This window comes from Trachypithecus francoisi, unplaced genomic scaffold (assembly GCF_009764315.1).
Source record: "Trachypithecus francoisi isolate TF-2019V2 unplaced genomic scaffold, Tfra_2.0 Lachesis_group5, whole genome shotgun sequence".
NCBI classification, from domain to species: domain Eukaryota; kingdom Metazoa; phylum Chordata; class Mammalia; order Primates; family Cercopithecidae; genus Trachypithecus; species Trachypithecus francoisi.
This window is the reverse complement of record NW_022681470.1, coordinates 131033146-131092006: the sequence shown is the minus strand read 5'-3', so window position 1 is coordinate 131092006 and position 58861 is coordinate 131033146. Positions and strand designations below refer to the sequence as shown.

At 52.3% G+C, this 58861-nt stretch overlaps 1 protein-coding gene and 1 long non-coding RNA gene across 5 annotated transcripts; both read left to right on the top strand.

Annotated features, from left to right (window-relative positions):
* The first annotated feature begins 4558 nt into the window (after positions 1-4558).
* Positions 4559-53039, top strand: SLC25A42 (solute carrier family 25 member 42). 4 transcript variants are annotated; one of them, XM_033196691.1, is made up of 9 exons: positions 4587-4698; positions 13515-13803; positions 36665-36779; positions 42316-42421; positions 45091-45116; positions 45744-45910; positions 46492-46608; positions 48128-48279; positions 50589-53039. In XM_033196691.1, exons 3-9 carry the CDS (start codon positions 36699-36701, stop codon positions 50894-50896), a joined length of 957 nt encoding a protein of 318 aa, XP_033052582.1. In that variant the 5' UTR covers positions 4587-4698; positions 13515-13803; positions 36665-36698; the 3' UTR covers positions 50897-53039. The 4 variants fall into 4 exon arrangements, with proteins under 4 accessions (XP_033052584.1, XP_033052581.1, XP_033052582.1 ...); XM_033196690.1 differs by lacking the exon at positions 13515-13803 and having other exon boundaries at positions 4560-4698; XM_033196692.1 differs by lacking the exons at positions 4587-4698; positions 13515-13803 and adding an exon at positions 19329-19352.
* LOC117074824 lies at positions 36786-39859 on the top strand. Its single transcript, XR_004433721.1, has 2 exons — positions 36786-37116; positions 39605-39859. It is a non-coding gene; the product is annotated as an uncharacterized LOC117074824 (long non-coding RNA).
* Positions 53040-58861: the final 5822 nt, after the last annotated feature.

Below are 58861 nucleotides of genomic sequence, written 5' to 3'. Positions count from 1 at the left end.
CAGTGAGTTAGGGTGGCACCACTGCACTCCAGCCTGGGTGACAGAGCAAGAGCCTGTCTCAAAAAACAAAAAACAAAACAAAACAAAAAAACAAAAAACGCTCTTCATGCCCTGCAGACCCAGTGTGGCCCAGGCCCTGCCCATCTCCCATTTCCTCTCCATTGCACTCACTCCCTATTCCCCCACCCCAGCGCCTTTGCACAAGCCCCCATGTGACAAGCCATGCCCTCTGCCTAGAAGTACCCTTCCCTTGGCCCTCCCCGGGGCTGGCTCCTCCTAGCACGTGAGGTTTCAGCTCACATTGCCTGCTCCAGGAGAGACCCCCATCTCATCACCCCGTGTGCTCTGGCTCTGACACTGGGCCCCATTTGAGGTCACCTTGTTTGTGAACTCTCCTGTTTGTCTTGCCCCCACCATCGGCTGGCTCTCTGCAGGCAGGCCCCTGTCCCCCCTTGCTGCGCCTTCAGCTTCCCATCAGTGTTTTTGAACGTTCACCTGAATAAACTGACAAGCACTCGAGGTCCCTGCCACGTGGCCCCAGTGTCCTCCCCTGGGCCTGGGCCAACCTGCAGGCTTCTTCAGGAAGGGGTGGTTCTGCCTTATCAGTCCCTCCCACCTTAGCCCAAGGAAGTGGGTGTCTTCAGTAGATTCAGCTAGCATGTTTGGACAGCCTCAGGTTAGGTGGAGGCCCCTCACCAAAGATCTGACATTTCCCTGGGGTTGATGGCCTGGCTTTCCATCCCGCTCAGCCACTTCAGGCATATCACCTCCCCTCTGTGAGCCTCGACCTTCTCATCTGAACTCAGGCTAGGTCTGGCACACTGGAGGCCCACAGCCCCTAGCAAGGCCCGGTTCAGGGGATGTCCAGCGCATACCTCCTGCCAGCCCCATCCCCGTCCCCTTCCCTTTTCTGTCACCCAGGCCGGAGTGCAGTGGCACGATCTTGGCTCACTGCAACCTCCGCCTTCCAGGTTCAAGCCATCCTCCTGCCTCAGGCTCCTGAGGAGCTGGGACTACAGGCACGTGCCACATGCCCAGCTAATTTTTGTATTTTTAGTAGAGACGGGATTTTGCCATGTCGACCAGGCTGGTCTCCAACTCCTGACCTCAGGTGATCCACCCTCCTGAGCCTCTCAGAGTGCTGGGATTACAGGCATGAGCCATTGCACCTGGCCTTCTCTCTTTTTTTTTTTTTTTGAGACGGAGTCTTGCTCTGTTGCCCAGGCTGGAGTGCAGTGGCACGATCTCGGCTCACTGCAAGCTCCGCCTCCTGGGTTCACGCCATTCTCCTGCCTCAGCCTCCTGAGTAGCTAGGAATACAGGCGCCTACCACCACACCCGGCTAATTTTTTTGTATTTTTTGTAGAGACAGGGTTTCATCGTGTTAGCCAGGATGATCGCGATCTCCTGATCTCGTGATCCACCCGCCTCAGCCTCCCCAGAGTGCTAGGATTACAGGTGTAAGCCACCGTGCCTGGCCCCGGCCTTCTCTTAAGTAGCTTTTGCTGCCCTCCTTGATGACATTGAGACCTGGGCTGAGGGGGAGCCTGCTGCAAGGATGGTGCAAGTTTGTGCAGGCCAAGCCTCTGCTGCTGTGGGCTCTTGGTGAAGTGGCCTGACTTCTCTGAGCCTTGGGAGGTGAATGAGGCCACTCTGACCCCAGCCAGGCTTGGTTGTTATCACTGCTGTGTTCAGGATGTCTCCCTCCAGCCAGGGATGGGCTTGGGTTCCTGGGAAAGGAACACAGATTTTTTTTCTGTTGTGAACATACATCTCGCAGAGGCTGGACTAAACCCCATTTTTCAGATACGAAATAGACTCATGGGCATTTGAGGGACTGTGGTGCGATGAGACCACAGCTTGGCCTGCCTCCAGGTCCCTCATCTTTTTCCAAAGTTGTTAACCTGACCTTGGGCAAAAGGCCTTCTGGCCTTAGGTGATTAGGCCTGGATGCTGTGCCAGGGCCTGGCTCACCGCTGATTCCTGGGATCCCCAAGAGGTACAGGAGACTGGAGGGTGAAGAGATAGTATCCTGTCCAGTGGCCAGCCAAAGCGGAAGAGCTGAGATCCTGGGCGCCCTAGCTGGGCTCACGAGTGCCTATGGTGGGGGTGTCCATGGCGATTGCCAAGGTGCTTTGCCTGCCATTGCTGGAAGGTGCTAGGGAGGTTGGCTGGTGCCAGCCTGCTAAAGAACGAGCAGAAGCTAGAGAGGCAGCCCCAGGCTGGGCCAGAGCCTGACCTTTGCCTTAGTTGGCTCTGTCCCTGGAAGCACTGTGGGACCTTCCAGGAGCTTTGTTACCTCCCCCTCCCAGGGCCTGGCAGGTGGGCACTGGGAGTGGGGCCTCCTCGGCATAGATATCTTGCTCTTGGTGGCAAGCCCCGCCCATAGTTAGTCTATGTCCATGAAGCGCTCTTTACAAAGAGGGAAACAGGCCCAGAGAAGAACAATATATCATCACTACCAGACTTCCATGAGTGCTTACCATGGACTAAGCCATTGTAAGCATTTTGCTTCCATTTCATCAATGCTCACATCAGCCCTAGGAGATAGCCGGGAAACTGAAGTGGGGAGCTTGTGTTATTTGCTGAAGGTTCTGTGGCTCTTACTGGCCATTGCTTATGTTAAAAAGAGCAGGGGTTCAAATCCAGCCCTGGGTCCTTCCACCAAGGAATATTCTCCACCATAGGCTCAGTTTTCTCATCTGCAAAGTGGGCACTGTTGCCTCCACCTGGAAGTGAGGTGGGGTGATGGTATTGGAGAAAGCCCAGCAGGGACCTGGCACCCAGTTGATGTTTAACTGACTTCAGCTTCCTTCTCTTCTCTGGAGGGCACAATGGGAGGCCAGGTCCTGGAAGTTGCCAGGTAGCAAACCATAGGTGGCAGGTATGGGAGAGGAGGTCCAGGTAGGCATATCGTGAGAATATCAGGAGTTTGGTGATGGCCTTGGGCTAGTGATTTCCAGTCACATCCTCCCCATTTGAAACTTGTGTATCACGCACTTAGCAGGGGCTTGTGCAGCCCTGAAATGTGAGCCCTTTCTAAGGTTGGTTTCAGCCTTGCTCCCTCCCAAGATTCCCTGGTTCTGAACTTGATCTCCACCAACCCTGGCTAGCACCTAGAGGAAACAAGAGCTGGTATCTGGAAACATTTGTAGCCTTCTTCATCTTGAAAATGAAGGGTGAGTCAGAGAACAGAGTGGCCTCGGGGCAGGTGCCGATGACACAGCCATGCCTGAGATGGCAGGTGTCTCCCTAAACTGCTGGCATTTTTCTGCAAAGCAACGCCATTAACCACACTTCACAGAGGAGCTGAGGCTCACAGGCCGCACATGACCTGCTGAGGGTCAAATGCTTTCACCAGATAATTAAAATGAGAGCTGGGTTATAAATTTTCCCAGGGAAGCAACCCCATAGAGGAAAGATAAAGGCATAGGAATCATTTTCCCCCTTCTTTTCCAAATGAAACAGCTGAGGCTCACAAGGCCTTTGCCCAAGGTTGTGTGGTGGGCCAGTGATTGGACAAAGATTACAACCCAGGTCTCTTGAGGCCCCCAGTGGCTCTTCTCTGACACTCCCTTTCCAAAAAGCAGGCTGTTCGAGATTCATTGTCTGGTTTAGCAACCAACGTTCTGTGTAACCTTGGGCAAGGAGCTTGACCTCTCTGTGCTCTGGTTTCTGTAAAAGGGGTCAGTGGTCGCTTTGACCTCGTGGGATTGTGGTTAAGATTCAGTTAATTCATAAAAGGCTTAGCAGGGAGGAGGCCCAACAGGGATGTCACTGGATACCATGGCAGGTAATCAGGGACACAGGTCAGACACTCAGAAAACCACACAGCGCGTTTCAGTAGGATTCCGCTCCTTATTTCCATGTCTTCACACCACCTCGAGATGCAGAGGGCAGCTCAGAGTGACCTCCAGCGAATCTGTCCTCTCTGTGTCGTCTGCAGGGGATTAGTGGGGAGTAAGGGGATGGAGAATTATCCAGGAGTCCTTCAGCCTTGATGGTCCAAGTTCACAGCCGCTTCTATGCTGGGTGGCCAAAGGGCGGACTCTACACGAGAGCCTCAGGGGACCCTGCGCCAGGCGTCGGAGGCCACGTCGGGTTGCCGCGCTCTGGGTCAGACTGCACCTTGAACGCTCCAGCCTTCCCTGGGGCGTACCGCCCACAGCCGTTGCGACTGGCCGTGGGACCTGCCAGTCTGCGGCTTTGCAGCCAATCCCCGTCTCCCCCCAGGCTACGCCCTCTGTTCCTCTCGCCTCTGTGCCACCGGTCGCGCCAGTTTCCTCGTAGCCCCGCCCTTGGTCCCCAGCGATTGGCCGACAGTTCTGCCTGTTTTCTGCCAAGATTCCTCGCCTGCCTCCAGGCCCTCGCCTCCCAGCGCCTAGCACCCTGCGGGACCCCCGAGGCACCCTAGGCCTCTCCCAATAGCCCCACCTCTGCCCGTCAGCGATTGGCTTCGGGAACTGCCCATCCGCTTCATACCCGCCAATCACTGACGTTTCCAGCGCTGACTGGCCAGGGAGCAGCCAATCGGGGCGTGGCGTGGACCCCTCCCGTGGCGCGCTCTGGGGGTGCGCGAGGCGGGGCCGTGGCGGCTGGAGGTGGCGGCGGCGGCGACGCGTCCGGGCCGGTGTGGGGGCGCGGGGGGCGCCGGGGGGCGCAAGCGTCAGCGGCCCGCGCTTGTCGGGCTGAACTGAGGTAAGGCACGGGTCCTGTCATGGATCCCGGGGCGAGGGGCGGACGAGGCGGGGCGTGACAGCAGCGTCGCGAGGGCAAGATGAGGTTAAAGACCCCCCAACCCCACACTCCACGTCTACTGCCCTCTGGGGACTACTGCATCCAGGTCTGAGCCCCTCACCCGCAGCCCACGCACGCCTGACACCATGTCCCTTTTCGTTGACATCCCCCATACACCTGAAACTGTCCTTGCTGACATCTCCCACACTCCTGGGGCCTTGTCCGCGGCGCCCCGCACAGCTGGGTCTGACATCCCCCTCACCCACCTGACACCGCGCCCCCACTCACGAACACCCCTCACATCACCTGAGACTGTCCCTGTCGATGACACCCCCACATCCACACCTGAGCCTGTGACTCCTAACTCACGGTCCCGCAACTCACACCTGGACGTGGTCCCGTCCCCCACTGCCTTTCCTCATATCCAGGTATCTGCTCACTACCCTTGTACCCACCTCCCTGGCAACCTGGGTCCCTCTTCTCAGGGACTTCCCCCGCCCCCCCCGGCAACTGCCCTCTGGTCCTGGCAGCCCCACACCTCTGTCTCTGCCCTTTGTCCCCCCTCCTACCCTCTCCCACCTTGGGCTTTCTTCCACGTGCACCTGTGTTCGCACACCCTCTGTAATAATCCCCGCGAATCCCCCAGGTCCTCCAATAGTCCCCCAGGCCTTGGTGTCTCAGGATCGCTGCACCCTCCCCTCCCCAAACAAAAGCTTACCCCAATGTTCATTTCTAACAGTGCTTGACAGTCTATAAAGTGATTTCCGGACCTTAGAATAATCCCATCGGTCAGACGAAACCGGAATCTTCTCCATTTTACCAGCCATAGACCTAAACCACTTGAATGCTAGAGGCAGAGACTGTTGCATCCTGGGCATCGCTGACCCTCTGCTGTGGGGACCCACCGCGTTTGGGCCCATCTGTTATGTTTATCTCAGAGGGATTGGCAGGAGTCGTGACTTTGACTCGGTCCGGAAAAGCTTAGCTGGAAGGGACGGCCCCTCTGCCAAGCATGTGTCTCGGAGTCCTGGGGCAGGCTGGCGGTGGAGACGCTACCGGAGGAGAGGGGTCATCATCTTGGGTACCTCCTGCAGGATGCCGGAGAGGGAGTTGCCGGGGCCGGGGCTCCCAGCCCTTGCAGACCGGGGACCCCTCTCAGACACTCCTTGGGCCCTTGAAGCCGATAAACAGAGTAAGGAAACACTCTTTAGAGTGAGGCAAACTACTGTTTCAGCTGTTTAAAGCTAACCTGCAAAACGAGCCTGGGAGCCTGGCGTGGTGCTAGGAATGATTCTTCTGGAACTTTTTAGTTCTCTTGAGTCTGATTTGCAAGCATGCAGCATAGAAGGAGGACAGTGGCTTTGTTGTTGAAAAGCAATAACGTGCCATTTCCTGTAAGGCTTGCGGAGCATTTCTTATCCCCTCCCACCTCTCCCTGCAAAGACGGTGCGAGAATGTTCCAGAGGGTCATGTCACCTTCAGCTTCTCCTGTGGAAACTGAAGCCATTTGGGTTTTCTGTCCAACTTCAATAGGGGTCATTTAAAACATATATGGATGTGTATGTATATATGTATGTATATGTGTGTGGGTGTGTGTTGTACACAGTACCTATATGCATGTTTATATACATATTTTATATACACATATTTCATGTGTGTTATATATGTACATGTGTATAAACTTTGACAAGATAATTGAGTATATAGTTTTTGGGGTTTTTTTTTTTTGAGAAAGAGTCTTGCTCTGTCACGCAGGCTGGAGTGCAATGGCATGATCTTGGCTCAAGGCAACCTCTGCCTCCTGGGTTCATGCAGTTCTCCTGCCTCAGCCTCCCGAGTAGCTGGGATTACAGGCATGTGCCACCACGCCCAGCTCATTTTTGTATTTTTAATAGAAACAGGGTTTCACCATATTGGCTAGGCTGGTCTCGCACTCCTGATCCCAAGTGATCTGCTCGCCTCAGCCTCCCAAAGTGCTAGGATTACAGGCGTGAGCCACCATACCCGGACTATTATATAGTTAAAAACAAAAAATCAAACAGTACAAAAGGGCATGTACTAGAAATCAGGCAGTCTACCCCGTTCATTCTCAGATGCACCTAGTGTTGATAATTTCTTGTGTTTTCTTCCAGAGGTAGTCTATGACTGGGGTGGCAGAAAGGGGTGGGGGGAGGTATATCCCCCAGCCCTTTTAAACCACTGGTAAATTTGCATTGAACAGACATAGGCATTCTAAGGCCACTCCCCTACTGATGGCTGTTTAAGCTGCAGCCCATATTTAGCTTTTACAAACAGCTGCAATGGATAGACACATGCATTATCATGTACTAAATACACAGTGAACGTATTTGGGCTCCAGCCATGCCCAGACACTTCAGACCCCCCTGTCTTGCCAGCCGTGCCTGTAGTCCACAGTTACTCAGGAGGCTGAGGTGGGAGGATTGCTCGAACCGAGGAGTTCAAGGTTGCAGTGAGCTATAATCATGCCACTGCATTCCTCTCCAGCCTGGACGACAGAGCTAGATCCTGTCTCAAAAAAAAAAAAGGGGGGGGGGGGGGCAAGTCAAAGGGCATATTCATGTAAATAGTTAATGTCCCTCCTTCTCCTCTCAACTTGTGAAGTTGGAAAGCCTGATTCCTCTCCTGCGGCCAGCTCAGTTATTATCAAGTTTTGTGGTCTGTCCCATCAATAGGTAAAAAATAGCACAAGAGAACATCACTTCCATGCTTCCTACCCCTCTCTTAGGTGTTCTGGCTTGTGGGGTAGGGATTAAACATTAGACTTGTTTCTCTGCCAGTCAGACTAAAGTTCAAGAAATATTTGGGGCTGGACGCAGTGGTTCACACTACCCAACACTTTGGGTGGATGAGGCAGGAGTATTGCTTGAGCCCAGGAGTTTGAGACCAGCTCGGGCAACATGATGAAACCCCATCTTTATAAAAAAAATTTAAAAATTAGCCAAGCATGGTGGCATGCACAAATGGCCCCAGCTAGTTGGGAGGCGAAAGTGGGAGGACTGCTTGAGCCCAGGAGTTCAGTGCTACAGTGGGCTATGATTGCGCCATTGCACTCCAGCCTGGGCAACAGAGCAAGACCCTGTTTTTCTGTTTAAAAAAAAAAATTTTTTTTTGAGTTCCTGCTCTGTGAAGCTTGTCACTGTAGCAGGGAGCAGTGGTGGTGCTGAGATTTTTGGCTCAAGTTACCTCAGCAAGAACAATTGCTAGAAGAACCATTTAGGTGTTGCTGATTTTTTTTTTTTTTTTCCACTTGGGTCTAGGAAAAGAAAGATGAGGGCATCATGAGAGATTGAGACGAGTCAGATGTTAAATCTGTCTGTGAAGCTGTTTTGAGACTCTCTCCAGTTGTCCAATTTCTCACCACTGGTGCCAGATGGAGGGTGTCGTCATACTGAAGTCAGGCCTCTGCCCACGTGTCATACAGTTTTTTTGTCTGTCTCTTCTATTTTGGCAGTTAGACATTAAGAGGGGATTATTGAGACGATCAGAATCATTCACTTGTTTGGGTTTTGCAAGACAGGGCTTTTAAAAATGCATTTGCATTTTTTATTTTAAACATGAAATACTTCTTCATAAAGAGTATATTGGCTGGATGTGGTGGCTCACACCTGTAATCCCAGCACTTTGGGAGGCCGAGGCGGGCAGATCATGAGGTCAGGAGTTCAAGACCAGCATGACCAACATGGTGAAACCCTGTCTCTGCTAAAGAATACAAAAATTAGCCAAGCGTAGTGGCACGTGCCTGTAATCCTAGCTACTCAGGAGGCTGAGGCAGGAGAATCGCCTCAACCCAGGAGGCGGAGGTTGCAGTGAGCCAAGATCATGCCATTGCACTCCAGCCTGGGCAACAGAGTGAGACTCTGTCTCAAAAAAAAAAAGTGTATTATGTCGGGCCAGGCATGGTGGCTCACGCCTTTCATCCTAGTACTTTGGGAGGCCGAGGCACACGGATCACTTGAGGTCAGGAGTTCGAGATCAGCCTGGCCAACATGGCGAAACCCCGTCTCTACTAAAAATAAAAAATTAGCTGGGCATGTTGGTGGGCGCCTGTATTCCCAGCTATTCTGGAGACTGAGGCAGGGAGAATTGCTTAAACCCGGGAAGCAGAGGTTGCAGTGAGCCAAGATCGTGCCACTGCACTCCAGCCTGGGCGACAGGGCAAGACTCCATCTCAAGAAAAAAATAAAAACAAAAATAGCCAGGTGTGGTGGTGCATGCCTGTAGTCCTAGCTACTCAGGAGACTGAGGCAGGAGAATTGCTTGAACCCTGGAGGCGGCGGTTACAGTGAGCTGAGATGGCACCACTGCACTCCAGCCTGGGTGACAGAGCGAGACTCAGTCTCAAATAAATAAATACATAAATTAGCTGGCCTTGGTGGCATGCACCTATAGTCCTAGCTACTTGGGAGGCTGAGGTGGGAGGATCACTTGAGCCCAGGGGATTGAGGCTGCAGTGAGTCATGACTGTGCCACTGCACTCCAGCCCGGGTGATAGTGAGGCTCTGTCTCTTTTAAAAAAAAAAAAAATGTATATAACGTGTATGTGAAAAGAAAGAAGATTTAACCAATAATGAAATTAGTACTCAGCTCAGGAAGTAGAACATTGTCCCCTGGAGGCCCCACCCTGTTCACAGAGCTATTTTTAAAATATGCTTGTCAACATTTGTTTTCTTCACTGAGCACCTTTTGCTACAACCATCTTGGGCTGAATGCTTGGATTCCAGGGGCTCAACAAAGTTCTCTGCTGGCCAGATTTTCTGCTGAGCTCTCTGCCAGCCCAGCAGCCTGTGAAGTTCTGGCAGGCAAATGGCTGAGGACAAGCCACCAGCTGAGGGACAGGCCAACACTTGGAGGCTTGGCCTCAGATCCCTGCATATTCATTTCCTGTGGCTGCCATAATAAATTACCACAAACTGGGGGGCTTCAGACAACAGAAATATATCCTGTCATAGTTGTGGAGGCCTGAAGTCCAAAATCAAGGTGTCAACAGGGCTGGTTCCTTCTGGAGGCTCTGGGGGAGTCCTTCCCAGGCCTTTCTCCAGGCAAACCTTGGAGTTCTTGACTCGTGGCTACATCACTCCAGTCTCTGCCTTTGTATTCACGTGGCTTTCTCCCTGTTGTGTGTCTCTTTGTGTCCTCTCTCTTTTTTTTTTTTTTAGAGATGGGGTCTTGCTATGTCGTTCACACTGGAATGCAGTGATATGATCATAGTTCACTGCAACCTCTAACTCTCTGGCTTAAGTGATTCTCCTGCTTCAGCCTACTGAGTAGCTGGGACTATAGGTGCAGGCCACCACTTCTGGATCTCCTCTTCTTTTTTTTTGTTTTTTGAGACAGGGTCTCTCTCTGTTGGCCAGGCTGGAGTGCAGTGGTGCGATCTCTGCTCACTGCAACCGCTGCCTCCTGGGTTCAAGTGATTCTCCTGCCTCAGCCTCCCAACTAGTTGGGGTTACAGGCATGTGCCACCATATCCAGCTAATTATTATTATTATTATTATCTTTTTTTTTTTTTTTTGAGACTGAGTCTTGCTCTGTCGCCCAGGCTGGAGTGCAGTGGCGTGTTCTCGGCTCACTGCAAGCTCCGCCTCCCAGGTTCACGCCATTCTCCTGCCTCAGCCTCCCCAATAGCTGGGACTACAGGCTCCCGCCACCACACCCGGCTAATGTTTTGTATTATTTTTAGTAGAGATGGGGTTTTACCGTGTTAGCCAGGATGATCTCGATCCCCTGACCTTGTGATCCGCCCGCCTTGGCCTCCCAAAGTGCTGGGATTACAGGCATGAGTCACTGCGTCCAGCCTTTTTTTATTTTTTTAGACAGAGTTTCACTCTTGTTGCCCAGGCTGGAGTACAACAGTGCAATCTCAGCTCACCGCAACCTCCACCTCCCAGGCAGGTTCAAGCCATTCTCCTGCTTCAGCCTCCCAAGTAGCTAGGATTACAGGTGTGCACCACCACATCCAGCTAGTTTTTGTATTTTCAGTAGAGACAAGGTTTTACGATGTTGGCCAGGCTAGTCTCGAACTCCTGACCTCAAGTGATCCGCCCAACTCGGCCTCCCAAAGTGCTGGGATTACAGACGTGAGCCACTCCTGGCCGATCCCCTCTTCTTATAAGGACACTAGTCCTTGAGTTTAGGACCCACCCTAAATCTCAGGGTGAACTCATCTTAAGATCCTTAGCTGATTGCATCTGCAAAGACCCTATTTCCAAAGAAGGCCACGTTCTGAGGTTCCAGGTGGACATGGAATTTGGGGGGATGTCATTCAACCCCTATACTTAGCCAGTATTTCCAACAGGACATTATTAAGGGAAATGCTTGTTCAGGTGCCTCTGTTACTTCAGGAAGAATAGGCCAGTGGGGTCAGACACGTTCCTCAGCCCCTCCAGACGGCTCATGTTGGCAGCTTCGCTTACTAATCTGTCTCCCTTGGAAGGTGGAGGCATCTAGATGGTCTAAGCCAGCAAGGACCTGGACTAGTGAATGCATAACGTCTTTTTTTTTTTAATACAGGGTCTCACTTTGTTGCTCAGGCTGGAGTGCAGTGGCAAGATCACAGCTCACTGCCACCTTGAATTCCTGGGCTCAAGTGATCCTCCTGCCTCAGCCTCCCAAGTAGCTGGGGACTATAGGCACACACCACCATGCCCAGCTAATTTTTAATTTTTTTGTAGAGACAGGGTCTCTCCATCCTTCCCAGGCTGGTCTCAAACCCCTGGGTTCAAGCCATCCTCCCGCCTCAGCCTCCCAAAGTGCTGGGATTAGAGGTGTAAGCCACCGCGCCCAACTCCACGTGTATACATCTTAATTTTGCTTTCTGGGCTATGAGCTCAGTCCTGTGATTATCTCCTGTTGATACCCGGTCTCAGAAGGATGGCACAGACACACATCAGACCACCACTCAGTGATTGGAGTACCATATTGGTCAGTCTTGAGGAGAGGCTGGGGTGCTATGGTCTGATCTTCAGGGGGCCAGGGAGATTTTCAGGAAGCTCTGGGAGATCTGAAGTTAATGAGGAATTAACCATATGGCAGAGCCAAGGGCTAGAAGAAAGCAAAATTAGGGCTGGCGCGGTGGCTCACACCTGTAATCCCAGCACTTTGGGAGGCCAAGGTGGGTGGATCACCTGAGATCAGGAGTTCGAGACCACCCTGGCCAACATGGTGAAACCTGTCTCTACTAAAAATATAAAAATTAGCCAGTTGTGGTGGCGGGTGCCTGTAATCCTAGCTACTCAGGAGGCTGAGGCAGGAGAATTACTTGAACCTGGGAGGCGGAAGTTGCAGTGAGCCGAGATTGCACCACTGCACTCCAGTCTAGGCGACAAAGCGAGAATCTGTCTCAAAAAAAAAAAAAAAAACTAAAAATATAAAAATAAAGGAATGTTCTTTGACGAGCAGCCGGACAAGTCATCTAAGTTTTGTTTCACATTGTAGGAAGATTAACCTGTGGGGGGATGCTCAGCCTGGCATGGGGCGACCCAGAATGAATGAGGGTCTTCAGGTGGTGAGATTGGGCAAATGGGATCTTGCTGTGTTGCCCAGGCTGATCTCCAATTCCTGGGCTCAGGCTGTCCTCCCACCCCAGCCTCCCAAAGTGCCGGCTGGGATTACAGGTGTGAGCCACCGCACCTGGTGAATATGTACTTCAATCACCAAGCATGGGGAAGCCAAGTGTCAGTGTCTTGAAAGCATGCTCAGTAGGCCAGGGCCGTGTTAAATGGGATTTGCCCCAGCCCCGTCTGATTCCTTATTAGGAAGAACGATACTTACCAACACTTGTCACCCACTTGAATGGCACTATCCTGTGATGATGGTGACAGATGAGGAAATCAAGGAATGGGGAGGTTTATTTTTCACTTTGAATTTGTTGTTTGTTTTTTCAGAATCTTACTGTGTTGCCCAGGCTGGAGTGCAGTGGCCTGATCTTGGCTCACTGCAGCCTCTGTCTCCTGGGCTCAAGTGATTCTCATGCCTCACCTCCTAAGTAGCTGAGATTACAGGCACCTGCCACCATGCCCAGCTAATTTTTGTATTTAGCCAGGCGTGGAGACAGGGTTTCGCCATGTTAGCCAGGCTGGTCTCAAACTCCTGGCCTCAAGTGATCTGCTGCCTCGGCCTCCCAAAATGCTGGGATTACAGGCACGAGCCACCTCACTCAGCCGAAAATTTTTTTTAGAGACAGGATCTCGTTCTGTTGCCGAGGCTGGAGTGCAGTGGTGTGATCACAGCGTATGCAGCCTCGACCTCCTGGGTTCAAGTGATCCTTCCACCTCAACCTCCCAAGTAGCTGAGACTATAAGTGTGCGCCACCACACCTGGCTAATTTGTTTATTTTATAGAGACAGGGCCTCACTGTGTCACCCAGACTGGAGTGCAGTGGTGGGATCATACCTCACTGCAGCCTTGAACTCCCAGCCTCAAGTGGTCCTCCTGCCTTGGCCTCCTAAAGTGCTGAGATTATAGGTGTGACCCACTGTATGTGGCCTATGTGGAAGTTTAGTGACACATCCAGTGTGTCACATGCTAGACCCCATCTTCCCACAATACAGTGTGGGTGGCAGGCAGCTTGTGCATGCTGCTGTGTGGCCATGAGGAAGAGAATGGTTGAAGGGGTGTATTCTTGCTGCTGTGGGAGGGATGGCTGAAGGGCAGGAGGATGGTACAGCAACAGGTAAAAGCACCTGTCTGCAGGTGTTATGTTTCTGCTTCCTTGCTGGGCATGGACACTGAGTGTGATGCGGACCCTTGCCTTCCAGGGACCCCCGCCTTCCAGGGACCCCCCAGCCTGGTTGCGGGGAAGCAAGTGGAGAGTGGCCCCTCAAGTGCAGTAGAGAACCACAGACTGCTCAGTGCAGGGCAGAGCAGTTAACTCTGGGGGCAGTGAGGCCACGACATTTAGGAGCTTTGAAGGATGCAGAGAAATTTGCTGGGATTGGAGACTGCGGCCAAAGCAAAACTTGGCGTGTCCAAGGAATTAATTCACTTGTCCAGCAAATAGTTGTTGAAGGCCAACCGAGTGTGGATTGTTGTGCCAGGTTCTGTGTGGTAAGAACATAGGATTTTTTTTTTTTTTTTTTTTTTTTTTTGAGATGAGGTCTTTCACTATCACCCAGGCTGGAGTGCAGTGGCATGATCTCGGCTCACTGCAACCTCTGTCTCCTAGGTTCAAGCAATTCTTCTGCCCCAGCCTCCAGAATAGCTGGCATTACAGGTGTGCATCACCATGCTGGCTAATTTTTGTATTTTTAGTAGAGATGGGGTTTCACCATGTTGGCCAGGATAGCCTTGAACTCCCGACCTTAAATGATCCACCTGCCTTGGCCTCCCAAACTGCTGGGATTATCGGCGTCAGCCACTGCGCCCAGCTAATTTTTGTATTTTTGTAGAGACAGGGTTTTACCATGTTGCCCAGGCTGGTCTTGAACTCGTGGCCTCAAGTGATCCGCCCACCTTGGCCTCCCAAAGTGCTGGGATTACAGGCATGGGCCACCAGGCCCGACCAAACATAGGGCTTTTGAGGTGAGGTCAGTTACTGAAGTAGACCCTCTTGGTGGAGGGATGTGAGTACCATTCAGTACCTTGGATTGTTTTAGATCACATCTAATGGCCTTTGGTGACAGGTGTGGGTAGCACTGTCTGCAAGGACAGAGGACAGCAATTGATCATAGAATTTCCTGGCTCTTTCAGGGTGTTTAACCCACAGAGACCGCAAAAGGGTTGCTGTAACCAAAGATTGTCTGAAAGGCACACAGGAGTGAATGCAGCAGGAAGAAACTCCCCATTTGTGAGGCAGTCTGTGGGGTCGGGGTTAATAGGGAGCAGCCATTATGTAAGATGTGCCCGGATCCCTTAGGCAGAGTTAATGCCTATTAACTAGAAAAGAAAACAGCCTTTATCAAAGACTGGCAGATAGGATGTTAATTGGCTTCCGTTTACTGAGAGATTACAGGATCTATTTCACGGCTGCTTATAATAAACTCCATCCACAGAGAAACTGTCCCCACCCCCCAACGTTTGTGCAAACATTTCCTGAGTCCCAAGGGGTGGAGCTGGCAGTTGTATGGTGGTCCCCACAAGGTAACAGCATAAATGGTGGGCCTGTCTTATGGCTGGTTGGGAAGGTATGAGACAGGCTCAAGGGAATCAGGCACATGTGCATATGAGTGTGTGTGTGTGAGAGTTCATGTGAGAGTCTGAGTATGCGTGTGTATGTGTGAGTGTATGTGTGAGCGAGTGTGTGTGTGTATGTGTGAATGTGTGAGTGCATGTGAGAGTGTGAGTATGCATGTATGTGTGTGTGAGTGTATGTGTGAGCAAGTGTGAGTGTGTATATGTGTGAGTGTGTGTGTATTAGGATAACCCATGCACATGGGGCTTATAGGATGCTTTAACGGTGCTGTGGCTCACACCTGTAATCCCAGCACTTTGGGAGGCAGAGGCAGGTCAATTGCTTGAGGCCAGGAGTTTGAGACCAGCCTGGGCAGTATAGCAAGACCCCGTCTCTACTAAAAATAATTTTAAAATTAGCCGGGCATGATAGTGTACACTCATAGTCCTAACTACTCAGAGGCTAAGGTGGGAAGATCACTTGAGCCCAAAAGATGGAGGCTGCAGTGAGCTATGATCTTACCACTGCATTCAACCTGGGTGACAGAGTGAGACCCTGTCTTGAAAAAACAAGTAGCTTGTCCTCCCCTCTCCCAAGCAACTGCCAACTTGCTTGGAACCAGTGTTCCCATTGCTCTGGAGGTTCTATGCCGGAGCTGGTGTGTGATCATGAGTTATCGAAGATCCCATGCTCCAGGTTCACGTTTCCTGAATAATGCTGTTTAGTAAGTCATTTCCCACATCATCCCCCCATGCCCCGCCGAGCTTTGTTTTTTGTTTGATGAACAGAAAAACTGCCTGAACAGAAACAGCATGGGAAAAGATACACATATGTTATTTGGGGCTGGCCCCCCGTGCCTGGCCGCTGGTTGTCACCCTTGTGGGGACACCTGAATCCTAGCTGAGAAAGCTCTGGCGTTCTAGGTATTCACGAAAGGTACCTAGAGTGAATGTGGCAAGGCTGGGTCTCCTAGAGCCACAGGACACTGTCATCTGTGGTTGTAAATACTGTGTGGTGCTGGGGGAGTATGAGGTACCTACCCCAGCACAGCATACGAGTCAGGACTCTGGCAGGTGCAAGTGACAGAAACCCATCCTATGCTGACTGAACCGGAAAGAGTGCTTCCTGGGCTCCATGACAGCAAAGTCCGTGCGCTTTTGGCACCACTGGCTTCCAGATCACCCTAGCCTGCAGGTATCCTCCTCCGCCTCCTGGCCTTGCTCTGCCCCCTAACTCTGTGTCAACTCTGCCCAACCTCACACCCTACTGGCTTCCCCTCCCCTGAAGAAAGAGGACTTCTCCAGCCTGATGGTTCCCTTAAAAGTCCCAGGTCTCGGTCTTTGGAGGCAGCACCCTGAACCTAGGGGAGTATGAAGTCTCATTACCTATGGTCACCTGGGTCACCCTGGTGTCAAGCAGAGGATCAGCCCCAATTTCTCCATAGTAACAAGGAGCAGAGCGAGTGGTTTCCCAGAATGCTGTCCTCAGAAGGGACGGCCACTGTGAGTGTGGACCAACTGTAGAGCTTCAGTGCCTCCTCCAGGCTTTCGTCACTGCTAAGATCACCAACAGGTATTCTCGGCCGGGCGCCGTGGCTCACACCTGTAATCCCAGCACTTTGGGAGGCCGAAGCAGGTGGATACCTTGAGGTCAGGAGTTTAAGACCAGCCTGCCCAACCTGGCGAAACGCTGTCTCTACTAAAAAAAAATACAAAAATTGGCTAGATGTGGTGGTGTGTGCCTGTAATCCCAGCTACCCGGCAGGCTAAGGCACGAGAAACACTTGAACCCAGGAGGCAGAGGTTGCTGTGAGCCGAGATCATGCCACTGCACTCCAGCCTGGGCGACACAGCGAGACTCCACCTCAAAAGACAAAACAAAACAGGTGTTCTCCACAGGTGGGAGGAAAGTGGGAAAGAGCAAGCTGAACACATCCACCCACAAAGCCCATCCATTCAAGTCCCCTGAATTACAAATTGCTTGCCTGCCCCACTCCCAGGCTTGGCGTCCATTGGCCTGGAAGGGGGTGTGGCAGAGGTGTTTTGTTTGCACTGTTTAAACATTTTAAATCGAGGCATAGCTTACATAGAGTAAAGAACATAAATCCTAAGTGTATATATAGCTCAGTGAATGTTTACATATATATTCATCCTTGGAACCAGATCAAGACAGTTTTCAAGCCTGCAGCTGGCTCCTTCCTGCCCCCTCCCTGATATACCCCCGAGAGGTAACCAGTATTCTAATCTTTATCACCATAGATGTGTTTCGTACTTACATTTCTTAAAAATCGTGGTAGTCTGGGCATGATGGCTCATGTCTGTAATTCCAGCACTTTGGGAGGCAGAGGCTGGAGGATGGCTTGAGCTCAGGAGCTCAAGACCAGCCTGGGCAACATAGTAAGACCCCGTCTCTATAAAAAATTTAAAATTTAGCTGGGCATGGTGGCCCACACCTACTTAGGTAGCCCCAGCTACTTAGGAGGCTGAGGTAGGAGGATCATTTGAGCCAGGGAGTTGGAGGCTGCAGTGAGCCATGATCGTGCCACTGCACTCCAGCCTAGGTGGCAGAGCGTGACCCTATCTCAAAAATAAATAAATAAATAAAAATGTAAAATACACAGTACTTAAAAATGACATTTTTAATTGTTCAGTTCAGTGGCATTAAGTACATTTGCACTGTTGTGCAACCATCATCACCATCCGTCTCCACAACTCTTCCATCTTACAAAACTGAAACTGTCCCTATTAAACAGTAACTCTCTGTTCCCCCGCTCCCAGCCCCTGGCACCTGCCATTCTGCTTTCTGTCTCTATGAATGTGATGACTCTAGGGACATCGTATAAGTGGATTCGTACAGTATTTGTCCTTTTGTGACTGGCTCATTTCACTCAGCATGACATCCCCAGGGTCCATCTGTGTGGTGGCAGGTATCAACATTTGGATGTGTACAAAACATTTTGTTTACTGAGCTTAACTGTTACACAGACAGAATCATATATGCAGCTGGGCACAATGGCTAAACCCGTAATCCCAGCACTTTGGGAGGCCGAGGTGGGCAGATCACCTGAGGCCAGGAGTTCGAGACCAGCCTGGCCAACATGGTGAAACCCCATCTTTACTAAATACAAAAAATGAGCTGGGTGTGGTGGTGCACACCTGTAATCCCAGCTACTCGGGAGGCTGAGACATGAGAATCGCTTGAATCTGGGAGGTGGAGGTTGCAGTGAGCTAAGATCGCACCATTGCACTCCAGCCTGGGCAACAGAGTGAGACTCTGACTCAAAAAAAAGAATCATTCAATATGCAACCTTTTGTGTCTGGCTTCTGCCTCTTCACTGGTGTGTCTGTGAGATCCATCTGCGTTGTCATGTGTAGCAGTTTGGTGTGTTACCTAGTGTCCCATCATGGGATATACCACATCTGTGTTCCCATTCTCCTGTGGGCGGTCTTTGGGGTTGTGTCCATAGAGTGTGCTCATCATTGCCATGATATGCTGCTGGGCAGGTCTTCAAAGCTCCCAGGGCTGTATATGGGGAGACTGGAGGGAGAGGCCTCTATGGCTGGTGTGGCTTGTAGGAATCTTGGCTGCACTGGGCAGAAGCAGGGGTCTGGAGGCAGGAGACCCAGCCGGCATTGGGCAGTGGTGGTACTTTTTGTCTTCCTACAAGCACAGCCTGCAAAGGCCCACTTGCATTCAGCATGAACGTGCACGTGCCTGACACAGCCTCAGCCTGTTTGTTTCCCTGGTCAGCCTGAGCTCACTCCAGCCTTGGGTTCTTTCTTTTTGCTGTTCTCCCTCCCTGGTGTACTCCTTCCCTTCCAGATTCCAGATCCCAGGACAGACTCCTTTCCCCCACCTCATGTCCCTCCTCCCACACAGACTCTGTGCACATGGTCATCCCTGTGTGGGTCATTTGCAGTACCGACTGAGCCCGTGAAGGTGTGCCTCTGCAGAGCATGTACGCAGCAAGCATGCAGTGCACAAAGGGAGTGACATCCAGCAGCTAATCTGATTCCAAGTAACCTAGTAGGAAGGGAAAGATCCATAAGAAAAGGGAGACCCAAGGTCATGAACACTGCCTGAGTCAGCCCAGGGTGTACCCATGCTCCTACCACCATGTTATCCTGCCAGAGCAGAGAAGGGCCTCCCAGGGTCGGTGGGAACCTGGGCAGGTTTTTGTATGTGTGTCAAAATGCATATAACTTAAAAGTTACCATTGTGAGCTTTTTTTTTTTTTTTTTTTGATGAAGTCTTGTTCTTGTCCCCTAGGCTGGAGTGCAATGGCACAATCTCGGCTCATTGTGAGCCTTTTAAAGTGAACAATTCAGTGGTATATAGTACAATCACAGTGCTGTGCAACCACTGCCTTCATCTGATTTCAGAACTTTGTTTTTATTATTATTATTTTTTAGACAGAGTCTTGCTGTGTCGCCCAGGCTGGAGTGCAATGGCACGATCTCGGCTCATTGCAACCTCCACCTCCCAGGTTCAAGAGATTCTCCTGCCTCAGCCTCCCGAGTAGCTGGGATTACAGGCACGCGCCATCACACCCAGCTAATTTTTGTATTTTTAGTAGAGACAGAGTCTCACCATGTTAGCCAGGGTGGTCTTGAACTCATGACTTCAAGTGAGCTGCCTGCTTCGGCCTCCCAAAGTGCTGGGATTACAGGTGTGAGCCACCACACCTGGCCAATTTCAGAACATTTTAATCATCCCCAAAAGGAAATCCCATCCCCATTAGCAGTCACTCCCCATTCTACAGCCCCCATCCCCTAACAACCACCCATCTGGTTTCTGTCTCTATGGATTTTCCTGTTCTGGGCATTTCATATCAAAGGAACCTCACACTATGTGGCCTTTTGTGTCTGGCTTCTCTACTCAATATTGTGTTTTTGAGGTTCATCTATGTTGTAGCATGGATCAGTGCTTCATTCCTTTTTATGGCTGACTAGTATTCCGTTGTGTGAACATTTCGTCTGTCCATTCATCTGTTGACGAGCAGTTGGGTCGCTTCCACTTTTTGGCTGTTGTGAATCTTACTGCTAGGAGCATTCATGTACAAGTTTCATTGTTGTTGATATTGTTTCTATTGTGTTGGAGTCTCACTATGTTGCCCAGGCTGGTCTTGAACTCCTAGCCTCAAGCATCCTCCTGCTTTAGCCTCCCAAAGTGCTGGGATTGTGGGTGTGAGCCACCATGACCAGCCCCATGCAAAAGTTTTGTGTGGACCCTTTGGTTCTGTGCCTGGGGGTTGAATTGCTGGGCCACAGTGGTATCTCCCTGTGTAACTTGTGAAGGAACCTCCAGGCTGATTTCCACAATGGCTGCCCCATCTAACATTCCCAGCATACAAGGACACCAGTTTCTCCACTTGCTCACCTGGCAGGTTTTAGCCAGATGCTTGGCAGGATGGGAGTCATTAGGAGAAGGCATGTTCCACATGTGTAGGCTTGCCAGCCAGCGCTGGGGTAGGATGGTGAGGCCAGCTGTCAGATGAGGAGGTTGAGGTCCTGGGAGCTGGTACACCTGCCTGAGGTTGTTCATCTGGTGAAGAGCAGAGTGGGCTTGAACCTGTGACCCTGCCTTGAAGTTCACAAAGGGAAATGCTTCCTCAGCCGGTGACTGAGGGTGAAGAGTCACTGCTTGTGCCCCAGCAGTGACATTTTAGGGATAAGGACAGCCCCACCCGCCACCCATTGGATCTATGAGTAAGGAGACAGAAAAGAAAGGAAGTAAGGGGAGGGGCCCTCACCCAGAAGTACAGCATCCTCTTCCTTCATTTGGACCAGGGTCAGGGACTCAGAGTTCTGCTGATGAAAGAGGTCCCTCCCAAACGAGGCACAGTGGCTCACAGCAGTAATCCCAACACTTTGGGAGGCTGAGGTGAGAGGATCACTTGAGGCCAGGAGTTCGAGACTAGCCTGGGCAACATAGCAAGACCTCATCTCTACAAAAAAATTAAGAAATTAAGTCTGGGCGTGGTGGTACATGCCTGTAATCCCAGCACTTTGGGAGGTCAAGGTGAGCAGATCGCATGAGCTTAGTTTGAGACCACCCTGGGCTACATGGTGAAACCCCATCTCTATGAAAAATACAAAAATTAGCTGGGCTTGGTGGTAGACATCAGTGGTCCCAGCTACTCAGGAAGCTAAGGCAGGAGGGTCACTTGAGCCCAGGAGATCAAAGCTGCAGTGACCTGAGATTGCACTACTACACTCCAGCCTGGGCAACAGAGAAAGACCCTATTTTAAAAAAAAAAAAAAAAAAAGGAGGGAGGGAGGGAAATTGACCAGGCGTGGTGGTACACATGTGTAGTCCCAGCTACTCAGGAAGCTGAGGCAGGAGTTTGAGGAATCCCTTGAGTCCAGGAGTTTGAAGTTACAATGAGCTGATTATGCTATTGCACTCCTACCTGGGTGACAGAGCGAGACCCTGAAAAGAAAGAGAGAGAGAGAGAGAGAAGAAAGAAAAGAAAGGAAGAAAGGAGGGAGGGAGGGAGGAAGGGAGGAACGGAGGAAAGGAAAAATGCTGTCCCCGCAGACTTGTCATCGGGGCACATTTCTGCCAAGTGGCCCTGGGGTGACTTTCCAGCACTGGACCTATAAGGAACCACAGGGACAACCAGTATGACCAGTCTGGCAGGGGGTGATGACAAGAGGAAGTGACACCCCAACAACAGAACCTGGAAACAAGCTGTTTCCAGTGCCAGTTGGCTGGTCTGTTTTTAAATAAACGGAAGCATATTTCATGTTTTTTCCTTATAGTGTTCCTGGCAGTGTCATGGGACACTCAGGTGGTACCACTAATTCTGACAACCTCTTCTCGCTTGGGAAGCCAAGGTGGGGCTGATGGGTGTAAACCGCCTGTCCCTTACAGTGACAAAGAGGAGAATGCCACTGAGGGTGGGGGTCATGGGAACCAGGGCTTCCTCCCACAACCCATCCAAGCCTCCCTGTCCCAGGAAATGACCTCACCACCTCCAGGTCTCAGGCAGAACCTGGATAGGCTCGTGAGGCGCCTGCCACCTCCCTCCACCAAAGCCTACCATCCAGGCCCCACGCTGTCACCTGAGTGGTCCCGTGGTGTCCTCTGGCTTCCCTGCCTCACTGTCCTTTTCGCTCCTTTAGCCGAGTGACCTCTGTCCTGGAGACCCACTCCCTCTCTCACTAGCCCCATGGCATTTTGTGGCTGGAATGTGGCTCTGCCATGCCTTGGACACTGCCCCTCAGGGAGGTCGACCTGATCACCTGGTCGCTGGTCGCAAGTCTGGGTATACACTGCCATGGGAGTGATCAGCCTCCTGGGACCACTCCCACCAGGGCTGGCAGCTCTAGTGACTGCTTATTTGACGTCAGCCTGACGTCCACCTCTCGTCACTCCCCTGGCCACTAGGCCAGTTGGTCCTCTTCCCTTGTGACAGCCTGTGTCCACTTCCTGTTGCCGCCGTAACCACCACGGACGTGGAGGCGTAAAGCAACACATTTGTCATCTTTAGGTTCTGGACATCAGGAGTCTAAACTGGGAGTGCAGGGCTGGGTTTCTTCTGGAGGCTCAAGAAGAGAATCTGTGTCTTTGCCTTTCCCAGCTTCTATCCCCTGGGGCCTCTCCCTCCAACTCTAAAGCCAGCAGCGGAGCGCACTCACATCTCCTCCAACTCTCCTGCCTTTATCTTTGTTCTTTCTGGTCCTTTTCCTTTTCCTTTCCTTTCCTGACAGAGTCTTGCTCCATCACCCAGGCTGGAGTGCAGTGGCGCAAACTCCACCTCCCGGGTTCAGGCAATTCTTATGCCTCAGCCACCCAAGTAGCTGGGGCTACAGGAATGTGCCACCACACCCAGCTAATGTTTGTATTTTTTGAAAGAGACAGGGTTTTGCCATGCCGACCAGGCTGGTCTCGATGCCTGACCTCAACTGATCCACCTGCCTTGGCCTCCCAAAATGCTGGAATTACGGGCATGAGCCACTGATCTTGGCCTTTTCTTTTTTTTTTTGAGACATAGTCTTGCTGCGTCGCCCAGGCTGGAGTTCGGTGGTGTGATCACACCTCACTGCAGCCTCCAACTCCTGGGCTCAAGCCATCCTCCCATCTTGGCCTCCTACAGGTATGTGCCACCATGCCCAGCTAATTTTTGTTGTTGTTGTTGAGATGGAGTCTCCCTCTGTCACCCAGCCTAGAGTATAGTGGGGCGATCTCGGCTCACTCGGCGCCACCATACCCAAGCTAACTTTTTTTTGTATTTTTAGTAGAGGTGAGGTTTCACCATGTTGGCCAGGCTGGTCATGAACTCTTGACCTCAGGTGATCCACCTGCCTCGGCCTCCCAAAGTGCTGGTATTATAGGCGTGAGCCACTGTGCTCAGCCACACCCAGCTACTTTTTAAATTTTTTGTACAAATGGGGTCTCACTGTGTTACCCAGGCTGGTCTCACCTGGCCCTCAAGCGATCTTCCCACCTCCCAAAGTGCTGAGATTACAAGGCGTGAGCCACTGCACCTGGCCTCTCCTGCATCCCGCTTATCGGGACCCTGGTGATTACACTGGGGCCATCCAGATAATCCAGGACAGTCTCCCCCATCTCAAGACCCTTAACTTCATCACATCTAAAAAGTCCCTTTTGTCATGTAAGATCACATATTCTTGGTGTCTAGGGTTTAGGATGCAGACATCTTTGAGTGCCATTACTGAGCCCAATGCAGCCCATTATGGTGGTCCTTAAGGTTCCCCTTTCCAGGGAAATCATCCCAAATGTCAGGACAAGAGGGTTTCAGGACCTCCAGCCTTGGCTTTCTGGCCTCCGGCCCCCGCCTTGCCCAGCAGCATCATTCAACCTCTTCTGGGGCTCCTCTTACCTCAAGGGCGAAGGCATGAATTGGCAAACCCTCGGCACTCACTGCACAGGCACCAGACCAGGCCAGCACAGTGAACGAGTGTTGTGGAGGGAAGTCACAGGAGCAGTGAAGATGCAGAGCAGAGGTACAACCTGAGCAAAGGGCAGAGAGCCCCAGAAAAAGTGAAAGGGTACCTCACTCCTGCATACTCCACTGCCCCAGCATGCACCTCCCAGACCCTGCACACACCATCCTGGACCCAACTGCCTCTAAATGCATCTCCGGGCCCTGCACACACTTGCCTGCACCCCACCACCCCAGCATGCCCCTGCAGGCACCTCCAGGGCCCTGCACACACCTGCCCGCACCCCACCACCCCAGCATGCCCCTGCAGGCACCTCCAGGGCCCTGCACACACCTGTCCGTACCCTACCACCCCAGCATGCCCCTGCAGGCACCTCCAGGGCCCTGCACACACCTGCCTGCACCCTACCACCCCAGCATGCCCCTGCAGGCACCTCCAGGGCCCTGCATACACCTGCCCGCACCCCACCACCGCAGCATGCCCAGACCCTGCACATACCTGCCCGCACCCCACCACCACAGCATACCCCTGCGGGCACCTCCAGGGTGCTGCACACACCATCTCCCGCCCCACATCCACCACAGGCCCCGCCTCCCCTCTATCTGCATAGTCAGGTTTGGGGCCCATAGGTAGAGTTCAGCATCTCCAGCCTCCTGAGTTTGGGGCAACCTCTTCATCGCAGTGAAATCTCCACCCACCCTCCCTCCCCAAACCTGCTTCTTTGCCTCCGGCAGTGGATGTATATAGCATCACATCCCCAGAGGGTAATGGAGCATTTGGGTTTAATGGACAGTGCAAAGTGAATATCCACAAGGCCACACAGACAGGAATCAATGACTGAAAAAATAAATGGGGGAGGAGAGAGAGCCCTCCCTGTGGAATAATTCCAAGTCCTATCCATTGGTACTCTCACTTCCTGGAGGTGGAGCTTAACCCATCCCCATCCCATCAGACTGGGCTGCTTCCAGAGTAGAGTAAGGAATGGGGAATACCCACTTAACAGAGGCCCTGGCTGAACCCACCTTACCCAAGAGGTCCAGGTGCGGGTCACCTGGGGGTAGTTGCCCTCCTAGCCCCCAGAACTGGCTGTTCCTTTAGGTTAAGCAAAGTCTTGAGTAAGGGCACATGGGCAGGGCAAGGTGGTTCACACACATCCCAACTACTGGGGAGGTGAGGTAAGGCAGGAGGATTACTTGAGCCCAGGTGTTCCAGACCAGCCTGGGCAACATAGCAAGACCCCATCTCAGAAAAAAAAAAAAAAAGGAGGGGGTACATGGTCCTCTAGAGGGCTTGATGAAATGATGTTGAGACTCACCTTGGTGGCTGTGGGCTGCCTAGGGGCCAGACTCCATGGAGAAGGACCCAGTTGTGGCTTTCGGGTCCTGCACTGGGGCCTGAGTCCCTCTGTCCTTGAAGTTAGCAAAACTTCCCTGAGTGTCATCTGCAGAGAAGGGAAACAGCACCTCACCATGAGGGGTAAAGAGGAACCACGGTGCCCCCAGTCATTAGCGGCAGTGATCGTCACTATTGTCTTCAGCCCAGCTAGGCACCACTAGCTAGGCTGTGGCCTCAGGTAAGCACCCAGACTGCTGCAGCTTCCCCAGCTGTGAAGCTGAATTGAGACTCCTCAGTTAAGGCTGGGAGGATTCCAAAGCACAGGGGCAAAGGGATCTCAGAACAACAGCCACTTTTTTTCTTTTTTTGAGGAGTCTCGTTCTGTCGCCCAGGCTGGAGTGCAGTGCCGCAATCTCAGCTCACTGCAACCTCCGCTTCCCGGGTTCCAGCTCTTCTGCCTCAGCCTCCCAAGTAGCTGGGATTACAGGTGCCCACCACATGCCCAGCTAATTTTTGTATTTTTAGTAGAAATAAGCTTTTGCCATTTTGCCCAAGCTGGTCTCGAACTTCAGGTGAGGCCTGCCTCGGCCTCCCAAAGTGTTAGGATTACAGGTGTGAGCCACTACACACGGCCAGTAGCCACTATTGTGTTGTGTGGGTGCCTGTGTCTTCACCCCATTCTCACCCCCACATGTAGAGGTAGAAACAGGCCCTGGAGGAAGGAAGGCCTTTGCCTGAGCATGGCCCCAGACACCCTGCTCCCAGAAAAGGAGAGGAGAAGGGAGGGAGCCAGCCAAGGTCAATGTACAGTCTGCTGAGAAGGACAATGGGTTCCCTGAAAACCGGGGCTGCTGGTACCCTATGCTGCCCCTCTGCACTGAGCCCCTGGGTGTAGCCACACTGGATCAGAGGCACCCTCCACAGTGCCCCTTGGGACCATGTGCCCTGAAGGGCCTGGACCAAGAGGAGCCAGATCAACAGGCCAGTCCTTCTATAGCCACAGACACCCAATGTGTTTCCTGGACTTGGCGTGCCCCAGAAGCTGCTGGTTTTCTCCAGGCTTTCTTTGTTTTAGCACTTTATTTATTTATTTATGAGGGAGAGTCTTGCTCTGTCACCCAGGCTGGAGTGCAGTGGCACGATCATGGCTCACTGCAACCTCCGCCTCCCGGGTTCAAGCGATTCTCCTGCCTCAGCCTCCTGAGTAGCTGGGACTACAGGTGAGCACCACTACACCTGGCTAATTTTTGTGTTTTTAATAGAGACGGGGTTTCACCATGTTGCCCAGGCTGATCTCGAATTCCTGACCTCAGGTGATCCACCTGCCTCGGCATCCCAAAGTGCTGGGATTACAGGCGTGAGCCACTGTACCCAGTCCAGAGAAATGATTGTCTTGTGGGAAGATGCTCAGAGGCCATGCAAACACCGTTTTGCATCCTGTTTTCACCCACTCATTGTAGCATCTGCCCATGGTTTTATTTTCTTTAAGCTAGTCCATTTTTTTTGAAATAACATTTTAAAATTGTGTGTATCTTTTTTTTTTTTTTTTTTTTTTTTTGAGACAGTCTCGCTCTGTCCCCCTGGCTGGAGTGCAGTGGCACAATCTCGGCTCACTGCAAGCTCCGCCTCCCAGGATCACACCATTCTCCTGCCTCAGCCTCCTGAGTAGCTGGGACTACAGGCACCCACCACCGTGCCCGGCTAATTTTTTGTATTTTTAGTAGAGACGGGGTTTCACCGTGGTCTCGATCTCCTGACCTTGTGATCCTCCCGCCTCGGCCTCCCTGAGTGCTGGGATTACAGGCGTGAACCACCGCGCCCAGCCTAAATTGTTTATATTTAACATGTACAGCATGTTGTGTGGTTTTGGGGGGTTTTATTTTTATTTTTTATTTTTTTTGAGACATGGTCTTGCTCTCTCACCCAGGCTGGACCGCAGTGGTGCGATCTCAGCTCACTGCAGCCTCAACTTGGTTTCAGATGATCCTCCTGCCTCAGGCTCCCGAGTAGCTGGGACTACAGGTACATGCCACCACACCTGGCTCATTTTTTGTATTTTTTGTAGAGATGGTGTTTTGCCATGTTGCTCAGGCTGGACAATGTGATGTTCTGATATATTTACTTTGATATATAGTGAATTGATTACTACAGTCAAACAAACTACAAACTAATATAAAAATCATCTCATATAGTTACCGTGTGTAGGGAGGCAGTGGGTGGGGAGGGTGAGGTTATCAGTAATTGATACAGTGTTATTAACTATAGTCCTCATGCTGTCCATTAGATCTCTAGCATACTTGCCTTGCATAACTATAATTCTGTTCCGTTTGACCTACAATCTTCCCATTTCCCCCTGCTCCTGGCAACTGCCATTTTACTCTATTCCTATGTATTTGATTTTTTTTTTTCTAATTCCACATATAAGTGAGATCATGCAGCATCGTCTTTCTGTGCCTGGCTTATTCGGTTATTCATGTATCTTCTAAATTAATCTGAATTGTCACAGATGTCAGGATCTCTTTTTTGTGTGTGTTTGTGACACAGTCTCGCTCTGTCACCCAGGCTGGAGTGCAGTGGCATGATCTCAGCTCACAGCAACCTGCACCTCCCAGGTTCAAGCAATTCTCCTGCCTCAGCCTCCCGAGTAGCTGGGATTACAGACACACACCAACACACCCAGCTGATTTTTGTATTTTTAGTAGAGACAGGGTTTCACCATGTTGGCCAGGCTGGTCTTGAACTCCTGACCTCAAATGATCCACCCACTTTGGCCTCCCAAAGTGCTGGGATTACAGGTGTGAACCACCGTGCCCGGGTGTCCCCATGGTTCTTGATGGCAATAATTAATACTGGCCTTTGCCTAATGGTGTTTTCTATTTCCGTCATTCCATCTGCATTTATTAATTGAAATGCAACTGTAAGGAAGTGCTGTCTCTTCTCCCCCCATTTACTGAGCTACTTGGAAGAACAAAGACCATCCAAATGAGAGCAGCACAGGCTGCTTATTCAGAGTTTGCAAGGGAGTCAGCCAAAGCTCTGAGGCAGGCAGGGGAGAGGGAGAGCTGTGGAGTGGAAAAGGACAGGCTCAAGTGAGCCCACAGGAGGCTGTCGGTCTGGGGAAGCTAGGGGCAGCCAGCTAACAGCGGATGTCCTATGGGGTTGCTTAGGGAAGCACAGTTGGCTTTCTCTGGTTGGTCCTGAGTTGGAAGTGGGGGCCAATGTTAGAGAAGCTGCAATCATTGATCAGGTCCTGAGCATTGCTGCAGAGGTTGGTAGTTGGTTTCCGGAGCTGGTTACTGCACAGGTTTTGGGCCACAGTTTTGTTGCCATATATGGACTGGCCATTGTCCTGCACCTCTTCTGCCTCTTACCAGGAGTTTCTAAGGAAAGGTTCCAGACCCCACCCCAGCCCTGCATATAAATCTGATCTTCAACTTTTTCTTTTTTTTCTTTTTTTTGAGACAAAGTCTCGCTCTGTCACGCAGGCTGAAGTGCAGTGGCACAATCTCGGCTCACCACAACCTCCGCCTCCTGGGTTCAAGCAATTTTCCTGCCTTAGCCTCCTGAGTAGCTGGGATTATAGGCATGTGCCACTACGTCCAACTAATTTTTTTTTTTTTTTTGTATTTTTTAGTAGAGACGGGGTTTCACCATGTTAGCCAAGATGGTCTTGATCTCCTCACCTTGTGATCCCCGTTTCGGCCTCCCAAAGTGCCCAGATCACAGGTGTGAGCCACTGCGTCCGGCCTTTTCTGTTTTGTTTGTTGAGACGGCGTTTCTTTCTGATGCCCAGGATGGAGTGCAGTGGCACGATCTTGGCTCACTGTAACCTCTGCCTCCCGGGTTCAAGCGATTCTCCTGCCTCGGCCTCCCAAGTAGCTGGGACTAAGGCATGCACCACCACACTTGACTAATTTTTGTATTTTTAGTAGAGATGGGGTTTTGCCATGTTGCCCAAGCTGGTCTCGAACTCCTGGCCTCAAGTGATCTGCCCGCCTTGGCCCAAAGTGCTGGGAATATAGGCGTGAGCCACTGCACCTGGACAGTGATCTTCAACTTTGATTCAAACGGGCACCTGTTCTTTCTGTACTTCCTGAAACAAAGCGTGGTGACACCCTTTAGAGAGAGCTCAACTTACACTCTGAATTTGACAAATGTGCAGTTGAACTTTAAAACAGATTCCAGGGCTGGGCGCGGGGCCTCAGGCTTATAATCCCAGCACTTTGGGAGGCTGAGGAGGGCGGATCACGAGGTCAGGAGTTTGAGACCAGCCTGACCAACATGGTAAAACCCCATCTCTAGTAAAAATACAAAAAAGTTAGCCAGGCATGGTGATGCGTGCCTGTAATCCCAGCTACTCAGGAGGCTGAGGCAGGAGAGAATCGCTTGAACCTGGGAGATGGAGGTTGCAGTGAGCTGCAATCACAGCAGCGCACTCTAGCCTGGGTGACAGAGCAAGACTCCATCTCAAAAAAAAATTATTAATAATAAATTATATATATATATAATTTAAAAAAAAAGATTCCAGGCAGTCGGGTGTGGTAGGTCATGCCTATAATCCCAGCACTTTGAGAAGCTGAGGCAGGTGGATCACCTGAGGTCAGGAGTTCGAGACCAGCCTGCCCAAATGGTGAAACCCCATCTTTACAAAAAAATGCAAAAATTAGCTGCACATGGTGGCACACACCTGCAATCCTGGCTACTTGTGAGGCCGAGGCAGGAGAATCACTTGAACCTGGGAGGCAGAGCTGGCAGTGAGCCGAGATCGCACCACTGCACTCCAGCCTGGGTGACAGAGCGAGACTACGTCTCAAAAAACAAAACAAAACAAAACAAAAAAACCACCTCTAAACTCTAACAAATGAGCTGAGAAGAATAAGACATTTCAGCAGGAATGTCTGTTCCACTGGGGGTCCCTGGAGGGAGAGCAGGAGTCTGCCTTCTAAGCTTTCCTTGGGCTCTTTCCAAAGATTGCTTTCCTAGGCACAAACTTTGACAAGTGGCTAATCTAGTGTCCTGTCCCCCCTTGGCCTGCAGATCCTATTTTATATAAATAATCTTTTTTTTTTTTTTTTTTTTTGAGATGGAGTCTTGCTCTGTTGCCCAGGCTGGAGTGCGGTGGCACAATCTCGGCTCACTGCAAGCTCCGCCTTCCGGGTTCACGCCATTCTTCTGCCTCAGCCTCCCCAGTAGCTGGGATTACAGGTGCCCACCAACACACCCGGCTAATTTTTTGTATTTTTAGTAGAGACGAGGTTTCACCGTGTTAGCCAGGATGGTCTCGATCTCCGGACCTCGTGATCCACCCACCTCGGCCTCCCAAAGTGCTGGGATTACAGGCGTGAGCCACCGCACCCGGCTATAAATAATCTTTGAACTTGTGAGTGACTTACATTTTGAGAAGGTCAAGTTTGGGTTTTGAAGCAAAACCAAGTGTGTCTGTCCCCCACACGCCCCAAATGATGCCTAGGGAGTCCCGTGTCAGTTTCACCTCTTCTTGAAAGTCATAGCCAGGTGTCTGCTTGCTTATTAAGGGGCAAAGGTGCCACCCCAAGTGGCCGCTCCATGCAGGGGAGGAAAATATTTTTTTCTCACCCATCTTAGGTTCATGGCTGAGGCCCCTGTAACAAAAGGCAGATTAACAAGATAAAAGCAGACAAATTTATTTAATACAAGTTTTACATGACTTGGGAGCCTTTATACGGAAACAAAGACCTCCCCCTAAAACAGGTAAACCTGAGTATGTTTATGTTAGATTTGATGAAGATTAGAGTCATGGGGAAGTCTCACTGAAGGGCAAAAGGGTCTGATCTGTCTGGGCACAGTGGCACACACCTGTAATCCCAGCAATTTTGGGAGGCCAAGGCAGGAGGATCACTTGAGCCCAGGAGTTCAAGACCAGCCTGGGTGAGACCCCCCTCTCAAAAAAAAAAAAAAAGGCTTCTGATTTAATGGTAATAACCTTGGGGGAACTTAGCAAGACCTGTTTGTTCAGGTTCTTCTTGGCATCTCTGCATCTTCTGCTCCCTCCTCCAGGTATACAGGAGGCACCTTCCACCTGAGAGTCTCATGACCTGCTTCTGGGGAGAAGGGAAAGGGAACAGTGCTTCCTGCTTCTGTTTTCTCAAAGGCCAAGGTCGTATTTTAGGTTATCATGTCTCGAAACCCATCCCTTGCTCTCACTGTGGTCCCCGGGGTCCAGGATGTCACATGGCTTTTCCCTTTGTCTTCCTGAGCTGCAGCAAACACAGCTTACTCCTGACCACAGGCAGCATCCTTCTGCTGTGACGAAAGACAAAAGCATGACTCTTGGGCCCGTTTCCGCTGAAATCCTCGGGGACCTCTTCCCCTAGATCTGCGGTCTGCCCTACCCAGTTCTAGAATTCACTTAATGGTTGTCTTTTCTAACTTAAATTCATCTAAAGGTAGTTTGGGCCAGGCGCGGTGGCTCACGCCTGTAATCCCAGCACTTTAGGAGGCCAACGCGGGTGGATCACCTGAGGTAAGGAGTCTGAGACCAGCCTGGCCAACATGGTGAAACCCCGTCTCTACTAAAAATACAAAAAATTAACCAGGCGTGGTGGTGCGTGCCTATAATCCCAGCTAATCGGGAGGCTGAGGTAGGAGAATTGCTTGAACCCAAGAGGTGGAGGTTGCAGTGAGCCAAGGTTGCACCACTGCACTCCAGCCTGGGCAACAAGCACGAAACTCTGTCTCAAAAATAAAATAAAATAAAGAGTAGTTTGTATCACTGCCTTAAAAATAAATTCAATATTACTGCAAAATGGGAGGTGATGGGAAAAAACAAACTAAGTACAGTGGAAACACAAGAATGTTATGGCCAGGTGCGGTGGCTCCCACCTGGAATCCCAGCGCTTTGGGAGGCTGAGGCAGGCGGATCACTTGAGCCCAGGAGTTCAAGACCAGCCTGGGCAACATAAGGAGATCCTGTCTCTACAGAAAATGAAAAACTTAGCCAGGTGTGGTGGCATGAGCCTATAATCCCAGCTATTCAGGAGGCTGAGGTGGGAGGATCGCTTGAGCCCAGGAGGTCGAGGCTACAGTGAGCTATGATTGTGCCACTGCACTCAAGCCTGGGAAACAGAGCAAGACCCTGACTATAAAACAGCAGCAACAACAAAGAGAATGTCATGAAAACCTGTGTCTCTGATGGTTGCAGGCATTGATGCCCTGTGGCCCTCTTCCTCTTGAGACGGGGAGGGTGGCGGGTGCTGGCAGTACCGCGACTGTCTCCTTGGCCTCACTAAGGGATGAGGAGGCAGCTGGAACAGAAGCAGGCCGGTCTTGTGCTGTGGGATCACACACCGGCTGTGGTGGCCCACCGTGCTCCAGGCCTCATCCTCAGCCCTCCCCTCTGTGTCTATGTCTCCTACTCTGTCTCTTACAAGGACACCAGTCATTGTACTTAGGGCTCACCTTAACCCTCATCTAGAGATCTTGCCTTGTGATTATCACATCTGCACAGACCCTTTTTCCTAAAAGCGTCACATTCACAGGTTCTGGGGGCAGGGTGTATCTTTCAGGGGCCATGGTTCCACCCCCTCCAGGTCCCCAGGTACGTCCCCCAGCCCCAGCTGCCCTCAGTGCTCCGTCACCTGCAGGGCCCAGCACACTTGTGTAGTTCCGGCCAGGTTGCGCAGTGACTTTGTACTATGTCTGTGGGTGCCACTCGAGGCTGAGCCCTGGCCCTGGGCAGGTGATCCAGTGAAGGATGGTACCAGGGGCACTGCAGGCAGCCCTGGCTGGTGGCTCTTCTTGTTCACAGAGGCCGGGCAGGTGCAGCCAAGGGAGGGTCTGAGGTTGCAGTGCCCTCCTGGGGAGACTGTTCCTCACAGGACTGTGACCTCCTGAGGAGCTCAGAGCAAGAGCCCACAGGAGGGCGGGAGGGACCCCCTTCGGCCAGGACCCAGGCCTCGGGCACCTCACCCACTGTTGGGGGATGGCAAATGGCTCAATCCTTTCTGGGGAAGGTGACTTTGCAGAACGTGTCCAGACTGCCTGACCCAGCACCTCAATTCTAGAAATCGAGGAGTAGAGAGGCTGCGCCGTTCTCACCCGAGCACCTAAGTGCAAGGACAGCCCCCAGGGTCTGTAGCATTGGGGGTGGTGCTGGGCAGCAGTCAGACATGGCTGATTGTTGCAGGGGAAGGTGAAATAGATGCAGCGCGTTCCACGGGCCGATGATGAAAGATGCCGACCCCCGGCAACCGGCTGGAAAAGGTCTTTAGGACCTGGTTTCTGTCTGTTTGAGAGCAGTTTTATTTATTTTTATTTTTTGAGACCCAGTCCAGTCTTGCTCTGTCACCCAGGCTGGAGTGTACTGAAATCACAGCTCATTGCAGCCTCGACCTCCTGGGCTCAGGCGACCTTCTCACCTCAGCCTCCTGAGTACCTGGGACCACAGGTGCATGCCACCACATCCAGCTAATTTTTTTCTCTAGAGACGGGGTCTCACTATGTTGCCCAGGCTTGTCTCAAACTCCTGGGCTCAAGCGATCCTCCTACCTCAGCCTCCCAAAGTGCTGGGATTCCAGGTGGGAGCCATCACATCCACCTAAGAGCAGTTTTAGATTTACAGAAAAATTGCAAAGGTTGTACTGAGTTCCCTGACACCCCACACATCCAGCGTCCCTTACGCATAACCTCTCACAGTGGTGCGGTGCATTTGCCTCACTAATGAACAAATGCTGAGACAGCATTAATATTAATGGAGCTCCACACTTTATTCACGTTTCCTCTGTTTTTCCTGAATGTCCTTTCTCTGTCCAAGGATCCCACCTGACCTTTAGTCCTCACATTTTTTTTTTTTTTTTTTTTGAGAGGGAGTCTCGCTCTGTCGCCCAGGCTAGAGTGCAGTGGCTGGATCTCAGCTCACTGCAGGCTCCGCCTCCCGGGTTTACGCCATTCTCCTGCCTAAGCCTCCCAAGTAGCTGGGACTACAGGCGCCTGCCACCATGCCCGGCTAATTTTTTTGTATTTTTAGTAGAGACAGGGTTTCACCGTGTTAGCCAGGATGGTCTCAATCTCTTGACCTCGCTCACATCTCCTTAGACTTCTCTGGGCTGAGATGGTTTCTCAGGCTGTCCTTGTTTTTGGTGACCATGACTGGGGGAGCAGTGGTCAGGGGAGCTGGAGAATGCCCCTCTGTTGGGATGTGTCTGGAGTTTTTTCCTTTTCTTTTGAGACAGAGTCCACTGTGTCACCCAGGCTGGAATGCAGTGGCATGATCTCAGCTCACTGCAGCCTCCACCTCCTGGGTTCAAGTGATTCTCCTGACTCAGCCTCCCGAGTAGTTGAGATTACAGGTGCCTGCCACCATGCCCAGCCAAGTTTTGTATTTTTAGTAGAGATGGGATTTTGCCAGGTTGGCCAGGCTGGTCTCGAACTACTGACCTTGTGATCCGTCCACCTCAGCCTCCCAAAGTGCTGGGATTACAGGTGTGAGCTACTGCGCCCAGCTTGATGTTTTTCTCACAGTCAGATGGGGTGATGGATCTGGGGGAGGAAGACCCTAGTCGTCACACTCCATGAGAAGCAAGTGCATCCACCTGACTTATCCCAGCCAGTGTTGCCCTGGATCACCTAGCCCAGCTGGGATCCACCAGGTTTCTGTGCTGCAGTCACTGACAGCCCCCTTTCCAGACTGCACTCTTTGGAAAGAAGCCGCTAAGCGCAGCCACACCTGCGGGTAGGAGGCACGGCCCCTCCTGGAGGTCCAAGCTGCTGAACTATTTGGGAATCCTTTGCCTGGGAGATTTGTTTCTTCTCTACCATATACTTACTTATTCTGTCATGTCTTTATATCATATGGACGCATGTTTATTTATTTTATAGTTCAGGCTTTCATCCATGGCTGCTTTATGTTTTTTTCCATTTCCACTCAAACTGTTCCAGCTTTGGCCATCAGGGGTTCTTTCGGAGGGTGCCCTTGACCCCCTCACCACACCCATCTGCTTTGGTTTCTGTTTCTGAGCATGTCCTCCATGACTGGCACCTCCACGTGCTCCAGGCTCATCCCTTCTCTCCAGCCCCATCTTTGAAGCAGGTGTTTCTCCCAGAGCCAGTGCCCATGGGTCCATCTTCACTAGGAAAGAGTCAGCAGTGGAGGCTGGTGTAGCAGAATCCCAAGTGCACTTTGTACAGCGTTATTCACCGGCACTGATGCCTGCTCTGGGGCCTCTGCACCCTTTGCGTCACTTTGTAGTAATGTGTTTTCATTTACTGGATGATTTTAAAGTATGGGAACTAACCAGGCACAGTGGCCATGCCTGGAATCCCAGCATTTTGAGAGGCTGAGGCCAGAGGATCACTTGAGCCCAGGAGTTCCGGACCGCCCGGGGCAACATAGTCAGTCACTGTCTCTACAAAATATAAAATGAAAAATAAAAATTAGCCAACCCAGTCAGACGCAGTGGCTCACGCTTGTAATCCCAGCACTTTGGGAGGCCACAGCAGGAGGATCACATGAGGCCAGGAATTCAAAACCAGCCCGGCCAACATGGCAAAACCCTAGCTCTACTTAAAAAAAAAAAAAAAAAAAGCTGGGCATGGCAGTGAACGTCTGTAATCCCAGGTACTTGAGAAGCTGAAGCACAAGAATCACTTGAACGTGGAAGGCGGAGGCTGCACTGAGCCGAGGTCATGCCACTGCACTCTAGCCTGGGCTACAGAGGGAGATTCTGTCAAAACAGAAACAAAAAAATCACCCTTAGCTGGCCAAGGTGGGAGGATCACTTGGGCTCAGGAATGTGAGGCTGCAGTGAGCTATGATTGTGCTACTGCACTCGAGCATGGGTGGAAAAAAAAAAAGGCCAGGTGTGGTGGCTTATGCCTATAATCCCAGCACTTTGGGAGGCCAAGGCGGGCAGGTAACTTGACGTCAGGAGTTCGAGACTAGCCTGGCCAACATGGTGAAACCCCGTCTCTACTAAAAATAAAAAATTAGCTGGGTATGGTAGCGGGCGCCTGTAGTTCCAGCTACTTGGGAGGCTGAAGCACAAGAATTGCTTAAACCTGGGAGGCAGAGGTTGCAGTGAGCCGAGATCGTGCCACTGCACTCCAGCCTGGGTGACAGAGTGAGACTCCGTCTCAATAAATAAATAAATAAATAAATAAAAAATAAATAAAGTATTTCGGTGGACAGAGACCCTCGGGTCCAAGCTGACACAAGACCACTGGATGTTTGGCCCGACAGTGGTATTGGCACCAAGCACCTCGGCCACACTGGCCCCACAATCCGCTGGTGGCTGTGTGACCTTGGCTGGCTGCTTAACTTCTCTGAGCCTGTTTGCTCCCTGGGCACCAGATTTGGAAAAAGAACAGACTGTTTGTGAGGATTACATTCCAGTGCCAACAAGAAAGGCTTTTGTAAATGATTAAGCAATACACACAGGACCGTGGCCACAGAATGCAGTTGAGGGCATCCCTCCCCATGCAGGGAGCCAGAAACCGGGATAGGAAAAGGCTGGTGGGAACAACTACCATCTCTCAGGATCTCGCCGTATCTTACCACCTTCCCTTACCCCCCCAGGACCGAGTCTCCTGCCATTCCGAGCAGGCCTGGTATGGATAATGGTGTGAAGGAAGGCCCGGTGCGATTGCGTGAGGATGCCGAGGCTGTCCTGTCCTCGTCCGTCTCATCAAAGGCAAGTACCCCGGCCTCCCAGAATGAGTGTTCTTCTGGGGCCCCAGCCTCCCCACCCTGACTCCCAGGCTCCCCGCCCCCTCCTCCCAGCTTCTGCGCCCTCTCCAAACAGGTTCAGAGATCCCTCTCCTGTGCTCTATGCACCCTATCACAAATCACCCTGCACCTAGGATGTGCATGTTGGTACCCCTGCCCACCTGGGCTTAGGGTGGAGTGGCAGAGCCTCTCTGCTCCCACAGCCCTAGATACTGTAAGGTCATGGGATGGAGGACACCAGCCACCCTCTATTCCACTGAAAGCCCTGCTTGTGATGTGAATCCAGCCAGCCCAGCCACCTGGTAAGAGGCAAAAACCTCACCCAGCGCCAGCGTGGAGAGGGGAAGCCTGACGTATCAGACGTGTCTTGGAGCCCCCTTTTCTCCCTCAGATTTTGGAACACTGAGGAATTAGCCAAGGCCAAACGTGCTGGCTCACGCCTATAATCCCTGCACTTTGGGAGGCTGAGGTGGCAGGATCATATGAGACCAGGGGTTTGAGACCATTCTGGGCAACATGGTGAAACCCCGTCTCTACTAAAAATCTAAAAATTAGCCAGGCGTGGTGGCACACACCTGTAATCCCAGCTACCCGGGAGGCTGAGGCAGTTGAATTGCTTGAACCCGGGAGGCGGAGGTTGCAGTGAGCCGAGATTGTGCCACTGCACCACAGCCTGAGCGACAGGATAAAACCCTGTCTCAAAAAAAAAAAAAAAAAAGGCAAATGCAGAGAGCCAAAGGGGGTGGGCATGCTTGGGCTTTACTCTGTGTTTCCAAGTTCACCTCTTAAGTCCACAGTTCCATTGAAGAAAAGATATTCTCTCAAAGCAATTGGGTCAGCCCTGTTGTTCACCGTAGAAACCAGAACCCCCACTGGCCCCTAAGTCCCATCAGCTGAACCTGAAACACAGACCAACCCAGCCCCACGCAGAAACCATTGCACTCCCAGGGCCTGACTCAGGCTGACCGCACAGGCAGTTTTCAAAGTCCATGGGGTCAAAGACTGAGGTGGCGTCATTTTCCAGGCCTCCTGACCTTTCCCCGGATTCCAGGTGACACCTCAGAGCAGCAGGTGGGCGGGAGGACTCATTTACTGGGGTTACCACCAGGTGACTGAGGCACAGGTCAGGCACATGCCTTGAAGTTTAGTGAAGGTCCCAAAAGAGCTGGAAGAACACCTGGATACAGCTGTTGCTCTGTATGCCAGAGAGGAGGGGGTCTGCAATGTGGATCCCACCACATGGACAAGCTTGAGACAGCAACGGCTGCCGAACCACATGCAGAAATGCGCCAGTGCTGGTCACTTGCTGGGCATCATACACACATGCCCATTCTCCTCTGTGCTGGCAGGCCCTGAAGACATTACTCTTGGTCTGCCCGGCCAGCCCCAAGGTGGGAGGGACTCACTCTGCAAAGTCTCTTTTCTTTGGTTAAGAAGCTGAACCTTGGCTGGGCATGGTGGCTCATGCCTGTAATTCCTGTACTCTGGGAGGCCCAGGTGGGAGGACTGCTTGAGGTCAGGAGTTCGAGACCAGCCTGGCCAACATGGTGAAACCCCGTCTCTACTAAAAATACAAAAATTGGCCAGGTGGCACGCACCTGTAATCCCAGCTCCTTATGAGGTTGAAGTGGGAGAATTGCTTGAACTCAGGAGGTGGAGGTTGCAGTGAGCTGAGATCACACCACTGTACTCCAGCCTGGGCGACAGAGTGAGACCCTGTCTCAGAAAAAAAAAAAATACTGAGCCTCTTCCCATGGTGTTTACGGCCAACATGCATCCTATCCGGGATCGCCCACTTTCTCTCTGTCAGCTGCCTGGCCAACAAATTCTTCTTTTGTAGGATCTCCCCACATGATGGATCTTGAAACTTTGACCTGTCAGTGATGCCTGCTCCCAGCTCTTTGGATAATAAGGTGTTTGTGTTCATTAGAGAGGAGCTGAAAGTGTCGGCCAGAGGCAGCAGCCTCCACTGAGCATGTGAACTGGCCCCAACACACGTCCTCCAGGTACCACTGGTGGCCGCCTTGAGAGGTGCAGTTTATGGATGTGTGTTCCCGATACTAAGAATTAGCATTGGCCAGGCATGGTGACTCACACTAGAGATCCCAGCACTTTGGCAGGCCAAGGCGGGAGGATTGCTTGAACCCAGGAGTTTGAGAACAGCCTGGGTAACATAGCAAGACCTTGTCTTTGGAAGAAAATAAAATTAGCTGGGTGTGGTGGCACACATCTGTGGTCCCAGCTACTGAGGAGGCTGAGGTGGGAGGATCACCTGAGCCCAAGGAGTCATGGCTGCAGTGAGCTATGATCATGCACTTGCACTCCAGTCTGGTAGCAGAGTGGGATCCTATCTCAAACAAACAACACAGAGTTGGCTTTGTAATGTTAAGAGCCTCGGCTGGGCCTATAATCCCAGCACTTTGGGAGGCCGAGACAGGTGATCACCTGAGCCTCAGGAATTCGAGACCATCCTGGGCAACGTGGAGAAACCCCATCTCTGCCAAAAATACAAAAATTAGCCAGGCAGGGTGGCGCATGCCTGTAATCCCAGGTACTGGGAAGGCTGAGGCAGGACAACCACTTGAACCCGGGAGGCAGAGGTTGCAGTAAGCCAAAATTGCGCCACCGTACTCCAGCCTGGTGGACAGAGCGAGACTCTGTCTCAAAAAACAAGCAAACAAAAGGACAAACTGATAGGAGGTAAACACCGAATGGAGGAGGTGGAAGAACTCTGTGTCTCCAGCAGGGCACAGGGAGGCACTCTCCATGGAATATTCCATTTGCACACAGAGGCCCATTCCAGAGGGGAGCAGCTGGTGCGACTGATTCAGAGAAGGAACTGGCCGGCTGGTAAGGCCTTGGACTGCTGTTGGGACGACCACCAAGTGCCCACATTTCTCAAAGCTCATGGAACCAGACGTCTGCAACCTGGCTGCATGTCCCAGAAAAGGCAGAGGCCCCCAAAGACAGGCCTCCAAGAAGCTAGGAGAAGATCAAACCCCATGGCGAAATTTGACCTCAGAAATAAAATCACTGTGCAATCTGTCCCTTTGAGGAAGGGAGGGCTGGGCTGGTGGACGGGATCCTGGGGGCATTGAGGAAAAGGAGGCTGTGTTCTGTGGAACCGGACTGGGGGTGCAAGGCTGCTGGGTAGCCCAGGACATGTGGGAAAGGGTCTGAGAGCTGGCACCTTGCCGTTTCAACGATGAGGACTGGGAGACCAAAGAGGGCACCCTCTGCCTGAGCTCAGTCAGGGCAGAACTGGGATTCAGGTCAGGTGTGTGGACAGACTCAGGCCCAGCCCTTCACCCCGAGCCACCCACTGAGCTGAGCAAACTCTAGAGGTGGGGGCAGCCATGCTCAGTCTGACTCCAGCTGCCTGTTACACCGGAGAAGTGCTCCCACATCCCTTCCCCATCTCCAGCCTCCACCATATCTATCCTGGGTTTCTGCAGGAGCCACTTCTACCCTGGTCACATTTTTATTTTTATTTTTTATTTTTTCAGATGGAGACTCGCTCTGTCACCCTGTCTGGAGAACAGTGGTGCAATCACGGCTCACTGCAACCTTGGCATCCCGGGTTCAAGCGATTCTTCTGCCTCCGTTTTATGAGTGACTGGGATTACAGGCACCCACCACCATGTCCGGCTAATTTCCATATTTTTAGTAGAGATGGGGTTTCACCATTTGGGCACGCTGGTCTCGAACTCCTGACCTCAGGTGATCTGCCCATCTCGGCCTTCCAAAGTGCTGAGATTACAGGCATGAGCTACAGTGCCCAGCCCCACTCTGGTCATATTAAAAATGGGCCATTTAGGCCGGGCATGGGGTCTCATGCCTGTAATCCCAGCACTTCAGAAGGCCGAGGCAGGCAGATCACTTGAGGCCAGGAATTCGAGACCAGCCTGGCCAGCATGGCGAAACCCCATCTCTACTAAAAATACAAAAATTAGCCAGGCGTGGTGGTGCTTGCCTGTACTCCCAGCTACTCAAGAGGCTGAGGGAGCAGAATTGCTTGAACCCAAAAGACAAAGGTTGCAGTGAGCTGAGATCACACCACTGCATTCCAGCCTGGGCAACAGAGCGAGACTGTGTCTCAAAAAAAAAAATTGCCCATTTATTTGGGCAAAGATCAGCCCTCCTTGCCAGGCTTTGTGGGGTCTGGTACCCATCTCTCTTTCCCATCTCCTTTCTATTCTCTGGGCCCCCTCCCTTTCCCTCTCCTTGTGGTCCCCCAGGGTCCCCTGCTCCTTTTCACCCTAGCCTCTGAGTGTTCATTCCTCCCCACCTAATACTATGACACACACCCCAAAGTGACCTGCACCTCATCCTTCAAGCTCAGCCTCTCACCCCCCTATCCAGAGTTCTTGCAGAACCCTGGGCCACCTCCTTGCGGCACCTTCCCGATGGGTGGCTATATTTGCATTCATCTGATGATTCTGTTGGCATCTGGCTCTCTGTGTGGACCAGTGGCACCATGGGGAAAGGAGGAGTCTTGCATACACCCCCACCCTGTACTGTGGGACTCCAGGCCCTTCAGGAAGCCTGTGCCTAGTAGGACTTCACAGATTCCTGGAAGTTGCTGAACAACCTGCCCATCCACGTTACATTCAGACAGCAAAGCACTGCAGGGCAAGGAAAGGTCAGAGCACTTCCCATCCAGAACTTTCCAGAATGCTCTCCGCCACTTCTCAATGAGTCCCGTGGCCAAGTCCACTGGGGAAATGGAATCAGAGCACCTCCCATCCAGAACTTTCCAGAATGCTCTCTGCCACTTCTCAGTGAGAGTTCCGTGGCCGAGTCAAACTCCAACCTGATGGGCAGGTGGTGCCCATGGGACACAGGGCTCGGACACACTCCTGTGCGGCGCAACCTTCCAGGGAAGGAGGGAGGGCTGTGGGGGAGCAGGGGCCTTGGGCAGCTCCAGAGGACTCCGGAAAGCGATGGCTCTTGGGCTGGCATGGGAGTAGTCAACGCAAGTTGGCAGCCATCATCAATGTTGCTGTCACCCCCTCAACTGGGCTGGATGAAGAGTCATAGATGCCAACCCGATCGGAAGTTGTGGAAAGGGACACGCTGGCACAGAGTCAAGGTCTGCTTGCCTGATACCCACTGCCAACCCCCTGACCCCAACAGTCCCTAGTGCCTGTTTTCAGTCCCTGTGTACCTAAAATGCCACAGTGCCATAGTCAGGTGCACACAGGCTGTGGAGGGAACTGAAGTTTGCACATAGGCCAGTCCTATTGCGAGCCTGTCTCTGAGAATGTGAAACCTGCACCCCTCACCTCCAATGTGGATGGTCCCTGTTATCCTGGGAGGTTTTCACTGTGGCCTGTGGACCCACCATGGATCACCCAGAACCAAGCAGCGCCAACACACTCAGGGTGGGGTGCATCCCTTGGCCCTGCCCCAGAGGGTGTAAGGAAGGCACTTCTGGGGCAAGGTCCTCTGGAGAGCAGACCCCCTGCCCTCTGACCTCTGATTGACGTGTTCTGTTGCAGCGTGACCACAGGCAAGTGCTCAGCTCCCTGCTGTCTGGGGCCCTGGCTGGCGCCCTTGCCAAAACAGCAGTAGCCCCCCTGGACCGAACCAAAATCATCTTCCAAGGTAAGTGTTGTCCTTCCCCATGTGATAAAGAAGCTGCCAGGCGGTCACCTCCTCCTTCATGGCCCCTAAGCCATGCTTCAAATTGGTTTTTTTTTTTTTAGATTTATTTTAGAAATGAGGTTTTTCTCTGTTGCCCAGGCTGGCCTCAAACTCCTGGGCTCAAGTGATCCTCCTGCCTAAGCCTCCCAAGTACCTGGGACTATGGGTGTGCTCCACTGCACTCAAATTGGATTTTTTTAATGTCTCTTTAAAATCCACTTAGAGGCCAGGCGCAGTGGCTCTTGCCTGTAATCCCAGCACTTTGGGAGGCCGAGGCGGATGGATCACTTGAGGTCAGGAGTTTGAGAGCAGCCTGGCCAACATGGGGAAACCCCGCCTCTACTAAAAATATAAAAATTAGCTGGACATGGTGGCGGGCACCTGCAATCCCAGTTACTCTGGAGGCTGAGTCAGGAGAATCGCTTGAACCTGGGAGGCGGAGGTTGCAGTGAGCCAAGATCACGGCTTTGCACTCCAGCCTAGGTGACAGAGAGACTCTGTCTCAATAAATAAATAAATTAATTTAATTTAATTTAATTTAATAAATAAATAATAAAATCCACTTCAAATCTGTACGAGTTTCCTGGGGCTACTGTCAGACCACAAACCAGGTGGCCTCAAACAACAGGAATTTCTTCTCTCACAGTCCTGGGGCCAGAAGTCTGAAGTGAAGGTGTGAGCAGGGCTGCGTTCCCTCCAGAGGCTCTAGGGGAGGATCTTCCTTACTTCTTCCGGCTTCTAGGGGCTCCTGGTTCTCCTTGGCTTGTGGCCCCATGGCTCCAATTTCTGCCTCTGTCATCACATGTGTGTCTGTTTTCTCTCTATATATTTATTTTGTTTGTTTGTTTTTGAGATAGAGTCTCGCTCTGTCACCCAGGCTGGAGTTCAGTGGTGTGATCTTGGCTCACTGCAACCTCCATCTCCCCACTTCAAGCAATTCTCCTGCCTTAGCCCCCGAGTAGCTGGGATTACAGGCACGCACCACCATGCCTGGCTAATTTTTTTGTATTTTTAGTAGAGACAGGTTTCGCCATGTTGGCCCAGCTGGTCCTGAACTCCTGGCCTCAAGTGATCCACCCACCTTGGCCTCCCAAAGTGCTGGGATTATGGGCATGAGCTATTGCGCCCGGCCTGTTTTATCTTCTTATAAGGACACCAATTTGCATTTAGGGCCCACCCTAACCCAGTACAACCTTACCTTAACTCTATTACATCTGCAAAGGCCCTGCTTTCAGATAAGGTCATCTTCTTGGGGATTAGCGGTTAGAACTTGGACACAGCTTTTCGGAGGACAGAAATTAAACCCTCAACAGAAACCCTCACCCTCCCTCCCCAGGGTTAAACAGTCGCAGAGTCCTTTGAAGAGGTGGCCTTTGCCCCCCCCAAACAGTTACCAGTTCCTGCCCAGGGCCCAGAAGCAAGATGGTTACAGCCAGGGCCCTCTGCCCCTCAGCTGTTTGGGAAGCATCTGCAGGCTTGAGCCAGGCCCTTCCCACCACCTTGAGCCGATCCCCTACCCTCTCTGTGTCCCAGTTTCCTCCTCCGTAAAGTGGAGGCATGGATATCAGCGTCCTCCTTGGCAGGCATGGGCATCCAATGAGCTGGCAGGTCTTCAAAAGGGGCAGGCCCTTTTATTTATTTATTTATTTATTTTGAGACAGAGTCTCTCTTTTCCCCAGGCTGGAGTGCAGTGGTGTGATCTCGGCTCACCGCAACCTCCACCTCCCGAATTTCAGCGATTCTCCTGCCTTAGCCTCCCGAGTAGCTGAGATTGCAGGAGTCTGCCACCATGCCCGGCTAATTTTTTTGTATTTTTTTTAGTAGAGTCAGCATTTTGCCATGTTGGCCAGGCTGGTCTCGACCTCCTGACCTCAGGTGATCCACCCACCTCAGCCTCCCAGAGTGCTGGGATTACAGATTTGAGCCACTGCGCCTGGCCAGGGCAGGCCCCTTTAAGTGCACATGAGCAGGTGCGGGGTGTTGTGTTCTTCAGGGAACTGGGGTTCAACCCTGGAGGCAGCAGGCATGCATGCATGTTGCACACACAAATGGTGGGGGGCGAGGGCTGAGGGAAGCGGGCTGCCAGGCCATCAGAGGCTCCTGATGACCGTTTGTGGCCCGTTTTTCTGGGTCTCTCCCAAGAGTGCTCATGGCCCACCATGGCTCGGGTCCCCCATGCCCAAGGGCAGCACAGAACCAGAGAGGGAACCCGGCAGCCACAGGGGGTGGGAGAGGAAGGATAGCAGTGCCTGTGCTGCGGCCCTGGGAGGGGCATTTCTGGAAGAGAGGGCTGACCGCACATGTAGAACCTGCAAGCCTTGTTCTGAGAGCCAGGGCTTTCAGCTGAGGCCCAAGTGCCTGGCGGCTGGGACACCTTCACTACAGGGGTTTGGGTGAATGGTAGTCTAGTCCAGGGACAGGGGGCTGAGTGCCAACCCATCTCAGACATGTTCTCCCACTGGAGACCCTCACTATTCTGGGGGTTGGGTGTTGGCTCAGCTCCCATTCCTGGGACAAGATTGGGGGAAAGAGGAGGGCGACTCTGCTAGGGGGTACTGGGGGTGGGACCACGCAGACGGGGGGTTCTGTCCTTTGCATCTCAGTGGCTTTTGTGCTTCTGTTTTTTCCAGTGTCTTCAAAAAGATTTTCTGCCAAGGTGAGCCACTATGTCACCGCCCCAGCCTGGGGACAGTCACCACTACCCTGCTAGGCTGGCAGGAGTTAGGCAGGTGATCTGAGGAGAGTCTCTGGGGGTGGGGACAGGACTACCTGTCTTCCCATCCCCAGCTCTGCCTGGACACGGCCCAGCCTGGGAATTGACGGGACATCCAGAGTGTCCTTCCGGCAGTGGGGTGGGGACACTCAACAGCTCTAAAACAACCTTTCATGTTTGATTTATTGTTAAACAGAGAGCAGGTGCTACCTTCTTAATAAAGAAAAAGATAAACTGTAAAAGCTAGAATGCCAAACACCAACAGACATGCCCTGGGGCAGGGCTCCGAGCTGCTTTGCAGCCTGGTTCGCTTTGCAGTCCCCAGGGGTGGAGAACTTGCTGGGGTGGGAGGCCCAGAAAACATAGGGAGGAGGGAGGGAGCTGGGGTTGATAATGTCAGTCTGGACAAATCGGGGTGGGGCCCTCACATGGGGGTGGGGTTGTGTACTGTGCATGGAGATGGGGTCACCCCGGCCCCGCCTCCGCACTTTCAGCGCTCTGCTGGACACACAGGCGCACAGGGAGGGCAGGCAGAGGCGGAGGGATGTTGACCTCCCCGCTTATCTCCAGGAGGCCTTCCGGGTCCTCTACTACACCTACCTCAACGAGGGCTTTCTCAGCTTGTGGCGCGGGAACTCGGCCACCATGGTGCGCGTGGTGCCCTACGCCGCCATCCAGTTCAGCGCCCACGAAGAGTACAAGCGCATCCTGGGCAGCTACTATGGCTTCCGCGGAGAGTGAGGACCCGCCCCTCCCCGCCCTGCCCCGCCCCAGAATCACCCCGCCCACGCCCGCCCCTCTGTCTGCTGCACGTCCTGCCCCCTGCCCTCCTTATGTCCCGCCCTCTCCGCGTTTTCTTCTCGGTGCTCTGTCCCTAGCCCTGCACTCTCTCTTCCCCCAACGAAACACCGGGAGATTCCTCACCCAGGCCCTCCTGAGGCGCCCCCTGACTCTGTCACATGCCCTATTCTGTCTTCAGAGATCCTTTCCTTTGCCCGTTTGTCTCCAGACGTTTCTCCACCCTCACACATAAATCCCAGAGAGACAGGCCACTATGCCCCCTGGGCCGTAGGGAAAATACACATCATTGATTAATTTATGCCAGCAGCGGGGAAGGGAAGGCAGCCATGTGAACCTCAAAATGAGGCCCACTCCAGAAACCCCATCATCTTGGCCACAAGAAAGCCAAACCCGCCTCGTGTTCCTCGGTCCCCACCCCTGTCCCCGTCCCAGCAGAGACGTGCGTGTGCTCCAGGCTGGGCCTCTGCATCTGCAGTCCCCTCACTGGCGTCTCGCCTTCTCCCCCTGCCCTGTTCAGAGCCCTGCCCCCTTGGCCTCGCCTCTTCGCCGGCGCACTGGCTGGAACGACAGCCGCTTCACTGACCTACCCCCTGGACCTGGTCAGAGCGCGGATGGCCGTAACCCCGAAGGAAATGTGAGTCCTTACGTCTGTGATGCGCATCAGCCCCGGGGGCTCTGTGTCTTGGGGGCTCCCAGGTCGGAATCCCTCTCTCTATCGGGCCCCTGGGGTTTGCATCTGGGCCTCTGTGTCCACAGGGCAGGCCTCGTGTTTTATTCTGCAGCTGTTCCAGAAAGGCAGCAATTTGTTCTCTTAGCCTGGGGGTCAGTTTCTGCTTAGATCAAAACCAAGAGTCTTCATTTTGAACTGGGCACAGATGCATTAAAAATATGTAAGAATATGGCGGTGGCTCACACCTGTAATCCCAAAACTTTGGGAAGCCGAGGCGGGCGGATCACTTGAGGTCAGGAGTTTGAGAGCAGCCTGGGCAACATGGTGAAACCCCGTCTTTACTAAAAATACAAAAATTAGGCGGGCGTGGTGACACTCACCTGTATTCCCATCTACCTGGGAGGCTGAGACAGGAGAATTGCTTGAACCCGGGAGGCAGAAGTTGCAGTGAGCCAAGATCGAGCCACTGCACTCCAGCATGGGCAATAGAGCCAGACTCTGCCTCAAAAAAAAACAAAACAAAAAAAAAATTGTGAGACTAGAATGCTTAATTCAGGGAAGATACCATGATCATGAAAAATGTGTTAAGAATAGACCGGGCTTGGGCCTGGGTACAGTGGCTCATGCCTGTAAACCCAGCACTTTGGGAGGCCAAGGCAGGAGGATCTCTTGAGCCCAGGAGTTTGAGACCAGCCTGGGCGACATAGCAAGACCCCATCTCTACAAAAACTGAAATATTAGCCTGGTGTGGTGGCATATGCCTGTGGTCCCAGTTGCTCCAGAGGCTGAGGGAGGAGGATTGCTTGAGTCTGGCAGCTTGAGGCTGCAGCGAGCCATGATCACACCACTACACTGCAGCCAGGCCACAGAGTGAGACCCTGTCTCCAAAAAAAAAAAAAAAAAAAAGACAAAAAAAGTGTAAGAATAGAGGCCGGGCATGGTGGCTCATGCCTGTAATTCCAGCACTTTGGGAGACTGAGGTGGGTGGATCACCTGAGGTCAGGAGTTCAAGACCAGCCTGGTCAACATGGTGAAACTCTGTTTCTACTAAAAATACAAAAATTAGCCAGGTCTGCTGGCATGTATCTGTAATCCCAGCTACTTGGGAGGCTGAATCAGGAGAATCACTTGAACCCAGGAGGCAGAGGTTGCAGTGAGTCGAGATTGTGATACTACACTCCAGCCTGGGCAACAGAGGGAGACTGTCTCAAAACAAAAACAAACAAAAAAAAACAAACAAAAAGACAAGGGCTGAGCATGCCAGAGTGTTTCCCGTGGCAAAGGTGGAGTCTGGGCTTACCCGTGCATTTCCCCTCTAATGCCAAAGCTTGGGCGATGGGGTTATATGTCTTGAAGAAGGAAAACATCAACATTCAAACACACCCAGGCCCAGCCGACTGTGGGAGGAGCCAAGAGCCTCTGTGGCTCCTCCCTGTGCCTGGGAGGCCTGAGTCCCACCTGCTGGGCTGCTCTGTCCTGGCAGGTACAGCAACATCTTTCATGTCTTCATCCGCATCTCGAGAGAAGAGGGGCTGAAGACCCTCTACCATGGATTTATGCCCACTGTGCTGGGGGTCATTCCCTACGCCGGCCTGAGCTTCTTCACCTATGAGACGCTCAAGAGCCTGCACAGAGGTAAGGAGAGCTGGGAGCATGGGGAGGGGACATTCAGGAAGCATTCCCTGGGGACCGCAGCTCCACCTGGGTCACATAGACCTGGAGACTGGACGGAGTGGGGTACGACCCCTGGGTGGGACAGGCTGTAGACCCACATCCAAATTGGGAGAAAACACACTGTGTCCAGCCACCACTGAGGAACCTGGACTCACTGCCTTAAATGCCTATGTGAGAGGAACTCTGGCCAGTGCCTTGGCTCATGCCTGTAATCCCAGCACTTTGGGAGGCCAAGGTGGGCAGATCACTTGAGGTCAGGAGTTGCGGACCAGCCTGGGCAACATGGCGAAACCCCGTCTCTACCAAAGATACCAAAAAAATTAGGCATGGTGGCACACGCCTGTGGTCCCAGCTACTGGAGAGGCTAAGGTGGGAAGATCACCTAAACCTGGGAGGTCAAGGCTGCAGTGAGCGGTGATCTCACCACTGCACACCAGCCTGGGTGTCAAAGTGAGACCCTGTCTCAAGTAGAAAAAAAAAAAAAGTGACTCTGGGAAGCCCAGTGTGTCACCCAGAGCATTGACAGCCACCTAACATCTTCACAAGCACAAACACAAGGCATATGGGTAAAACCCAGATGGAAGGGAAGTACTCTTGCTTGTTTTGGTACTTGGGAGAAAATCAAAAAGTACAAAGAATGATATCATACTCATACCTGCCACCGCATGTGAACATTTTGCTACATTTGCTCCCAGATATTTTGTTTTGTTTCTTTGTTGTAGAGATGGGGTCTCCCTCTATTGCCCAAGTTGGTCTCAAACTCCTGGGCCCAAGCGATCCTCCTGCCTTGACCTCCCAAAGTGCTGGGATTAAAAGCGTGAGCCACTGCACCCAGCCTGCTCCCAGACATTTTTTGTCAAAGAAAGAAAATGTTAGGGGTAATGTTGAGGGCAACAAGTCTCTCTCCTGAGGCCTCTTATTAGAAGTGAGGGTTGGCCGGGCGCGGTGGCTCAAGCCTGTAATCCCAGCACTTTGGGAGGCCGAGGCGGGCGGATCACAAGGTCAGGAGATCGAGACCATCCTGGCTAACACGGTGAAACCCCGTCTCTACTAAAAAAAATACAAAAAACTAGCCGGGCGAGGTGGCGGGCGCCTGTAGTCCCAGCTACTCGGGAGGCTGAGGCAGGAGAATGGCGTGAACCCAGGAGGCGGAGCTTGCAGTGAGCTGAGATCTGGCCAGTGCACTCCAGCTTGGGTGACAGAGCGAGACTCCGTCTCAAAAAAAAAAAAAAAAAAAAAAAAAAAGAAGTGAGGGTTGCACCCCTCAAGACTGCTTGGAAAATACTTCTGTATGTATTTATCTGTGGCATGAACAAAACCATGTCACCTTTCACAGATATACAAAATGCTCACCCGGGAGTGCAGCTCCCAGCTCAGCTGGTTTGGGGTGCATCCACCAGCATCTGTGCTCTGTTCCACCTTTTTAGTGGCTGCACAGTAGGCCTTCCCTTCTTGGGGTGCCTTTAGCTGTTGCCAGGTTTTCTGTGATCAGGCGACATCCAGGAGCTCGTCTCCTTGTGTGACTATAAAACCCCATTTTTGGTGTTTCTTTCTGGAGTGCTTCCCAGCCCCATGTCCCCATGTTCTCACCCCACGTGATGCCATCAGACCCCTTGTTTTTACCCACCTGGTGAGCAGATCACAGTGCCTCTTGTCTGGCTGTTTTTTTGAGACGAAGTCTCACTCTGTCACCCAGGTTGGAGTGCAGTGGAATGATCTCAGCTCACTGCAACCTCCGCTTCCCGGGTTCAAGCTATTCTCCTGCCTCAGCCTCCTGAGTAGCTGGGATTACAGGCTCCCGCCACCACACTTGGCTAATTTTTGTGTGTTTTTAGTAGAGACGAGGTTTCTCCATGTTGGTCATGGAGAAACCCTGTCTCTACCAAAAATATAACATTAGCCAGGCGTGGTGGTGCATGCCTATAATCCCAGCTACTCGGGAGGCTGAGACAGGAGAATGGCTTGAACCGGGGAGGCAGAGGTTGCAGTGAGCCGAGATTGCGCCATTGCACTCCAGCCTGAGCAACAAGAGCGAAACTCCGTCTCAAAAAAAAAAAAAAAAAATTATTTCTCGAGTTTGAAAGGAGCGACCTGGGGATGAGGCAGTGGGGCGTGTGGGTGCGCATGAGTGCGAACACACGTGGGGGTGCAAGTGCATGTGTGTATGTGCACGCAGGTTGCTCCTAGGGGTGCAAAGGTGCGCGCGCACGGGTGCGGGGTGCACGCCCCCTCGCGGCGCCCTCACGGCCCTGCCGCCCCTTGCCCTGCAGAGTACAGCGGCCGCCGGCAGCCCTACCCCTTCGAGCGCATGATCTTCGGCGCCTGCGCTGGCCTCATCGGGCAATCGGCCTCGTACCCGCTGGATGTGGTGCGGCGGCGCATGCAGACGGCCGGCGTCACCGGCTACCCGCGTGCCTCCATCGCCTGCACGCTGCGCACCATCGTGCGGGAGGAGGGCGCCGTGCGCGGCCTCTACAAAGGCTTGAGCATGAACTGGGTCAAGGGTCCTATCGCCGTGGGCATCAGCTTCACCACCTTCGACCTCATGCAGATCCTGCTGCGGCACCTGCAGAGCTAGGATACCCTGAGCTGCTCTCAGGACGGTGGACCAGTGACCCCTTTGTATTCTGGGCCCATGGAACGGGGGGCGCGCTTGATTCCACCTCAGGAGCCACATGAGGCGCTTTGTGGAACGAGAAGGTGGACCTGAGGAGCCTGGGCTCAAAGTCCAGGTCTAAACGCAAAGCTGGCGGCCCTGGAAGTGCAGTGTTGGGGCGATGGTGTGGGGGGTCCCGCAGCCCCCCTCTTCCTTCCTCTGCAGAGGCTGGCGCTGTCTGCCAGAGGTGTTGCCCAAAAGGCCCTAGTGGGGTGTGGTCAGCTCCACCTCCTGATCCTGTGTGTCCTCCGACATGCTGCTGATTCTAGTGAACCCTGTCCCCACCAGGCTCAGAGCCAGATCGCGCCCGGCCCTTCTTGTTCTGACTCCAGGTGCCTGCCCGGCCTCCAGGGTGCGGGGGCGCCTTTCCTGCAGGCGGACCCTGCCCTGGATGAGGCCAGCCTCGTGATCAGCTTTGGCCACAAATGCAGCCCCTGGTCCACCCCACCCTGCCGGCCCTGCCTTCTCCAGTATTTCCCACGCGGCCATGACTCCTCAGTCACCAGAGCCTCCTGCTGGGAACAGTGTCCCCCAGAGCCTCATGTCTGTCTCTATCCTAGACCCTGCAAGCAGCTGGGTCCTCAAGAGCACATCTCCCCCTAGGGTTGCCTGCCCACCTGCTTTGTAACCTTCCCAGGAGACTCATGCTTGCTCTGGGCTCATGCTTGTGCTGGGCTGGAGGCCCAGGCCATGACATGGAACTGCCTCAGGTTTGGGTCAGGTCAGACCTGCAGCCTGGGGCATCTGCTGAAATGTAAGCACCCAAGCCACCCCCTTTGGCCCAGAAGCTCCTGCCCCCTGGGCCCAGCGTCTCAGTGCCCCAACCCTCTGCCCAGCTGTGGTATCCAACAGGTCCCTGGGTCCCCACTTGAGCAGGCATTTGGCTGGGATATATGGAGCAATTTAAAGCCCACAGGGGTTGTTCAGTTTCTATGAAATGGAGCACGGGGCGCCTGGTAGTCTCGATCCCCCCGAGTGGGAGCCTCATGACACAGTATAGCCTGGGGGTGGGAGGTGAGGAAGAGCTGAGGTACCCAGGGGAGCTAACTGGTCTCTCAGAGAAGTCCCCCAGGGCCCACCAGATATCACAGACACTCAGAAACACCCTTCTTCTTCTTATTCTTTTTTGTTTTGTTTTGTTTTTGGTTTTCAACTTGGCTGACCCTGGGTCTATGATCTATTGACATTGAACCCCTGACCAGTCCGCCTGGTGCCAGGGTGAGCGTGACGTGAGTGTTGCTTTCCACGGCTGGCTCAGCACACGCTGTGTGAAGGGATCTGAGCTTGTTCATCTCCAGCTGTGACTTCCATTTCTCCCTTCCTTCTGTCCTCCTCCTGTTCTTGCCTTGGACCTGTGGGTGTGCAGACTGCTGTCTCTGCCTTCCTTGCATGTGGCCACCAGCCGTCCCTGATCTTGTCCCCAGAGACCCAGGCAGCCTGTGATGGCTGTGAGGGGTTATCCCACTGGGTGGGTATCCTTTACCCAGCACTCAGACTTGGCAAGAGAGGCAGGGCAACCCTCACAGGGAGGTGAGAGGGCACCCAACTCACACAAGCATGTGACAGCAATAGGGATTGGGGGTCTGCCCCAGGTGGGTGAGACCAAATGGGCGGATTTGGGGCCACAGGCTAGGCAGGAGAGACAACGTGTAGGTGGGAGGGTCCCCCAGGCCCTGCTGACCCCAGTGTGTCTCCCCAGAGATGGCTCCCAGCTGAGTGGGACCCGGCAGGAGTTGGGACAGTGCTGTCCCCCACCCCTGCACACAGCCAGGCCTTCGAGGCTCTGCGGTCACTTGCCTCCCTGCTGGTCTCTGGTCCTGGTCTGGAGTTATATTTTGATGCCATGAAGACACTGTTTATATCTAATGTTTATATATTTTAAAGATTTGTGCCAAGAGAGTATATTTAATAAAAATATAAATGACTTCTTCTCCTGCTCCTGGCTGTTCTTTGGCTCTGATCCCCACATCTTCCCCCATGAACCCCCAACCAGGGTTGAAGTGTTTTTGACATATTTGTGATAAACGTTATGAATAAAAGTCTTGAATAAAGTTTTTAAATGCAATTGTTGTTTGAATTAATACATACCACAATTTTCCAGAAAACACCAGCTGTCCACAAGGGCTTACAGTGAAAAGTAGGTGAACAGTTCCCTCTGCAGGGGGTTTCATGTGACCATTTTCTCCTGTCTCCTCCCGCAGAGATTCCGTGTGTACACTCGTCCCATTCAGGATATACGTGGCCACGCACAAAGGCAGGAGGGGCCGTCTCCGGCTGCATCCAGCGCAGCCCGGAGTCTCATGGACTTGAACACCGCCTTCCTTCCCAAGAGCCCTGCACTCTGGGGCCGGCTGAGGCTTCAGGCCTGAACGTCAGTCACCATCTGCAGGGGCAGCCACCAGAGGGTCTCCAATGGCAATCCTGGCTCACTTCACCTGCAGCCCATTGGCCAGAGCAACTTGCAGGGCCCACCCACTACCAGGCCAGAAGTGGGAGCCTCTGCATGCCCAGAGAGGAGAGGTGGCTGGGCCAGCACAGGCCTGGTGCTCTTGTTGGGGTGGGAGTAGGAACAAGTTCCACTGTGCCGACCCCCCACTGCTCTCCAACCTGCTCACGTGCAGCAGGATTTCTTTTGAGTTGGTCTATGTTGTACACATTGTTTAGCAGCTGTGCAGTTTTCTCCTAGAGGATTCCCATGGTAAAATTTACCAAGGTGGGTGCAGTGGCTCACGCCTGTAATCCCAGCACTTTGGGAGACTGAGGCAGGTGGATTGCTTGAGCCCAGGAGTTTGAGACCAGCCTAGGCAACATAGTGAGACCCCCATCTCTACAGAAAAAAAAAAAGAAAAAGAAAGAAAAATTAGGCCGAGTGCAGTGGCTCACGCCTTTAATCCCAGCACTTTGGGAGGCCAGGGCAGGTGGATCACTTGAGGTCAGGAGTTCGAGACCAGCCTGACCAACATGCTGAAACACCATCTCTACTAAAAGTACAAAAATCCCAGCTACTCAGGAGGCTGAGGCAGGAGAATCGCTTGAACCTGGGAGGCAGAGGTTGCAGTGAGCCGCTGCTCTCCAGCCTGAGTGACTGAGCAAGTCTCCATCTCAAAAAAAAAATTTTTTTTTAGCCAGTCTTGGAGGTACCAGTTACTCAGAAATTCACGCATCCCTTATGTTACCAAACCAGGCTCATTCTCCCCATCAGTATGACAACAGAGATGACAGGTTTTGCAGCAAAGAGTTTATTCACGAGGCAGCCAAGTGAGGAGAAAGGAGAACAGATCTCAAATCCGCCTCCCTGAAGATGGGGTTTTAGGGATATTTAAGGGATAGAGGAGCAAGGTGCTCAGAGACACGGGGAAAAGTGGGGCAATCGGGGAACCGTGCATGCGTAGTCAAGCTTCATGGCTTTTCCCTAGGATGCGTGTTCACCAAATGACATTGTTATCATGACCTGAGGGTGTAGTGTGTAGTGAGGGTGTAGTGATCTGAGGGTGTAGCCTTCTAACGTCAAAAGGTCACCACCTAAATACACACAGGCCGAGGTGAAAGTTCGGCTCTCGGCCCATTTGAACTGGAGGAGAACTGATCCTATTTCTGAAGAACAACTTAAGCAACCATTACCATGGTGGCCCATACATAGAGATGTTATCTATAAGGGAACTAGTGGGAGTTTTTTTGTTTATTTGGGGGTTTTTGTTTTGTTTTATTTTTGAGATGGAGTGTTGCTCTTTTTGCCCAGGCTGGAGTACAATGGCATGATCTCGGCTTACTGCAACCTCCACCTCCCGAGTTTAAGCGATTCTCCTGCCTCAGCCTCCTAAGTAGCTGGGACTACAGGCGCCTGCCACCCAGCTAATTTTTTGTATTTTTAGTAGAGACGGGGTTTCACCATGTTGGCCAGGCTGGTCTCAAACTCCTGACCTCAGGTGATTCACCCGCCTCAGCCTCCCAAAGTACTGGGATTACACGCTTGAGCCACTGTGCCCAGCATTCATTCATTTCTTCCTTCCTTCCTTCCTTCCTTCCCTCCTTCTTCTTTTCCTTTCCTTTCCTTTTTTTTTTTTTTTTTTTTTTTTTTTTGAGACAGGGTCTCTCTCTATTGCCCAGGCTGGAATGCAGTGACACTACCATGGCTCACTGTGGCCTCCAACTCCTGGGCTCAAGCCATCCTCCCTCCTCAGCCCCCCTAGAAGCTGGGACTACGGGTACATGCCACCACACCTGGCTACTTTTTGTATTTTTTTGTAGAGATGGGGTCTCACCATATTTCTCAGGCTGGTCTCTAACTCCTGGCTCAAGTGATCTGCCTGCCTTGGCCTCCCAAAATGCTGGGATGACAGGCGTGAGCCACCACACCTGGCCTGGGAGTTTAGCTATATAGTGTTTAGCTGAGTGACTTTTAACACTATAGCATTTATAATCAACTAAAAACAAGTGAGGTAAGTTAAGATTGGTAGGTCTAATCAGGTGAGCCCTCAGTTCCCCTTTATGGATGGGCAATTATGTTGTTAGGTATTGCCATGACAACGTGATAGCAATTTGGTGGGAGCTGCTGAACTCATCTGCACCCCGCCTCTGACATCTAGCCCAGATTTCTGATCTAAGTTCCATGTTTCACCCCAGTCCCTGAACCTTGGTCAACCCCTCCCCTCTCCTGCCCACCACTGTGGCATCTCCTAATAGTACAGAGGTGAGCCCGTGGACCTGTCTAGACTAGTGACAGTGAAGAAGATGTTTGCTAGCTGCGTCCAAGAAGAGCTTCAGGAGACTCTCGTCCTCTTTTTATTGAGACGGAGTCTTGCTCTGTTGCCCAGGCTGGAGTGCAGTGGTGCAATCTTGACTCACTGCAACCTCTGCCTCCCGGGTTCAAGTGATTCTCCTGCCTCAGCCTCACAAGTAGCTGGGATTACAGGCGCCGCCACTATGCCCAGCTAATTTTTACATTTTTAGTACAGAACGGGGTTTCAGCATGTTGGCCAGGCTGGTCTTGAACTCCTGACCTCAGGTGATCTACCCGCTTCGGCCTACCCAAAGTGCTGGCATTACAGACGTGAGCCACCGCACCCGGCCACCAAATGCTTTTTGCTATAAGCAATTCCACCTAGCCTAGGAATCTCCTGAAGAAACACAGCACAGTACCCCAGGTGCAACCGGATGGCCGATGACTGAAGATAGGTGTGTAAGTAGCTTAACCCGTGCCCGGACGTGGACTTACCCTGAGATAATTGCTCTACACTGCCCCCATAAGGCCCCCAGCAGGACTGAGCCTGGGTTGCCCACAGCGTCACCTGCTCATTGGTGCCCCCTGCAGGACACCTTCCCTCCTCGTCTCAGCTCTCACCCGCCATGGGGACTGCCTGGGAACACCTCCCAGGTAAACCACCAGCTCTGAGTCCTTTTGGGGTCATCTTTGAGGGGAACCTATCCAAAAAGGAATAGGAATGCCAGGTATTCCTGCAAATAGATCATTTGGATTTACACCACATACTCTCACCCATCTTTGATCTTCCATAATCTGACAAGTAAAAAACCATATCTCAGCTGGGTGCGATGGCTCATGCCTGTAATCTCAGACCTTTGGGAGGCTGAGGCAGGCAGATCACTTGAATTCGAGTCCAGCCTGGCCAATACGGTGAAACCCAGTCTCTACTAAAACTACAAAAATTAGCCGGGCATGGTGGCGAGCGCCTGTAATCCCATCGACTCAGGAGGATCACTTGAATCCGGGAGGCGGGGCCGAGATGGCACCACTGCACTCCAGCCTGGGCGACAGAACACGACTCTGTCTCAAAAAAAAAAAAAAAAGATATCTTACCTGGTTGGTTGGCTTTTTTTTTTTTTTTTTTTTTTTTTCTGAGACGGCGTTTCGCTCTGTCGCCCAGGCTGGAGTGCAATGGCACAATCTCGGCTCACTGCAAGCTCCACCTCCTGGGTTCATGCCATTCTCCTGCCTCAGCCTCCCAAATAGCTGGGACTATAGGCACCCGCCACCATGCCCAGCTAATTTTTTGTATTTTTAGTAGAGACGGGGTTTCACCATGTTAGCCAGGATGGTCTCGATCTCCTGACCTCATGATCCACCCGCCTTGGCCTCCCAAAGTGCTGGGATTACAGGCTTGAGCCACCGAGCCCGGCCTCCACTTTCTTTTTTTTGAGACAGAGTTTTGCTCTTGTTGCCCAGGCTGGAGTGCAATGGTGCGATCTCCGCTTACTGCAACCTCCGCCTCCTGGGTTCAAACGATTCTCCTGCCTCTGCCTCCCGAATAGCTGGGATCACAGGGCATGCACCACTATGCCTGGCTAATTTTGTATTTTTAGTAGAGACTAGTTTCTCCATTTTGGTCAGGCTGGTCTCAAACTCTCGACCTCAGGTGATCCACCCACCTAGGCCTCCCAAAGTGCTGGGATTATAGGTGTGAGCCACTGCGCCTGGCCTAGTTGACTGTTTTTTTTTTCCCCCTCAGGTCTAGCTTAGAGCTCTTTCCTTTTAAGAATAGCTCATTTGGCCGGGCACGGTGGCTCAAGCTTGTAATCCCAGCACTTTGAGAGGCCGAGACGGGCGGATCACAAGGTCAGGAGATCGAGACCATCCTGGCTAACACAGTGAAACCCCGTCTGTACTAAAAAAATACAAAAAACTAGCCGGGCGAGGTGGTGGGCGCCTATAGTCCCAGGTACTCGGGAGGCTGAGGCAGGAGAATGGCGTGAACCCGAAAGGCGGAGCTTGCAGTGAGCTGAGATCCGGCCACTGCACTCCAGTTTGGGCGACAGAGCGAGACTCCGTCTCAAAAAAAAAAAAAAGAATAGCTCATTTGCAGGCCGAGTGCAGTGGTTCACACATGTTATTCCAGCACTTTGGGAGGCCGAGGCAATTGGATCATTTGAGCTCATGAGTTCAAGACCAGCCTGTGCAGGATGGTGAAACCCTGTCTCTACAATAAATACTGGGCATGGTGGCACGTGCCTGTAATCCCCACTACTCAGGAGGCTGAGGTGGGAGGATGGCTTGAGTCTGGGAGGTGGAGGCTGCAGTGAATCGAGACGGCACCACTGCATCCCAGCATGGATGATAGAACCAGACCTCGTCTCAAAAACAAACAAACAACAGCTAATTTGTGGCCAGGCATGGTGGGCTCACACCTGTAATCCCAGCTCTTTGGAAAGCTGAGGCAGGAGGATCACTTGAGACCTGGAGTTTGACACCAGCTTGGGCAACATAGTGAGACCCTGTCTCTACAAATAATCTTTTTTTGATGGGACAGGGTTCTCACTCTGTCACCCAGGCTGGGGTACAGTGGCACAATCACAGCTCACTACAGCCTCAACCTCCCAGGGTCAAGTGATCCTCCCACCTCAGCCTCCCGAGTAGCTGGGACTATAGGCGCAGGCCATTGCGTCTGGCTGATTTTTTATATTTTGTAGAGACAGGGTCTCGCTATGTTGCCCAGGCTGATGTTGAACTTCTGGGCTCAAGAGATCTGCCCACCTCGACTTCCCAAAGTGTTGGGATACAGGCATGAGCCACTGCACCTGGCCCTCTACAAATAATTTTAAAAATTATTTTAATATTTTAAAAGTTTAAGGTTATATATATATATATATATATTTTTTTTTTTTTTTTTTTTTTTGAGACGGAGTCTTGCTCTGCCGCCCGGGCTGGAGTGCAGTGGCCGGATCTCAGCTCACTGCAAGCTCCGCCTCCCAGGTTTACACCATTCTCCTGCCTCAGCCTCCGGAGTAGCTGGGACTACAGGCGCCCGCCACCTCGCCCGGCTAGTTTTTTGTATTTTTAGTAGAGACGGGGTTTCACAGTGTTAGCCAGGATGGTCTCGATCTCCTGACCTCGTGATCTGCCCGTCTCAGCCTCCCAAAGTGCTGGGATTACAG

Coding starts and splice junctions, on each gene's coding strand:
- SLC25A42 (XM_033196690.1), top strand. CDS start 36,699: ATGGATAATGGTGTGAAGGAAGGCCCGGTGCGATTGCGTGAGGATGCC. Junction 36,780..42,315: donor CCTCGTCCGTCTCATCAAAG/GCAAGTACCCCG, acceptor GTTCTGTTGCAG/CGTGACCACAGGCAAGTGCT. Junction 45,117..45,743: donor CAAAAAGATTTTCTGCCAAG/GTGAGCCACTAT, acceptor GCTTATCTCCAG/GAGGCCTTCCGGGTCCTCTA.